Source organism: Phyllobates terribilis, unplaced genomic scaffold (genome assembly GCF_046119375.1).
Source record: "Phyllobates terribilis strain yellow unplaced genomic scaffold, ASM4611937v1 Scaffold_11__3_contigs__length_659146591, whole genome shotgun sequence".
NCBI classification, from domain to species: Eukaryota; Metazoa; Chordata; class Amphibia; order Anura; family Dendrobatidae; genus Phyllobates; species Phyllobates terribilis.
In genome coordinates this window covers 566649562-566721650 of record NW_027362771.1, presented here as the reverse complement: position 1 = coordinate 566721650, position 72089 = coordinate 566649562, and the positions used below count along the sequence as shown (strand labels likewise).

Genomic DNA, 72089 nt, shown 5'->3' with positions numbered 1-72089 from the left:
AGTTGTTTTTCTAAACTAAAACCTCAGTATTCAGGTTAATTTGCCGTGTTGGCACGTGGCGATAAATAAGTGGGCTTTGGATTGCAGTTTGGGCACTCGGTCTCTAAAAGATTCGCCATCAATGCACTAGGGTATCTGCTAAATGCTGGGCACCTTAATTGAAACCAAACGACCCCCATTTTAGTTAAGCTATATTATTTTCCTTGACTATCTTTAAGTCTGACATTTAAAATATGGGACGTCAGGTATGAATATCGTTATTTGACATGGGAACAGCATGGGGAAGACCCCTGGAAGCATTTCTGACTCACAGGTCACTTCTGTCAACAATGTTGTCAGAGGTATTACGCCACTTTTACAGACTCACAATAAAACATATAAAAATGAAACCAAAATGGATTTTCCTGGGAAATATGTTAAGGAACATTCTTTCCAGGGTAATGACTTGTATATAAAGCAAAATAAATAACCAAAAACAAAAATACTCCTCCACACCTTGGGCTATGTTCACTCTTAGCGTTTTGATGCGTTTTTTGCACTCTTGCATTGCTTTCAACCGTGAAAAATGCATTCACCAGGAAATGTCATTTTAACATTTTACAACCTTATCTGGCCATGTGGTGTGACACATCATCAGACACATCGTGTTTCATTTATGAAGGAGGGACTCTGAAAGTCGCAAAGCTTATTTCTATAGGGCCATCAGGCGGCCTATACTATTCTTAAAGGGCCAGCAATCGGCCCTCACTATTCTTAGAGAGCCATCAGCCAGCTATGTTTTATTGTTCCCAGGGTCTCCTATACGGTTATTGCATATGCAGTGAGTGGCAGGGCTGCCCAAAATTTGGACGCACCCCAATACCCCTTTCAAGAGACTTAGAGGAGGGCCTCCTGAAAACAATGTTCCCATTATTAGGAAATAGGTCTCCCATTGTGTTTGCCTATACAGTGAATGCAACGGTTGCCAAAAATTTGGAGGCACTCCAATGCCCCTTGGAAGAGACGTAGAGGAGGGCATCCTGAAAAAAAAATTCCCATTATTAGGAAGTGGGTCTCCCATTGTGTTTGCCTATGCAGTGAATGCAAGGGCTGCCAAAAATTGGTAGGCACTCCAATGCCCCCTGGAAGAGACGTGGAGGGGGGCCTCATAAAAATGTTCCCATTACAAAGGAGCGGGTCTCCTATACTTGTAATACCCACGCACTAAGTGTATGTGTTATCACATATTGCAAATATAAAAATGATAATATAAAAAGGGGGGGGGGGAAATAGCGGATAAAATCAATCTGAAAGGAGAAAGACAAAATCACTAAGAACTGATCACATTTTCAAGGGCCAAATTCAGACCTTCAGGGGCTAATGTGCCCAGTTTGAAAATCCAAAAACTCTCCTTATTAATTAGACTAGCCCTAAAATTGGGTCACCCTTCAAAATAAACCAAAATTTGTTCAGGATATTATGAACGGTGACTCTAGATTGACTAAACGTAGTAACCATCTAGCCAACTCTGAGGCTGACTCGGACTTGAAGGGTGATCCAATTTTAGGGCCTTTTATACCCAACAAACCAAGTGTCATCTATAGGAAGAATAAGAATCTATGAAGTTTAATCGCACCAAGTAATACATCTTTGAAGTCCAAAACACAGTCACCACAGGATGGCTTCCGTTCAGGTTACCATCCGTGCAATACGCCAAAATGTTTATGTATGCCATTCAAAATGGCGCTCAAAATATGTTTTCATCATACACTACAGGAAAGAAATTCTCTATTAAACATGACGTGAATTGTCAATTTTATATTAATAATGTATTTTCTAATATTTTTTATCAATATGTATTGCTACATTCCACGTCTTATCTAATGTGTTCTTGTTCTTTGAATTCATGTGAAGGTTGTCCATGCGCGACTGGTAGAAGCACATGCACACTGACACATGAAGGGTTCCTTGTGAACGCAGGTTTAACTAATCAGCTTGTGAACCAATCATTGTAAAACCAATCAGAATGTTAACCAATCATTGTGAAGCTTTGTCTATATATGTATATTCCTGAGTCCATACCCTTGTACCACCTGATGAAGATAGTTTGACTATCAAAACGCGTTGTGGAGAGGGCTCATTAAATGTTTTTAGCCCCAATTTTGATTTCCAGTGATCACTCCAGCACTCCACTGACCGCTTTTGTTATTTCCTACATACAGTTTATTCTATTCCCTCTTAGAGGGTTAGTGGCAGGAGCCGCTCTGTGATCAATTGCCAACCATCCCTGCAATTTCTTCCCCACTTCGTCAATCGAGGACCTGCGGCAAAGGAGTCGCCTTTCCTAAACCCATAGGACCTGCGGTGACGCGCACCCAGTCCAGAGTCACGTGGTCTGAGGCCGGTCACAAGGTCCGCGACCAGGAATCTGGAAGCAGCAGTCACTAGTGGCGGTCCACAGCACGCAGCACGTGATGAGCCCACCGGCCTGCACCACGCGGCGTGAATCACCATCTTCCTACCCTTTGGCAGTTACCGGGGTTGTGCAGGGGTGCACAACTCCAGTAGGTGAGTGACCTCTTGGTCGTCTTTAATCTAATATTGGTCCACCCGGTTCTTCACACAGCGTGCTTCTCTTTCTTATAATTCCACCAGCGGCACTAAAAACCCACTCTGATAAAACGCTGGCGGCAGGGCAGGCCAGGACCTCCAAGGCGTAGAGAGCCAGATCATTCCACGTATCCAGCTTGGATACCCAATAATTATAAGGTACAGAGGAATCACGGAGGACGTTGGTACGGTCGGCAAGGTACTCCCTCAACATCCTCCCAAACTTTCCACTCCTTGTGAGAGTACACCGCGCCTCAGGGCCTATGCATTCGAAGGGGCTGAGAAAACTCTCCCAGAACTTTGACAGTATTCTCCTGCTGGATTGAAGTTGTGTCTCTCTCGCTTGTACTCCTTGGTTGTCTAATGAAGTGTGCCCTCTGCCGCCAGCGTTTTCAGATGGGAATTTTTTTAATAGTTCTGCAACAAGGGCCTTCTGGTACTGCCCCATTTTTTGTAGACCTGTCTGCCTCAGGAATAAGAGATATTAAGTTCTCCTTGTAGCGTGGGTCTAGAAGTGTCTTCAACCAGTAATGACTGTCACCCAAAATTTTGAGAACGCAAGGGTCATGGGAAAGGCAGCGTAACATAAACTCAGCCATGCATGCCAGACTACTAACAGGCAAGACTTCCGTGTCCTCACCAAGAGGATGACTGACCATGCTTTCCTCCTCCCTCTCCTCCTCCTCTCTGTCCTCTGGCCATCCACGCTGAACAGACGCTATGACAGTTATGCAGGTAGTACCGTCTATAACGCATGAAACTAGCTCCTGCTCTTCCTCCTCCTCCTCCTCTTCCATATTGTCACCCAATCCACGTTGGGATGAGATGAGGCTTGGCAGTGTGTAATCACCCTGTATGGTTCCTTGCTCCATCTCATCGTGCTTCCCCTGTAATGCATCCTCTTTGATTGTGAGCAGACAGCATTTCAGAAGACAGAGAAGCGGGATGGTGATGCTATATTATGGCATCATCGCCGCTCACCATCTTGGTGGAGTCCATGTCCACTCCTGAGGTCTTATGTGTGGAGTCTGAGCTGAATACCGACGGCCTTGTTGATGCTGGTACTCAACAACTGCCCTCTTCTGCTCACAAATCCTTCCCAACATCTGCAGTGTAGAGTTCCAACGCGTGGAGACATCACGCACCAGTCTGTGAGCCGGAAGCTGCAAACGCTGCTGAAACACGGCAAGGGCGGCGGAAGCTGTAGCTGACTTTCTAAAATGGGAACACAGGCGGCGTACTTTAACAAGCAGATCCGGCAGCTCTGGGTAGGATTTGAGAAACCGCTGAAACATGATGTTAAGCACATGGGCCAGACATGGTATGTGTGTGAGCTCGCCTCAGAGCCGCCACCAGGTTCCAGCCATAGTCACCTAAGCATATTAGCTTCAGCACAGCTTGTTGCCGCTTGGCTGAGGCAGTGCTGCAGTGCTTCCAGATTGTGACTGATGTGGTCATTTCGGAGATGGAGGCTGAAGAGGAGGAGGAGGATGAGGTGCAGGAGCTTTAGTCTGTGGGGGCTACCCTTATTGACCTAGGGCTACAATCCTTGGCGTCGGGAGGACGTGTTCCGTCCTAAGGTCCAACTGGGTCCCGGCTTCCACTATGTTAACCCTAATGTGCTGTCAGCGATATGTACCATCCCTGCGCACAAGCACTTGTCCACGTGGCAGTGGTTAGGTGGAGTTTCCCGGTAACTGCGTTGTTGAGGGCACGGCTAATGTTTTGGGACACGTGCTTGTGTAATGCGGGGATGGCACCTCGGGAGAAATAGTGGCGACTGGGGACCGAGTACTGAGGGACGGCAGCCACTATCAGGCTGTGGAATGCTTCCGTCTCCATGAGCCTAAAAGGCAACATTTCGAGCGCAAGCAGTCGTGAAATGTGGGAATTTAGTAGTGTGGCCTGTAGGACGTTGGCTGCATATTTGCGCTTGTGTTCCAAGGACTGGGATATGGACAATTGAATGCTGCGCTGGGACAAGGACGTGGACGTGCTTCCTGATGCTGCTAGTTGAGAGTGTGCAATGACAGGTGCAGGGCAGGAGGCATCTTCGCATGCACCATGGACAGGGGATTGGCTTGCATGCACAACAGCGGAAGAAGCAGTGGTGCCACAAGGCAGACACTGTTCCTGGACCGTGGGGTTCGGCCCACAAAGTCAGGTGCTTTGCTGCCATGTGCCTGATGATGCTGATGGTGGTCAGGCTGCTAGTTTTGCCACCCCTGCTGATGCTGGCCTGGCAGGTGGTGCAAATGGCCTTTTTGGGGTTATCGGCAGAGTTTTTAAAAAACAACCAGACTCAGGAATACCTAACAGTTGTACTGTCAACTTCCTTCGTATTGGTGTTACGGGGAACAGTTGCATGCCTTCTGTCTGCGGCCACCACACTGCTTCTTCCTGCCTGTTGGGGTGCTCTGCTTCCCTCCCCCTGTGTGCTGATGTCCTCGCTCTGCATGTCCTCCTGCCAGGTTGGGTCAGTGACTATATCATCCACCACCTTGTCTTCCACTTCCGCACCCTGGTCCTCCTCCTGACTTTATGGCAATTGTGTCTCATCATCGTCCACCTCTTGTGACACTTTCCCACTGTCGCCTTCGTGTGACCGTGGCTGCTCAAATATTTGGGCATCGCTACATGCGATCGCCTCTTTCCCCGCTTCAAGTGGACCGGGCGAGAGGCCCAAATCTATAAATGGAAAAGTGAACAGCTCTTCGGAGTGTCCAAGTGTGGGATCAATTGTCTCTGGGCACTCGGTATGGTGGGAGGAAGGAGGTTCAGGGCGAGGAATATGCAGTCCAGACTCACAGATACTGAGACTTGACCGTGTGGAAGACAAGGTGGTGGCAAAGTGACTGGAAGCATTATCCGCTATCCAACCAACAACCTTTTGACACTGCTCTGGGTTCAATAGTGGTGTGATGCGGTCTCCTAGGAATTGGGACAGGAAGGTCGGGCGAGAAGATGTGGGTGTTTGTTGTGGCACAATTTCAGCTTGCCCACGGCCTCAGCCTCTGCATGCACCATCACCATCACGTCCAGTTCCTCGTCCCTAGCCACGCGCCTTGCCCATTTTAAATGGAGGAAAATATCTTCCACGCTCACTATAAATGGCTGAATTTGGAGCGAAGTTATATGTAATCCATGTGACAGAGAAACCACGGTTTTAAATAGCTGACCTGTAGTTAACTATTTTGAACAGCAAACTGGTGTCAATTGATTCACTGACACACTGAAAAAAAAATTTAATGGAGGCCAGAAATAGCAGTATTTTCAGCGCAATTATATGTGATCCGTGTGACGGACAAACCACACTTTTAAACAGCTGGATTTTTAGCGCTGTAATATGGAAAGGACCTGGCTGTATTCTGCAGTGCCAACAAGCAAATGGCGCAGAAAAACGGTGTTCTCTGGATTGCTTTTTAAGCAAATAATGAGGATTAAGATCCAAAAAATAATTATTCCTGGCCCCTGAGAGATGGGGCTATTTCTAGAAATATCTAACATCAGCAGACAAAACTGGAATGGAGTCTTGTGCTATATACCCTGCCTGCCTATATACACTGCCTGCCTGATATCTCTGCAGATGGATTAGACCTCAGAAGGACTGTTTGTTGAGATGGATATGTGTCTCTAATATAGTTTGGTACACCTACACTAACTAGAAACAAGCAAATCTCTCCCTAGCTCAGCAGCACCTCTCCCTACACTGTCTGATTGCGGAGTGACTGTGACGAGCATGGCGGCGCCAGGTCTGATATAGATCTGATGACGCTGTGCGGCCAGCCAATCACTGTAATGCCGCAACCAACATGGCTACGGCATTACAGTGTGTGGCAGGCAATCCCTGCATGTTCATTGGCTCTGTAAAGAGCGCCAAACATGCAGGGAGGAGACTCGAGCTCCCGCCGAGCAACCCCGGAAATACTCGGCGAGCGCCGAGCATCTCGAGCAGTGAGATGCTCGAGCGAGCTCCGAGCAGTAGCGAGTATGCTCGCTCATCACTATTAATTAACTCATCTCTATTTGATGGCGGGAGTTGCTTCTCTTTGGTGAGAAGTGTAATGTTGGGTGGTATTGATGATAATGTTGCTACTCACAACTGCTTTTCCAAGTTTATGTTGGTGTGAAGAGCAGTTGACTCTTTGTGATAACAAGTTTTGTAAAGTTGTTCCAAACACATATGTATATTTCACTGCATGTCTCCTCACTGTGGGAAATTCATCACTGCTCATGTTAAATTTTTAGAACTCAAGCATTGGGAGGTCTGAAGTAGACATCACATACCAGACACCGAGACTGTTGTATACATCATTTCAGAAACACAGACTGCTGTATATATAACACCTAGGATACACTGATACTGCTGTGGATACATCACATCAGAGACACAGACTGGTGTATACATCACATAGGAGACACTGATGTTGCTATATATTCATCAAATAGGAGACACAGTTGTATACATCCCATAGACAACAGCAAGACTGCTGTATATATAAGATAGTAAACACTGGGACTGATGCATATACATTACATAGGAGACGATGGGACTGATGCATATACATCACATAGGAGATGCTGGGGCTGATGCATATACATCACATAGGAGACAATGGGACAGATGTATATACATCACATAGGAGACACTGGGGCTTGTGTATATACATCACATAGGAAACACTGCGAATGCTGCCTTTAACAAAGGGATGGGAGTGCACATTGTGCTAACTCCGCCCACTAAGCATGTCCTGATGCTGCCAGTGTCAGGAAGTAATACTTCATTGCATATGCCACAAATGCTGCGTGCGCATGCTCACTCTGTAAGGAGGAATTAAAGGGCCTGCAGCCGGCAAAACAGGCCCGCCGACCCAAGCACTGTGGTTCCTAGGAAGCCCCACCCCTGGAGAATCCCACTCCTGATATAGAGTAATCATCATCCCTCCCCACAGTAAAATGGCGTCACTGTTCCCTCCTTTGGATGTGTAATTAATCAAAAGGAAGTGAGAGCTGTGGCTGGCTGCTCACTTCCTCTTGACCACTTAAACGTCCAAAGGCGGGGACAGTGACCCCAGTGCTAATTGGGCGCAGGGCTACATGACATAACAACCTTATGTGAGTCACCGGGAACATAATTTATGACACTGCTGGAATGACGCTGGCACAGGAGGTGATTATAGGTGTTTTTATTTTAACGGGGGCAAACATTCAGAGTAAGAAGGGGTTGTCCCAGTAGTGGACAACCTCTTTAAGAATTTTGGGCTGAAATTTCTATTGAGTTTGTTGTAGATCTTCCTGAGGCACCAGGATTTACTACTGCCTGGGTTGTTTTAGAGCAATTCTCCATGATGTCTCATTTTGTTCCTTTACCAGGACTTCCATGTGATCAATGTGTCTGGCTATATCTTCTTCAGCAGGCAGATGGTAGCGACAAGTGCACAACACATCCTAACAGGAGACAGGACGTGTTTTGAGCAGATGCGCAGTGTGCAACATGCGCCTGTGAGGCCCGTGAACTATCAGACTGTGATGCCGCCATCACCAGGTGGAGCCAACTAAATGGTTGTTTTACTGGTGCCAGTGCATCTCGGTCAGAGTCAGGATCAGTAGCATTTTGCCGGCCCCTAAGAGACACCTAAGACCACTGGCAGAGGCAAGATTTTCAACTCAACCCATGGTAGATGCAGCCCAGATGTTATGTTATCACCTTATACAACCTCTTAAACCCCCTAAACCAAGGATTTCAAACTCAAACACACAGAGGGCCAAAATGAAAAATTTGGAAAAAATCACGGGCCAACCAGTATACAGAATAATGGGCCCCACATAGTCCTCCATACAGAATAATGGGCCCCACATAGTCCTACATACAGAATAATGGGCCCCACATAGTCCTCCATACAGAATAATGGGCCCCACATAGTCCTCCATACAGAATAATGGGCCCCACATAGTCCTCCATACAGAATAATGGGCCCCACATAGTCCTCCATACAGAATAATGGGCCCCACATAGTCCTCCACACTGAATAATGGGCCCCACATAGTCCTCCATACAGAATAATGACCCCACATAGTCCTCCATACAGAATAATGGGCTCCACATAGTCCCCAATACAGAATAATGGGCCCCACATAGTCTTCCATACAGAATAATGGGCCCCACATCGTCCTCCACACAGAATAATGGGCCCCACATAGTCCTCCATACAGAATAATGGGCCCCACATAGTCCTCCATACAGAATAATGGGCCCCACATAGTCCTCCATACAGAATAATGGGCCCCACATAATCCTCCATACAGAATAATGGCCCCACGTAGTCCTCCATACAGAATAATGGCCCTACACAGGGGTGGTGGTTCTGGTGTCGCTGGCCAAATAAAACCACCCTGCGGGACAGAATTTGACATGTAAACCCTAAACCCAGCTGTATAGGGTACAGCAGAACTGCCCATTCATAGAATAAGCCTCTCCAGCAATACCATGTGCTAAACATCAACTCTGTCAGAAAAATCAGGTAAGGGAAAGCAGTACTAAACCAGACTTTTGCCCTTTTTTCATCAGCATTAGAACTACAATGCTATCACCTTATCAGCTAGGAATCTAGGAATAACCCTTTAATTGCCATATTAATCCAAGGGTAAGGATTTGCTTGCTTTTCTCTGATTGGACCTATTGTAAGTTTTGCAATGACTGTACATGACGCGCCCCCTGGGCCGTGGGATACTCGGCAGCCGGGCCTCTGGTTGCCGGAGGATATCACGGTAACTGGCCCGGTTCGTGACCCAGGGCGGTCAGTAAAAGGGGAATCATTTATAGGGGGGATTTGGATAGTGTTCGTGACGCCACCTGTGGAATGCGGCTATGGGGGTGCCGCCGCTGCAGAGCAGTCCTCTGGAGCTGGTGTTACGGCAGCAGGGATGGTGTGGCTCTCCACAGGTAGAGCTAGCTCCAGAGCAGCGTGAGGGTGTAATGGATGGTGGTGCAGGGGAGAGAGACGGCAGGATGGTCCCGGAGGAAAGACGGACACTCACACGGGGATAAGCTTCAGTACCTTTACTGGTTATGGTGCAGACACGGTCCAGGGTACTCCGGATGAAGGGCGCACTTTTGGACTCTCCCCAGTGAGCGGGTATAGGGCCTCCTGATCCGTGACTTTACGCGCTAAGCTTCTGACCTGCCTGGAGCTAGGCCTAGCTTGGTTACCGTCTCTCTTTGCACCTGTTGACCTGGTGGTAGAGCCTCCTCTTGGAGATCACTCTCCCGGGACACTGGGGCCTCTGTGACTCCTAGCCCTGGTACTGTAATCAGCGTTTGGTGAACCTGGGACCTGTAGTCCTCCAGGGGTTCCGGTGGTCCCTACTGGGTATAAAGGGTCCCTGTAGGCGCGGACCCGGTGTCCGGTATATATATCTCGGGGTGAGCCTGGTATGTTCCTCTGCCCCCTCGCTACTTCTTCCTTCTCCTCTCGCCTTCGACCACTCAGGGCCCTTCACACGTGCTGTAGGCCTCGGCTCGCCCAAGCACAGCAGCCAGCTTGCTGCCTCTTCGCTGCTCTCTGAGCGTCAGCACGCTCTCTCTCTCTCACTGCACAACTCACTTCTGACTAGAACTCACTGAACTAACTTCTTGACTGAACTCCCAGACAGAACTGAAAATCCAACTGAGCTGCCTGGCTCCACCCTCCCTTTATATATCCCTAATGGGCTCCCTCTGCTGGTCTGAGGTGGTAGGGTGGAGGTGTGTGAATGTAGTGAGGGCCTCTTGTGGAGAAGTCCATCCATGCACCCTTCTGGGTTCTGTGGCACCAATGCGCAGCAGGGCGCCACATACAGTTCTCATATTGTATTTTAATATGGACTCATGGATGCAACTTGTGTAGACAATGGACTGGAGAGTCTCCTACCTGTGAAAAACAATAAAAAGCAACACATATTGTGATAAAGTTTGCTTATTGTAAACCATGCTCTTAACTTAGGCCTTTTTGAGCACCCACATAGAAAAAGTTCCCCTTAGGCCACGGCCCCACTATCAGTATTTGGTCAGTATTCGGTCAGTATTTTTTCTCAGGAGTGGGTGCCAAAACCAGGAGTGGGTGATAAATGCAGAATTGGTGACTTGTTTCTGTTATATCTTTTCTCTGATTGTTCCTCACCTGGTTTTGGCTCCCACTCCTGAGAAAAAAAAATGACTGAATACTGACCAAATACTGATAGTGGGGCGTGGCTTTAGTGTTTCCACATAGTACGACACCACCATGATGCCCCTCCATACTGTGTGATATCTGCAAACATCCAGTAACAAGCCAGTGTACTTCTGCACACACACAATATGATCCCAACAAAGCCCCTCAAACACACATTATTGTTACGCTCGCACTTGGACTGACTGGCGTGAGCGTGATTAGTGATCCCACTGTACCATGAACCGAGGAGTGCCTGGAGGGGCGTAACTAAGTATCAACCCGATCCAACCAAGGTCACACAGCGGCTCAGTCGACTCCGTGAACCAGGGAGGAACCGAGCAGAGGGACCAGGTGCTACTCCAGGTCAGACCCCGATCACAGATGTTGACCCACACTGAGGAATGCAGGAACAGGCAGGTTAGCTGGTATGCAGACAGGTGGGCACTGGCAGGCATGGCTGGTATGAAGGCAGGTGGGTACTAGCAGGCACGGCTGGTATGTAGACAGGCGGGTGCTGACAGGCACGGCTGGAATGCAGACAGCCAGATACTGGCAGGTATGAACGCAGGCTGGATAGGGACCAGTACAGACTGGGATACAGGAACGGAGCCGCAGGTGCGGTGGACTAGCAGATCAAAACCGCAGGTGCGGTGAACAAGCAGAGCGGAGCAAAACCGCAGGTGAGGTGAACAAGCAGAGCGGAGCGGAACCGCAGATGTGGTGAACAAGCAGAGCGGAACTGCAGGTGCGGTGAACAAGCAGAGCGGAACCGCAGGTGCGGTGAACAACCAGAGCAGAGCGGAACCGCAGGTGCGGTGAACAAGCAGAGCAGAGCGGAACCACAGGTGCGGTGAACAAGCAGAGGAGAGCGAAACCACAGGTGCGGTAAACAAGCAGAGCAGAGCGGAACCACAGGTGCGGTAAACAAGCAGAGCAGAGCGAAACCGCCGGAGCGGTGAACAAGCAGAGCAGAGCGGAACCGCCGGAGCGGTGAGCAAGCAGAGCAGAGTGGAACCGCCAGAGCGGTGAGCAAGCAGAGCAGAACAGAGCAGAACAGAGCAGAAGGTGAAGGCAGATAGGACAGGGCTCTGTTCACATGGAACAGACTAGAAGATACAGGAAGATAGCTAGAACACAGGAGGTAAATACGGAGGCAGGGAAACAGAACGAGAAGAACCAGATACACACAAGGTATTTGCAATGAAGTAGCGAGTGGACACAAAACTCACAAACAGAAGTACAGAGACAACGAGTTGGAGTTAGGTGCGGGTTCAGACACTGCAGGAAATGGGAAGGTGCAAGCAAGAAAAGGGCTAAGACGCTGTTCAGACAGGAACTGAAACAAGATACAGAAACGAGCCTGGGAACTAAGCCCCCAGGGTGGCGGAAACAGACAGGTAACAAGCCTGGATATACAGTCCCCAGGGTGGCAGAACAGACAGGTAACAGGCCTGGATATACAGCCCCCAGGGTAGCGGAACAGGCTAGATACAGGACAGGACCTGGCAATTCAGTTGCAAAAGACAAACTGAGAGAAAGTAACAGGCCTTGGTATACAGCCCCCAGGGTGGCGGAACAGACTAGATACAGGACAGGACAAACTGAGAGAAAGTGTTGCTCAGGCACCTCCTACTGGGTGGAGGGGGTTTAAGTATCCAGTGACTCACAGCAATAGGCTGGGGACGCATTAGGACTGTGCACACAGTAGCTATAAAAAACAAGCAGAAAGCCACGCCGACGCCCTAAGCAATCAGACAAGAAACATGGACAGAGCAGGTACTGGAGCAAAGAGTGCAGCATGGACTGACAGGTAAGACTGCGGTCTTGCATGGTGGGAGGTGGTGCACCATGCAAGCACGCCGCCAGGGATGTTACAATTATGATGCCCCCATAGTATATGATGCTCCGCACAATTTGTGAACCCCCACATATTATGACGCCCCCGTAGTTCTCTCCCACCAATCTGATATTGGTGACCTATAGGATAAATCATCTATATCAATTGCCCCGGGTAACCAGGACATAATAGTACATCCCAGGGAGGGAGCGGGGGTATTTTTATTAGTTGTGTTTTTGTGACTTTTGGAGTTTTTACCTTTTTTACACATTTATCGGGTTCTTGAACCTTCTCTGTTTGTTTGTTCCATTTTTGTCAGTTTGGATTTGAAAAACAAAAACTTAATGCTGTCGTTTTATATTCGAGAAGTAAAAATTTGCTTGTGCCGACACACAAAAAAGATTAACATCATTTAACAAAATATCTAGTCAAAGAACAAACGCAAAAAAATAAATAAATCTTACACAAAAATGTAACAAATTTAACAAATCTCAACCTCATTGCAGAAAATAAATATACAGCGCAGATTTTAAATCAGAAACATGTCGACTGTCAGTTTATCTTGTGGGTTAGCGCAACAGATTTTTCCATGAATTTGCAGACTAGACTTGAGCGTGTCACATGTTCTTTGCTCAGTTTCCCTGGTGGTCTAGTGGTTAGGATTTGGCGCTCTCACCGCCGCGGCCCGGGTTCGATTCCCGGTCAGGGAATGGTTGTTTTTTTTCTTACATATATTATTTTAGCTCAGTTTATTAAATATATATGATACAATATGTATAAATCACGTGAAAATTTAGCACATTACTATTTTAAGATTATTATTATTATTCTAGTAAAATGATTGACAAGGAAACGGAATAAAACTATAACAGATTTCCTAACGCAAAATTTCTCGTCTTATTTGTTATTTTATACGTACGTGTGTGCACGAGCGCGTGCGTGTCTCTAGATTCTGATGCTGAAATATATTTATGTTTTCCAGCTATTTACAGGATTGTTATCACATCCTTAGGCTATGTGCCCACGATGCAGAAATGCTGCATATTTTTTACACTTCTCCCTGGCAGGAAAAACGCATGTGGATTGTACATGCGGATATTACATGCGTTTTTCCCGCCAGGTAGAAGCGTTTGTCAAGTGTTTTTGCAGCATTTCTGCATGTGGGTTATCAAGCGCTTTCCAAGCGATTTTAGCATCACTTGGAAAAGTGCTTGACAACTTATTCACACTATATAAATCCATGTAACCGGCATGGATTTATAGTAGTGTGACCAAGTTAATTAAAAAAAAAGAATAAGAATCGTAAAAAATAAAAAAATAAAGATTATACTCACCTTCCATTGTCCTCCCGGTGTTTTCTCTGCTGCGTCCGGTGTGTTGGGCGGCTCGCGCTGTTGTGAAGGACCTGCGGTGACGTCATTGAGTCATGTGATGGGTCACATGACTCAGTGACGTCATGGCAGGTCCTTCACAACTACGCGAGCATTGCAATAGACCGGACGGAGCGGACACAACACCGGGAAGACATCGGTAGGTGAGTATAATCTTTATTTTTTATTTTAAATTTTTTTTTTTTCAGTTTCTATGGTACCCAGGTCTGGATGAGAGTCTCCTCTCCTCCAGACTTGGGTACCATCCGCACATTGAACCGTATGATATCCGTGTGTACAAATGTACTGACACGGATATTATGCGTTTCAATGCAAGTCAATGGCGGCGATTATGCTGCGTGTCCACAAAATTAATGGACATGCTGCGGATTTTTGAGCGCAGCATAAACGCTGCGGAAAAATCTGCAGCATGGGCATTGACATTGCGGCTTGTCATTGGGGACCATGGGGGGCGGATTACCAAGCGTTTCCCAAGCGTTTATGCTGCGGAAATTCTGCAGCATAAACGCTTGGAAAACGCATAGTGGGCACACAGCCTTACAACAACAATCCATAATGTGCTCTTACCGCATTGAAAACCACTGGAGATCAGAGATATCATCACAACCATTTAGAAGGACTAATTGTAATATCATACTGCAGGTTGTAAACAAGTATGCGATTTGGAATATGACATTGATGTCTCCGAATTGTACAGGCTAACTGTTCACTATCAGTTAGGTTTCTGTAGTGTAGTGGTTATCACGTTCGCGTAACACGCGAAAGGTCCCCGGTTCGAAACCGGGCAGAAACAATTTTTATAATATACAATTTTGCAAGATCTCAAATTGCATAAAATGTAGCCTTCAACTCCTTTTCAATAGCACAAATTATCTGATATCTGCTTATTATATGGGTAAAACAAATCTTCATAGAACACAGAGACTGTTGACCCAAGCCAAATGAGCAATCAGAGAAAGACATTAAAGCAGCACTCCTCCTCCTCCTCCTCCTCCCATCAAAGTTTTTATCCTCTTAATATATTGCCGTCATCATGTTATATAGCACTGTGTACTTACAATTGCTCATTTTGCCTTTCTACCCAGTTCATTTTTCTGTTTTCCATTAGCTCTATGACATCACGTGACTAAAAACTAACTATGTGAATCAGAGGTGTATCTAGGTTTTCCAGCACCTGGGGCAAGAATTCAGTTTGGCGCCCCCCACCTCCAAGCTCACATGCGATTTGAACACTTACAGTCACATGCCGACTAGCTGCTCTTCCTAGTTCTCTCAATATTCAGTGAAATACTGAGAGACCCAGGAACAAAAGCTCGTTGTCACGTGACCGTAAGTGTGAAAATCGCATATGTGTGAAGTGGCTGGAATTAGCAAGCAGAGCTGAACCAGACTTTTCCCCTTTTTTCAATCAGCATTGGAACTAACGTGCTATCACCTTATCAGCTAGGAATAACCCTCTAATTGCCATATTAATCCAAGGGTAAGGATTTGTTTGCTTTTCTCTGATTGGACCTATTGTAAGTTTTGCAATGACTGTACAGTTCTCATATTGTATTTTAATACGGACAGCTACTAGTCCCTCGTTGCTGGCATCAGTGTACAGCAGGAACGGTTGGCTGTAGTCAGGGTAGACCAGGATTTCTTCGCCAGTCAGGATCTCTTTCATCACTGCAAAGGACTCAGCCTGCTCTTTACCCCACTGGAAGGGGGAGGGGTTGCCTCTGTTGGACTGTCCTACCAGGAGGTCTTGTAGAGGTGCTACCTTTTTGGTATAGTCCTTTATGAACCTCCTGTAGTACCCAGGAACTGACGTACCTCCTTGAGATTCTTCGGTTCCGGCCATTTCTGGATGGCAGTGACCTTCTCCGGGTCTGGTGCTACTCCCTCCGAGCTGACTACCTGCCCCAGGTACTGAACCTTCTGCTTGAGCAAGTGGCGTTGAGAAGGCTTTAGTTTCATCCCACACAGGGACAATGCTTCAAATACCTCCACCAGGTGCTTCAGATGGTCCTCATATGTCCTCAAGTACACGGATAACGTCATCCAGGTACAGTAGAACTGTATCGAAGTTCCGGTGACCCAAGCAGCACTCCATCAATCTCTGGAATATTCCAGGGGCGTTGCAGAGTCCGAACGGCATACTGTTGAACTCGCAGAGTCCCATCGGGGTAGTGAAGGCCGTCTTCTCCCGGTCCTCCTCAGCAACTGCTACTTGGGTGGGGGCTGCGGGCACTGGGGTGGCCCCACCCTGGTAACGCTGGATAGCAGTCCCTGATGTTTCCAGGGGCTGTAGACCCTTAATAGCCATGTCCTTGAGGGTGTCAAAGGTGGCGTCTGGATGATCTAAAGCCCACCACCGTACAGTTCTGCTCTGCTCCTGGGACCTCAACACCCGGATGAACTGTTCCGTTAGTATTTTATTCTCATCCTGTATGCTGGCTGGACTAACCTGTTTTAGGGCCCGCAGGGCTTCCTGCAAGCGCCAGGTGTAGTCCCGGATATTGTCCTCAGGTTTCTGGACACAGTGGTAGAACCTCATCCGGAGATCTGTCTCTGTGCGGTTTTCAAAGACAGTTTGCAGTCTCTTAAAGATAATGGATACTGATTCCTGGTCTGCGGCTGGCCAGGTTTCAACTTCCCACTCTGCGGCACCAGTCAATTGTCCCAGCACAACAGTGGCTCTCTGCTTACCAGTCATAGAATACATGTCCAGTACACCGCATATTTTTCTCTTGAACCCAGACAGGGTGTCTGGTTTGCCATCATACTGGGGAAGCCATTTAGCTCCAGTGATATACGGCAGGGCCATGGGTATCAACGGAGTCACGACCCCTGCTGGTGTGGCGGCCGCTCCGGCCTGTGCAGCGCCGGGCGCAAGTTGAGCATCAGGAGCGTTAACTGGTGCTCCGGCGGCTTGCTGGTCGTCGGCCATGGTTGCGCCCCCCTAGTAAACCGAAGCCTACCTCCTTTACTTGGATTGGGTAGGCCGCAGCTCCGCAGGCGAGGGTCTCCTTCCAGGACCTTGCGTCTCCCTCGCGGCTGACGTCAGAGCGTGCGCTTGACATCGGTCTCCTTCTAGGACCTAACGCTTCCTGGTTCGGCGTTAAGGCGCGAGGCGGGGACTGGGCTTCACGTGCTTCCAGCGGTTACGCCTCTCCGATTCCCACGGTTACGCCCCTCTTCTTCCCGCACGGCGACAGGAAAATGGCAGATAATGGCGGGAAACCTCGGCAATGGCGGGAAATCTTCACCACAGTAAGTGTTACAGTCTTTTAAGGCGCACAGTACCCAGTGGCAACGGGCACGGAATCCTGTTCATTGCAACGGGCACGAAATCCTGTTCGTGACGTCAGAAGTTGACGCGTCCGGGGCAATGGGGTACTCGCCAGCCGGGCCTTTGGATGCCGGTGGGGGAGAATATCACGGTGGCTGGCCCGGTCTGTGGCCCAGGGCGGTCAACAAAAAGGGGAATTATTTATATGGGATTTGTAAAGTGTTTGTGACGCCACCTGTGGAATGCGGCTAAAGGGAGCCGCCGCTGCGGAGCAGTCCTCTGAGGCAGATGTTAGGGCAGCTTATGATGGAACAGCTCCCCACAGGTGGAGCGGGCCTCAGGGAAGCATGGGGAAATGGATGGTAGTACAGGTGAGAGACGGCCAGGACGTCAATTGAAAAAAGCCTTGGACAGGCTGAAACGTCTTTTTGTGAGTTGTGGAATAAACCAACTAATCATCAACACGTGAGTGCCGGGATTTTCTTTTCCTATAAACACTGCACTGAGCTGCCTGGCTCCACCCTACATATTTATATCCCTATCAGGGCTCCCTCTGGTGGTCTGAGGTGGTAGGGTGGAGGTGTGTGAATGTGTGAGGGACTCTTGTGGAGAAGTCCATCCATGCACCCTACTGGGTATTGTGGCACCTGTGCGCTGCAGGGCGCCACATATGCATGTTTCACACAGCACATGGCCAGATAAGGTTGTAAAATGTTAAAATTACATTTCCCGGTAAATGCATTTGTCACGGTTGAAAGCAATACAAAAGTGCAAAAGCGCATAAAAAATGCTACTTGTGAACATAGCCCAAGCTGTGGAGGAGTATTTTTGTTTTTGGTTATTTATTTTACCTTATACACAAGTCTTTACCCTGGAAAGGAAGTTCCTTAACATATTTCACAGGAAAACAGTTTCAGTTTAGTTTTTGAACATTTTATTGTGAGCCTGTAAAAGTGGCTTAATACCTCTGACCACGTTGTTGACAGCAGTGACCTGGGGGTCAGAAATGCTTCCTGGGGCGATCGCCATGCTGTCCCCATGTCATTTGAGCACTGTCACTATCGTTTTGGGCACTTTTTAGGCTTTCTACAGACTGCTGGGGGTGCCGCCGCAAAAATGCTCGGGTCTCCCATAGACTAACATTGGGCTCATTGCTCGGGTCGAGCACCCGAGTATCACAGTGACCTCGGCCCGAGCTTCGAGCACCCGAGCATTTTAGTGCTCGCTTAACACTAGACGTCAGGTATGAATATCACTATTTGTCCCTGGTGTTGTTTAAATGGTCCACAAACAATGAATGAATCTATATCTAACTTTGAATAGCACTCCTTGTTGAGCCTCACCCCTAAAGCACACCACTTTTTTACTTTTGCTGGTATTTTTTGGTGACAGAGGTAACAATTCTAGTGGAAGTGGTCATGAGAGCTTATTATCTGACCCATTGGAGGGATAAGGGGGTACGTTAGGGGCCCTGTTACCTTAGTTTCTGACCCAATCCTTTGTTTGGGGGCTGAGGGTTCATAAGTGGGGAGGGGGCACCATTGGGTTCATCTGCCTAGGGCACCATAATACCTTGTCCAGGCACTGTTCACAGGTCATACAAAATTATAACCTTGATAATTATTCTGCTGTATTTGGTCAAACAATTAACTCATCTCTATTTGATGGCGGGAGCTGCTTCTCTTTGCTGAGAAGTGTAATGTTGGGTGGTATTGATGATGATGTTGCTACTCACAACTGCTTTGCAAAGTTTATGTTGGTGTGAAGAGCAGTTGACTCTTTGTGATAACAAGTTTTGTAAAGAACTGATCATAACAGTAAGTTGTTCCAAACACAGATGTATATTTCACTGCATGTCTCCTCACTGTGGGAAATTCATCACTGCTCATGTTACATTTATAGAACTCAAGAATTGGGAGGTCTGAAGTAGACATCACATACCAGACACAGAGACTGTTGTATACATCACTTCAGAAACACAGACTGCTGTCTATATAACACATAGGATACACTGATACTGCTGTATACATCACATAGGAGACACTAATGTTGCTTTATATTCATCAAATAGGAGACACAGAGACTGTTGCATACATCCCATAGACAACAGCAAGACGGCTGTATACATAAGATAGGAAACCCTGGGACTGATGCATATACATCACATAGGAGACGCTGGGACTAATGTATATACATTACATAGGAGACACTGGGACTGATGCAATATATCACATAGGAGACGCTGGGGCTGATGCATGTACATTACATAAGAGGCACTGGGACTGATGCATATACATCACATAGGAGACGCTGGGGCTGATGCATATACATTACATAGGAGACACTGGAACTGATGAATATACAGTACAGACCAAAAGTTTGGACACACCTTCTCATTTAAAGATTTTTCTGTATTTTCATGACTAGGAAAATTGTACATTCACACTGAAGGCATCAAAACTATGAATTAACACATGTGGAATTATATACTTAACAAAAAAGTGTGAAGCAACTGAAAATATGTCTTATATTCTAGGTTCTTCAAAGTAGCCACCTTTTGCTTTGATGACTGCTTTGCACACTCTTGGCATTCCCTTGATGAGCTTCAAGAGGTAGTCACCGGAAATGGTTTTCACTTCACAGGTGTGCCCTGTCAGGTTTAATAAGTGGGATTTCTTGCCTTATAAATGGGGTTGGGACAATCAGTTGTGTTGTGCAGAAGTCTGGTGGATACACAGCTGATAGTCCTACTGAATAGACTGTTAGAATTTGTATTATGGCAAGAAAAAAGCAGCTAAGTAAAGAAAAACGAGTGGCCATCATTACCTTAAGAAATAAAGGTCAGTCAGTGCAAAAAATTGGGCAAACTTTGAAAGTGTCCCCAAGTGCAGTTGCAAAAAACATCAAGCGCTACAAAGAAACTGGCTCACATGAGGACCGCCCCAGGAAAGGAAGACCAAGAGTCACCTCTGCTTCTGAGGATAAGTTTATCCGAGTCACCAGCCTCAGAAATTGCAGGTTAACAGCAGCTCAGATTAGAGACCAGGTTAATGCCGCACAGAGTTCTGGCAGCAGACACATCTCTTCAACAACTGTTAAGAGGAGACTTTGTGCAGAAGGCCTTCATGGTAAAATAGCTGCTAGGAAACCACTGCTAAGGACAGGCAACAAGCAGAAGAGACTTGTTTGGGCTAAAGAACACAAGGAGTGGACATTAGACCAGTGGAAATCTGTGCTTTGGTCTGATGAGTCCAAATTTGAGATCTTTGGTTCCAACCACCATGTCTTTGTGCGCAGAAAAGGTGAATGGATGGAATCTACATGCCTAGTTCCCACCGTGAAGCATGGAGGAGGAGGAGTGATGGTGTGGGGGTGCTTTGCTGGTGACACTGTTGGGGATTTATTTAAAATTGAAGGCATACTGTACCAGCATGGCTACCACAGCATCTTGCAGCGGCATGCTATTCCATCCGGTTTGCATTTATTTGGACCATCATTTATTTTTCAACAGGAGAATGACCCCAAACACACCTCCAGGCTATGTAAGGGCTATTTGACCAAGAAGGAGAGTGATGGGGTGCTACGCCAGATGACCTGGCCTCCACAGTCACCAGACCTGAACCCAATCGAGATGGTTTGGGGTGAGCTGGACCGCAGAGTGAAGGCAAAAGGGCCAACAAGTGCTAAGCATCTCTGGGAACTCCTTCAAGATTGTTGGAAGACCATTTCCAGTGACTACCTCTTGAAGCTCATCAAGAGAATGCCAAGAGTGTGCAAAGCAGTCATCAAAGCAAAAGGTGGCTACTTTGAAGAACCTAGAATATAAGACATATTTTCAGTTGTTTCACACTTTTTTGTTAAGTATATAATTCCACATGTGTTAATTCATAGTTTTGATTCCTTCAGTGTGAATATACAATTTTCATAGTCATGAAAATGTAGAAAATCTTTAAATGAGAAGGTGTGTCCAAACTTTTGGTCTGTACTGTACATCACATAGGAGACGCTGGGGCTGATGCATATACATCATATAGGAGACACTGGGACTGATGCATATGTGGTGCACCTGAGGGTTCGACCGCCACAGGGATGCTGCACTTCTCTAATGGAGTGTAGTGTTCCTCCTCTGAGGTAAGGACAGTGTGATAGTCGTGACCCAACATTTGCATCCAACACCACATTTCTCCACCAGAGGGAGCTAGTATGCACTAGGTGCTGCTCCCCTGGTTACAGGGAGACTGGGGAACCAAGAGTTTGGTGAACCAGTTAGTGGGTGAGGGTGGAGGACCTACAACTTAGTTACACTTTAGATTTCATATTTAATACAGAGCCATCTTGGCTCTTGGATTGTGATCTCCCACCCTGAGCGTGGATCCTGTGTGGACCTTGCAGGGGAAGGAGACGCGGCCCTCGTACCTTGGCCTTGGGACGAGGGGCAGGTTGCAGACCAGGAATGTCTCAACCCGGCCAATGACCAGGACCAAGAAGGCCCGGAGCTCAAGAGTGTGGCTCCACAGCAAATGGATCCCAGGCAGGATGCAGACGGAGCGGTGTACGCCACCTGTCCTCGCCATGCTGATATATTCAGAGGGACTCTGGCTGCAAGAGGGGTACTGGCCCCCGACACCCGACCTTGCTACTCTATGTCCTGGTCGGGAAAGCCCGGTAGGCCCAGAGGATCCCACCGGGCATCGGACGGAGCGGAGCTGCCACCCGTGCCCTTGTTCTGAGAGGAGTTCAGAGGGAGACCCGGCCTATTTGCACACACACGGACAGGAAAGGATTCGGTCTGTAGTTCAGGAGCACTCTGCTGTAGGGTCCCGACTGAATGCTGGACTTACTCGGAGGTTGTCGGACCCCCATCTCTGGTGAGCGCAGGACTCCGCGGGGAGCAGGGAGTCGCCTTCCTTTGCCAGCTATGTGAGTAAAGCCTTGGAAGTTCACCCCTATGGCCACCGGACTGTTATTTCTGTGCCACACCGCGGGACGTGGCATCCTTTCCCCTCTACTACTACCCCTATCCTCCTGTCCCTCTGCCCTGAGGCCTTGCTCCCTGTGGGGAGTAGTAAGAACTCTGGCCGCCATAACACCGTGCCTCAGCGGACTGCAGCGGCGCTGGTGACCCTTCACCAGGCACCACAGGTGGCGTAGTCGTTAATAAAGCCACTCAACCCGGGTAGGCCCACACCATCTCCTTTTTAATGTGACGGCCCTGAGCACGGGTCGGGTCCGGGCCACGGCTGCATCCCATCTCTCCATCACAGGGCCCGACACCGAGTCCTCCAACACCCAGGGTGAATAAACTAAAAGGGATTACACCGGACGGACGAGCGTCACAACCTGGCGTAGTCGGCAGGATCTCGTGCCCGCAGCAACGGAGAAGAGTGCCCATTGCTACATGGTACTGCGCGCCTTTCTAAACAGACTGTCGCCTTTTCACCTAAAATGGCGCCCGCCCAAGAAGAACGGACGCCATAATGTGAGGAAAGGACAACGTCTCAGCACCTCCCATCGTGGGCCTGGCTCCCCAATGGCACCAAAAGAGCAGACCGCCCCCTCCATTAGAGATTGTCCGCGGGGTAGCGTCCATCACCCCGGAGGGGACGTCTGAGGGAGTGCCAGTCGGCCGGCAGCCTTAGAGCCGCCCCCAAAAAGAAGGTGGAGACAAAGAGGTGCAGCCATCTTTGAGAGTTCCAGCATCGTCACCACTAGCAGCGACGATGGATGCCGGTGGAGACAGAGCCAGATCCCTTCCCCACCTGGAAGCCCCTGCGGTCCCCAGCTACGGACTGGGCAACCTGGCCCGGGAGTTCATGGAGGCGGCTGCGAGGCAGCGGGAAGAGCAGCGGCGGAGGAGTGAGGCCCTTACACAAGGAGCGGCGGCCCAGGAAGAAGAGTCCCTGGAGGGCGCCTGCGGCCTAGCACCGGGTGAGTCTAAAGCCCTTCCCCCGGCCGCGGAGCAGGCCAAGCCCCTCCTGGACCTGTCGTCCGAGTGCCAGTTCCCAGGTGCGGTATCCTGGGAGGAAGTCTTCTCCGAAGAGCTCCAAACCGCCGCCATCTCCGGAGACCTCCGTGGTCTCTCACCTCCCATTCCAGAGGAAGCCGGATCTGTATGGGGGTCCACGAGCCCCAACCCGGAATGGTCCGCGTACTCGGGCCTGCTACAGCAACCCCTAACCCCGCTTCCGGCCCCCACAGCTACCTGCCCGGCGGCAGAAGAGTGGGCCTGGGATAACCAAGGGGGCAACCTAATGGGCTTCCCCAGGGAGACCCGAGCTGAAGCTCAGAGGAGGGGCGAGTACTGCCTCCAACAAATTCAGCAGCTGAGTCGGGAGCAGCAGGAACGGGAGCTTCGCTGTAAGCAGCTTCAGGAATGGGCCAAAGCTGCCAAGTCCAGGGCCCGCCAGAGGGAGGCATCCAACCCAAGCCCCCGTGAAGAAGGGCAGGTGGTCCGCTTCCACCGTGAGGCAGGATGGGGCTTCATAAGGAGTCCAGAGCTGGAGCGGGACGTCTTCTTTAATCGACGTGATGCCGAGCTCCAGCTCAAAAAGGGACACCCTGGCCGGAGGCCCGGCGTGGGCGACATGGTGACTTACACTCGCCACAATGGGGTGCGAGGTTGGTACGCCCTGGATATCCATAAAGTGTCCAGGAGCGAGGCCCCCGCGCACTCATCTGTGGAGGATCAGCTAGCCTCTATCGGGAGGAATGAGCCCTTTCCCCGGTGGGAACACATGGACTAAGCAGCCCCCGGCTGTTGTTACAGTTGAGTTGAGTTGATTGCTTTACTATATTATGTTTATTTTGATTTTCTAGAGACATGTGTCCCTGCGGACTGGCAGCAGACAGACTCCTTCCATTTTAAATAATTTGCATCTTTTTAGGTGCTCCATATTGGTTTTATGTAAGACCGTGCCTTTCCTTCTACCTCAAGACCTCAGAAGAAAAACCTGTCAGGGTGGCTCTCTGGGAGGTCCAATTCGGGATCTTCATGCCCAGCAGCCACCCCATGGCCCACGTGGAGGGTTTGGGACAAGTTCCTTGCACTTCTGAACTGACTCTGCGTCTTTGCACTTTTACCTGTCTGTTTGCACAAATGTCTCTGGAAAAATGCTAGCACTTTTATAATTTTATACCTTTGTATTTTTATACTGTATACCCTGTTATACAACGTTTAAGAAATGTGCCTCCCATAAAGGAATGATAGTTTTTCTTGTTATTATAAAAAAAAAAATTCCTCGGTGCTACTTCTTTTGCAGCCCGTGGACGTGCTGTGTTTTACCAGGGGGGAATGTGGCGCCCCTGAGGGTTCGACCGCCACAGGGATGCTGCACTTCTCTAATGGAGTGTAGTGTTCCTCCTCTGAGGTAAGGCCAGTGTGATAGTCGTGACCCAACATTTGCATCCAACACCACATTTCTCCACCAGAGGGAGCTAGTATGCACTAGGTGCTGCTCCCCTGGTTACAGGGAGACTGGGGAACCAAGAGTTAGTGGAACCAGTTAGTGGGTGAGGGTGGAGGACCTACAACTTAGTTACACTTTAGATTTCATATTTAATACAGAGCCATCTTGGCTCTTGGTTCTTGGATTGTGATCTCCCACCCTGAGCGTGGATCCTGTGTGGACCTTGCAGGGGAAGGAGACGTGGCCCTCGTACCTTGGCCTTGGGACGAGGGGCAGGTTGCAGACCAGGAATGTCTCAACCCGGCCAATGACCAGGACCAAGAAGGCCCGGAGCTCAAGAGTGTGGCTCCACAGCAAATGGATCCCAGGCAGGATGCAGACAGAGCGGTGTACGCCACCTGTCCTCGCCATGCTGATATATTCAGAGGGACTCCGGCTGCAAGAGGGGTACCGGTCCCCGACACCCGACCTTGCTACTCTATGTCCTGGTCGGGAAAGCCCGGTAGGCCCAGAGGATCCCACCGGGCATCGGACGGAGCGGAGCTGCCACCCGTGCCCTTGTTCTGAGAGGAGTTCAGAGGGAGACCCGGCCTATTTGCACACACATGGACAGGAAAGGATTCGGTCTGTAGTTCAGGGACACTCTGCTGTAGGGTCCCGACTGAATGCTGGACTTACTCGGAGGTTGTCGGACCCCCATCTCTGGTGAGCGCAGGACTCCGCGGGGAGCAGGGAATCGCCTTCCTTTGCCAGCTATGTGAGTAAAGCCTTGGAAGTTCACCCCTGTGGCCTCCGGACTGTTATTTCTGCGCCACACCACGGGACGCGGCATCCTTTCCCCTTTACTACTACCCCTATCCTCCTGTCCCTCTGCCCTGAGGTCTTGCTCCGCCTGTGGGGAGTAGTAAGAACACTGGCCGCCATAACACCGTACCTCAGCGGACTGCAGCGGCGCTGGTGACCCTTCACCAGGCACGACGGGTGGTGTAGTCGTCAATAAAGCCACTCAACCCGGGTAGGCCCACACCATCTCCTTTTTAATGTGACGGCCTTTAGCACGGGTCGGGTCCGGGCCACGGCTGCATCCCATCTCTCCATCACAGAGCCCGACACCGAGTCCCCCAACACCCAGGGTGAATAAACTAAAAGGGCTTACACCGGACGGACGAGCGTCACACATATACATCACATAGGAGACACTGGGGCTGGTGTATATACATAACATAGGAGACACTGGGACTAGTGCATATACATCACATAGGAGACACTGAAAATGCTGTCTTTAACAAAGAGATGGGAGTGCAGATTGCGCTAACTCCGCCCACTAAGCATCACCTGATGCTGCCAGTGGCCAGTGTCAGGACGTAATACTTCATTGCATATGCCACAGCATTCAGTAGTGAATGCTGCGTGCGCATTCTCGTTCTGTAAGGAGGAATTAAAGGGCCGGCAGCCGGCCCAAGCACTGTGGTCCCTAGGAATCCCCACCCCTGGAGAATCCCACTCCTGATGTAGAGTAATCATCATCCCTCCCCACAGCAAATATGGCTTCACTGTTCCCTCCTTTGGATGTGTAATTAATCAAAAGGGAGTGAGAGCTGTGGCTCGCCGCTCACTTCCTCTTGATCATTTATACGTCCAAAGGTGGGGACAGTGACACCAGTGCTAATTGGGCGCAGGGCTACATGAAATAACAACCTCATGTGAGTCACCAGGAAGAAAATTTCTGACACTGCTGGATCTACGCTGGCACAGTAGGTGATTATAGGTGTTTTTATTTTAACGGGCAAGCTAAGAAGGGGTTGTCCCAATAGTGGACAACCTCTTTAAGAATTTTGGGCTGAAATTTCTATGGAGTTTGTTGTAGATCTTTCTGGGGCACCAGGATTTACTACTGCCTTGACTGTTTTAGAGCAATTCTCCATGCTGTCTCCTTTTGCTCCTTTACCGGGACTTCCATGTGCTCAATGTGTCTGGCTATATCTTCTTCAGCAGGCAGATGGTAGCGGCAAGTGCACAACACATCCTAACAGGAGACAGGACGTGTTTTGAGCAGATGCGCAGTGTGCTACATGCGCCTGTGAAGCCCGTGAACTATCAGACTGTGATGCCGCCAGCACCTGGTGGAGCCAACTAAATGGTTGTTTTACTGGTGCCAGTGCATCTCGGTCAGAGTCAGAATCAGTAGCATTTTGCCGGTCCCTAAGAGACACCTAAGACCACTGGCTGAGGCAAGATTTTCAACTCGCCTCATGGCAGATGCAGCCCAGATGTTATGTTGTCACCTTATACAACCTCTTAAACCCCCTAAACATGGGATGTCAAACTCAAACACACAGAGGGCCAAAATGAAAAACTTGGACAAAGTCATGGGCCAACCAGAATACAGTATAATGGGCCCCACAAAGTCCTCCATACAGCATAATGGGCCCCGCATAGTCCTCCACACAGAATAATGGGCCCCACATTGTCCTCCATAGAGAATAATGGGCCCCACATACTCCTCCATACAGAATAATGGCCCCACATAATTCTCCATACAGAATAATGGGCCCCACACAGTCCTCCATACAGAATAATGGGCTACACACAGTCCTCCATACAGAATAATGGGCCCCACATAGTCCTCCATACAGTATAATGGGCCTCACATATACTGTATGGAGGACTAATGGCCCCACATAGTTCTCCATACAGAATAATGGGCCCCACATAGTCCTCCATACAGAATAATGGGCCCTCCATAGTCCTCCATACAGAATAATGGGCCCCACATAGTCCTCCGTACAGAATAATGGGCCCCACATAGTCCTCCATACAGAATAATGGGCCCCACATAGTCCTCCATACAGAATAATGGGCCCCACATAGTCCTCCATACAGAATAATGGGCCCTCCATAGTCCTCCATACAGAATAATGGGCCCCACATAGTCCTCCATACAGAATAATGGGCCCCACATAATCCTCCATACAGAATAATGGGCCCCACATAGTCCTCCATACAGTATAATGGGCCTCACATATACTGTATGGAGGACTAATGGCCCCACATAGTTCTCCATACAGAATAATGGGCCCCACATAGTCCTCCATACAGAATAATGGGCCCTCCATAGTCCTCCATACAGAATAATGGGCCCCACATAGTCCTCCATACAGAATAATGGTCCCACATAGTCCCCCATACAGAATAATGGTCCCACATAGTCCTCCATACAGAATAATGGCCCCACATAGTCCTCCATGCAAAGTAATAGCCCCACACAGGGGTGGTGGTTCTGGTGTCGCTGGTCAAATAAAACCACCCTGCGGGCCAGAATTTGACATGTATACCCTAAACCCAGCTGTATAGGGTACAGCAGAACTGCCCATTCCTAGAATAAGCCTCTCCAGCAATACCATGTGCTAAAGAGCAACTCTGTCAGAAAAATCAGGTAAGGGAAAGCAGTACTAAACCAGACTTTTGCCCTTTTTTGAATCAGCATTGGAACTAACGTGCTATCACCTTATCAGCAAGGAATAACCCTTTAATTGCCATATTAATCCAAGGGTAAGGATTTGTTTGCTTTTCTCTGATTGGACCTATAGTAAAGGCCCCGTCACACTAAGCGATGCAGCAGCGATCCCGACAACGATACGACCTGTCAGGGATCGTTGCTGCATCGCTAATACATCGCTGGTGAGCTGTCAAACAGGCAGGCTCACCAGCGATCAGGGGAGCAGCGATATCGTGGAAAGAATCGTTCCACGATGTCCTGCTCCTGTTACCAGCCTGCTGCTTAAGCAGGAGCAGGCTGGTAACTATGGTAAACATCGGGTTACTAAGTGCGCGTGTGCCCCTAGTAACCTGCTGTTTACCATGGATACCACTCTGCTACGGTGCGCGGGAGGTTACCGTTCACCTTAGCAGAGCCGTATCCATGGTAAACATCGGGTTACTAGGGGCACGCGCGCACTTAGTAACCCGATGTTTATCATGGATACGACTCTGCTACCGTGAGCGGTAACCTCCTGTGCACCGTAGCAGAGTGGTATCCATGGTAAACAGCGGGTTACTAAGTGCGCGCGTGCCCCTAGTAACCCGATGTTTACCATGGATACCAGTCTGATCGTTGGTCCCGCTGGTCACACACAGCGATGTGTGCTGGCCAGCGGGAGGCCAACAACCAAAAAATGGTCCAGGACACTTTGCAGCGATCAGCGACCTCACAGCAGGGGCCTGATCGCTGCAAAGTGTCACACATAGCGACATCGCTGGTGAGGTCGCTGTTGCGTCACCAAAACCGTGACACAGCAGCGATCTCGCTAGCGATATCGCTATGTGAGACGGGGCCTTAAGTTTTGCAATGACTGTACAGGTCTCATATTGTATTTTAATAAGGACTCATGGATGCAACTTGTGTAGACAATGGACTGGAGAGCGGATCCTACCTGTGAAAAACAGTAAAAAGCAACACATATTGTGATAAAGTTTGCTTATTGTAAACCATGCTCTTAACTTAGGCCTTTTTGAGCACCCACATAGAAAAAGTTCCCCTTAGGCCATGGCCCCACTATCAGTATTTAGTCAGTATTCGGTCAGTATTTTTTCTCAGGAGTGGGAGCCAAAACCAGGAGTGGGTGATAAATGCAGAATTGGTGACTTGTTTCTATTATACCTTTTCTCTGATTGTTCCTCACCTGGTTTTGGCCCCCACTCCTGAGAAAAAATACTGACTGAATACTGACCAAATACTGATAGTGGGGCCGTGACCTTAGTGTTTCCACATAGTATGACGCCACCATGATGCCCCTCCATACTGTGTGATATCTGCAAACATCCAGTAACATGCCAGTGTACTTCTGCACACACACAATATGATCCCAACAAAGCCCCTCAAACACACATTATGATGCCCCCATAGTATATGATGCTCCACACAATTTGTGAACCCCCACATATTATGACGCCCCCGTAGTTCTCTCCCACCAATCTGATATTGGTGACCTATAGGATAAATCATCTATATCAATTGCCCCGGGTAACCAGGACATAATAGTACATCCCAGGGAGGGAGCGGGGGTATTTTTATTAGTTGTGTTTTTGTGACTTTTGGAGTTTTTACCTTTTTTACACATTTATCGAGTTCTTGAACCTTCTCTATTTGTTTGTTCCATTTTTGTCAGTTTGGATTTGAAAAACAAAAACTTAATGCTGTCGTTTTATATTCGAGAAGTAAAAATTTGCTTGTGCCGACACACAAAAAAGATTAACATCATTTAACAAAATATCTAGTCAAAGAACAAACAAAAAAAAATAAATAAATCTCACAAAAAAAATGTAACAAATTTAACAAATCTCAACCTCATTGCAGATAATCAATATACAGTGCAGATTTTACATCAGAAACATGTCGACTGTCAGTTTATCTTGTGGGTTAGCGCAAGAGATGTTTCCATGAATTTGCAGACTAGACTTGAGCGTGTCACAGGCTCTTTGCTCAGTTTCCCTGGTGGTCTAGTGGTTAGGATTCGGCGCTCTCACCGCCGTGGCCCGGGTTCGATTCCCGGTCAGGGAATGGTTGTTTTTTTCTTACATATATTATTTTAGCTCAGTTTATTAAATATATATGATACAATATGTATAAATGACTGAGGCTAGGCTCACGTGAAAATTTAGCACATTACTATTTTAAGATTACTATTATTATTCTAGTAAAATGATTGACAAGGAAACGGAATAAAACTATAACAGATTTCCTAATGCAAAATTTCTCGTCTTATTTGTTATTTTATACGTACGTGTGTGCACGAGCGTGTGCGTGTCTCTAGATTCTGATGCTGAAATATATTTATGTTTTCCAGCTATTTACAGGATTGTTATCACATCCTTAGGCTATGTGCCCACGATGCAGAAATGCTGCATATTTTTTACACTTCTCCCTGGCAGGAAAAACGCATGTGGATTGTACATGCGGATATTATATGCGTTTTTCCCGCCAGGTAGAAGCGTTTGTCAAGCGTTTTTGCAGCATTTCTGCATGCGGGTTATCAAGTGCTTTCCAAGCGATTTTAGCATCACTTGGAAAAGTGCTTGACAACTTATTCACACTATATAAATCCATGTAACCGGCATGGATTTATAGTAGTGTGACCAAGTTAGTTAAAAAAAAAAGAATAAGAATCGTAAAAAATAAAAAAATAAAGTTTATACTCACCTTCCATTGTCCTCCCGGTGTTTTCTCTGCTGCGCCGGTGTGTTGTGCGGCTTGCACTGTTGTGAAGGACCTGCGGTGACGTCATTGAGTCATGTGATGGGTCACATGACTCAGTGACGTCATGGCAGGTCCTTCACAACAGCGCGAGCATTGCAATAGACCGGACGGAGCGGACAAAACACCGGGAGGACATCGGAAGGTGAGTATAAACTTTATTTTTTTATTTTAAATTCTTTTTTTTACAGTTTCTATGGTACCCAGGTCTGGATGAGAGTCTCCTCTCCTCCAGACTTGGGCACCATCCGCACATTGAACCGTGTGATATCCGTGTGTACAAATGTACTGACATGGATATTATGCGTTTCAATGCAAGTTAATGGCGGCGATTACGCTGCGTGTCCACAAAATTAATGAACATGCTGCGGATTTTTGAGCATAAACGCTGCGGAAAAATACGCAGCATGGGCATTGACATTGCGGCTTTTCATTGGGGACCATGGGGGGCGGATTACCAAGCGTTTCCCAAGCGTTTATGCTGCGGAAATTCCACAGCATAAACGCTTGGAAAACGCATAGTGGGCACACAGCCTTACAACAACAATCCATAATGTGCTCTTACCGCATTGAAAACCACTGGAGATCAGAGATATCATCACAACCATTTAGAAGGACTAATTGTAATATCATACTGCAGGTTGTAAACCACAATTATACGATTTGGAATATAACATTGATGTCTCCGAATTGTACAGGCTAAGTGTCAGATATTAGTTAGGTTTCTGTAGTGTAGTGGTTATCACGTTTGCCTCACATGCGAAAGGTCCCCGGTTTGAAACCGGGCAGAAACAATTTTTAGAATATACAATTTTGCAAGATCTCAAATTGCATAAAATGTAGCCTTCAACTCCTTTTCAATAGCACAAATTATCTAATATCTGCTTATTATATGGGTAAAACAAATCTTCATAAAACACAGAGATCGTTGACCCAAGCCAAATGAGCAATCAGAGAAAGACATTAAAGCAGCACTCCTCCTCCTCCTCCTCCTCCCATCAAAGTTTTTATCCTCTTAATATATTGCCGTCATCATGTTATATAGCACTGTGTACTTACAATTGCTCATTTTGCCTTTCTACCCAGTTCATTTTTCTGTTTTCCATTAGCTCTATGACATCACGTGACTAAAAACTAACTATGTGAATCAGAGGTGTATCTAGGTTTTCCAGCACCTGGGGCAAGAATTCAGTTTGGCGCCCCCCACCTCCAAGCTCACATGCGATTTGAACACTTACAGTCACATGCCGACTAGCTGCTCTTCCTAGTTCTCTCAATATTCAGTGAAATACTGAGAGACCCAGGAACAAAAGCTCGTTGTCACGTGACCGTAAGTGTGAAAATCGCATATGTGTGAAGTGGCTGGAATTAGCAAGCAGAGCTAAATCAGACTTTTCCCCTTTTTTCAATCTGCATTGGAACTAAGGTGCTATCACCTTATCAGCTAGGAATAACCCTTTAATTGCCATATTAATCCAAGGGTAAGGATTTGTTTGCTTTTCTCTGATTGGACCTATTGTAAGTTTTGCAATGACTGTACAGTTCTCATATTGTAATTTAACCCCTTTGCACTTTAATGACCGGGCCAATTTTTACAATTCTGACCACTGTCACTTTATGAGGTAATTACTCTGGAACGCTTCAACGGATCCCCCTGATTTTGAGATTGTTTTTTTCGTGACATATTGTACTTCATGATTTCTTCGATATCACTTGTGTTTATTTGTGAAAAAAATGGAAATTTGAAAATTTTGAAAATTTTGCAATTTTCAAAATTTGAATTTTTATGCCCTTAAATCAGAGAGATATGTCACACAAAAGAGTTAATAAATAACATTTCCCACATGTCTACTTTACATCAGCACAATTTTGGAACCAAATTTTTTTTTGTTAGGGAGCTATAAGGGTTAAAAGTTGACCAGCGATTTCTCATTTTTCCAAAAAAATTTACAAAACCATTTTTTTAGGGACCACATCACATTTGAAGTTACTTTGCGAGGTTTTTATGACAGAAAATACCCAAAAGTGACACCATTCTAAAAACTGCACCCCTCAAGGTGCTCAAAACCCCATTCAAGAACTTTATTAATCCTTCAGGTGCTTCACAGTAATTTTTGGAATGTGGAAGAAAAAAATGAACATTTAACTTTTTTCACAAAAATGTTACTTTAGACCCAATTTTTTTTATTTTCTCAGGGGTAACAAGAAAAAATGGACCCCAAAATTTCTTGTGCAATTTCCTCTGGGCACGCAGATACCCCATATGTGGGAAAAAACACTGTTTGGATGCACGGCAGGGCTCGGAAGGGAAGGAGCACCATTTGACTTTTTGATTGTAAAATTTGCTTGAATAATTAGTGGACGCCATGTTGCGTTTGGAAAGCCCCTGATGTGCCTAAACAGTGGAAACCCCCCCACAAGTGACACCATTTTGGAAACTAGACCCCCAAGGCACCTATCTAGATGCATAGTGAGAACTTGGAACCCCTAGGTGCTTCATAAATTGATACGTAAAAATGAAAAAGTATTTTTTTTCCACTTTTTCATTTTTACGAATCAATTTGTGAAGCACCTGAGGGTTCCAAGTGCTCACTATGCATCTAGATTGGTGCCTTGGGGGGTCTAGTTTCCAAAATGGGGTCACTTGTGGGGGAGATCCACTGTTTAGGCACATCAGGGACTCTCCAAACGCGACATGGTGTCCGCTAACAAATTGAATGGAAAATCGACTCAAATTGTTAGCGGACACCATGTTGCGTTTGGAGAGCCCCTGTGTGCCTAAACATTGGAGCTCCCCCACAAGTGACCCCATTTTGGAAATTAGACCCCCCAAGGCGCCAATCTAGATGCATAGTGAGCACTTGGATCCCCCAGGTGCTTCACAAATTGATTCGTAAAAATGAAAAAGTGGAAAAAAAAACACTTTTTCATTTTTATGAATCAATTTGTGAAGCACCTGGGGGTTCCAAGTGCTCACTATGCATCTAGATAGGTTCCTTGGGTGGTCTAGTTTCCAAAATGGGGTCACTTGTGGGGAAGCTCCAATGTTTAGGCACACAGGGGCTCTCCAAATGCAACATGGTGTCCGCTAACAATTTGAGCCGATTTTCCATTCAATTTGTTAGCGGACACCATGTCGCGTTTGGAGAGCCCCTGATGTGCCTAAACAGTGGAGCTCCCCCACAAGTGACCCCATTTTGGAAACTATACCCCTCAAGTATTTTATTAAGGGGTATAGTGAACATTTTGAACCCAGAGGTACGACACAGAATTTGATAACATTAGGTCATCATATTGAATAAGTTGTCATTACTCTTGAGCGCAAGTGCTCGCTACTTGAGTTTGCATCGGGTACTCAGGTATGCACCATGTATCACGGGTGTTCAAGTGAAATGCTCGAGTCCCCGCCCGCATGTTTCACGGTTATTAGACACCCCCAAAAAAACATGCAGGGATCGCTCGTGCATAGCAGGCAATCCCCGCGAGGTTTTTTTGGCCACGAAGCATATGGGGCGGAGACTTGAGTACCCGTGATACTCAGTGCATACCCGAGCACCCGATGCAAACTCAAGTAGCGAGCACTTGCGCTCAACACTAGTCGCCATATCGTCATCTTTTTTTTTTTTTTTTTTTTTTACTTTTGAAAAAAAAAAAACACCACAACCCTAACATTAGCACAACCCCAACCCCAGCCCTAGCGTTTATTTGTTACGCCGTTCCTCATGCGGTATAAGTGATGAGATTACTTTATTCTTCGGGTCGGTGCGATTACAGCGATACCAGAATCATATCGGGTTTTTATGATTGACAGCTGTCACACACTAAAAGACACATATTTTGTAAAATCTAGTTTTTGCATCGCCATATTTTGGCCGACAGTCATGTGACGGCTTGTTTTTTGCGGGATGAGTTGACGTTTTTATTGGTGCCATTTTCAGGCATGTGACATTTTTTAATTGCTTTCTATTCCTATTTTTGAGAGGCAGAATAAACAAAAACCAACAATTCAGGAGTTGTGTTTTTTACACTTTTTTATTCTGCTCCAGATGTGGTAAAATTGATAAGGCAGCTTTATTCTTCGGATCAGTACGTTTACAGCGGTACCACATTTATATTGTTTTTTATGTTTTGGCGCTTTTACATAGTAAAAGCTATTTTATAGAAAAAATTATTCTTTTGCATCGCTTTATTCTGAGAGCTGTAACTTTTTGATTTTTCGGATGATGGAGCTGTATGGCAGCTTGTTTTTTGCGGGACAAGATGACGTTTTCAGCGGTACCATTTTTATTTATATTCGTCTTTTTGATCGCGTGTTATTCCATTTTTTGTTTGGCGGTATGATGATAAAGAATTGTTTTTTGCTTTGTTTTTTATTTATTTTTTTACCGTGTTCACTGAAGGGGTTAACTAGTGGAACAGTTTTATAGGCCAGGTCGTTACGGACGCGGCGATACCAAATATGTGTACTTTTATTGTTTGTTTGTTTTTTTTCATAATAATATTTATTGATGGGTACATTATATTTTTAGTTTTAGTGGATTATTTTTTTTATTTTTTTTTTATATTTTTACAATTTTTTTTTTTTTTTTCACTTTTTGGAAGTTTTTTTACTTTTTTACTTTGTCCCACTATGGGACTTTCACTTTTTTTATTCTGATCGCCTGCACAGCATAGGGATGGAGCACCATCCCTGTGCCATGCAGGCAGTCAGCGCTGGACAGGGAGAAGATAGTTTGGAGATGCACTGCGCATGACCAAACAATCTTCCTGCTGTTTGGTGATCCGGATGTTGTCATGACGACATCGGGTCGTCATGGCAACACCTGGGAAGCCGCGGCAGACAGCGCTGGAGGCCGGAAGAGGAGGTGAGTATTGCGATCACCTCCCCTTGCCACCGCAATGCTGCGATCGACTTCGATCGCAGCATTGCGGGGGTTAATGTGCTGCGAGCGGTGCAGGACTGCTCCCTGCACATAGTACCAGGTGTCAGCTGTAACAATCAGCTGTCACCCGGCGGCGACCGCACCCGCACAGCCTGTGTGCGCGCGCGATCGCCATGACATACTAATACGGGTCAGGCTCTTAAAGCCCAGGGCACAGACGCGTATTAGTACGTCATGGGCTTTAAAGGGCTTAATACGGACAGCTCCTAGTCCCTCGTTGCTGGCATCAGTGTACAGCAGGAAAGGTTGGCTGTAGTCAGGGTAGACCAGGATTTCTTTGCCAGTCAGGATCTCTTTCATCACTGCAAAGGACTCAGCTTGCTCTTTACCCCACAGGAAGGGATTTTTTTTGCCTCTGTTGGACTGTTCTACCAGGAGGTCTTGTAGAGGTGCTACCTTTTTGGTATAGTCCTTTATGAACCTCCTGTAGTACCCGACCAGTCCCAGGAACTGACGAACCTCCTTGAGATTCTTCGGTTCCAGCCATTTCTGGATGGCAGTGACCTTCTCCGGGTCTGGTGCTACTCCCTCCGAGCTGACTACGTGCCCCAGGTACTGAACCTTCTGCTTGAGCAAGTGGCATTTAGAAGGCTTTAGTTTCATCCCATACCGGGACAATGCTTCAAATACCTCCGCCAGGTGCTTCAGATGGTCCTCATATGTCCTCGAGTACACGATAACGTCATCCAGGTACAGTAGCACTGTCTCGAAGTTCTGGTGTCCCAAGCAGCACTCCATCAATCTCTGGAACGTTCCAGGGGCGTTGCAGAGTCCGAACGGCATACTGTTGAACTCGCAGAGTCCCATCGGGGAAGTGAAGGCTCCTCCTCAGCAACTGCTACTTGCCAGTACCCACTAGTGAGGTCAAGGGTAGAAAAGTAATTTGTAGACTTTAGTGCAGCCAGGGATTCCTCTATACGGGGCAAAGGGTATGCATCTTTATTTGTTATGCGGTTTACCTGTCTGTAATCTACACACATTCTCATGCTTCCATCCTTTTTCCTGACCAGGACCAGGGGAGCTGCCCAGGGGCTACAGCTATCTCTTATTACCCCTGCTTTCTTCATGTCATGCAACATTTCCTTTGCTTTCTGGTAGTATGCTGGTGGTATGGGCCTGTAACGTTCTTTGATGTCTGGATGGTCACCTGTGGGTATATGGTGTTGTACCCCTTTAATCCTCCCAAAATCAAGTGGGTGTTTGCTGAATACCTGTTCGTATTCCTGGACCACCCTGTGTACACCTTGTTTTTGATGGACAGGAGTGGTGTCAGTCCCAACATGGAGCTGTTGACACCAATCCCCAACCTGGGTTTCTGAGTCATTACCCTCCACTGTGTCTGATGAGGTTAAAGACTCTACTGTGTGTATGGCGTCATCATTCACAGTATACAATCTGGCAACAGTGGCGTATCTTGGTAATTTAACTTCCTCCTCCCCACAATTTAAGAGACATATGGGTACCCTCCTATTGCGTACATCAACTACCCGTCTAGCAGTTAAGAGTGTAGGTCTGTGCTCTGAGCTAATGGGCTTCACTACCGCCTGGTAGTTCTGTCCCTTGAGACTTATTGCTGCCCTACACCAAATCAGCATCTCACTCATTGGGGGAATCACAATGGGTATCGGGTCTGTCACCCGTACCTTACCAATCTTACCACCTGTTAGCTTTACCTGTTGCTGGTACAGGAGGGCTCGAATCTCTCTCTGGAGCACCTTCCTCTGCCCTGGTTTGGCAGTGTCAGCAATCTGTTGGAGCAAGAACAACACTTCTCCCAAACAGTTACCAACAATATTCGTACCAACTATCATATACAAGTCTGTATCACCAGGGTTAAATTCTACTACAATCAGTCCTTGGTCCTTTAGTTCTACTCTCCCCACCTTCACTGTCACGTCCTTAACCCCGACTAGGTTAAGAGGAAGGCCGTTAGAGGCATACATAGAGAGGTTCGGGGCTGGCGGAGTTCATGTATGGACCATTACCTTTTGTAGAGGACATCAGGTATGATGGTTACCTGTGAGTCGGTGTCCAGTAACGCACGTGTAGCAATGCCGTTCAGCACGATGGACAGGAAAGGCCTCCCTCCTACGAACCGATGGTACCAGCTTGATGGGCCTGGTTCATTTACTCCTGGGTGTCGGCCCTCGGCACCAGGGTTTGCTCGTTTAAAAGACAGTTCCACGCTGTGTGGCCTGCTTTGTGGCAACGGTAACAGATGAAGTCTCCTGGAGGGCGGCGTTAGTCGTTGGTCCTCCCACGGGGTGGCATTGTCCTCCTCCGGGGTGGCGTTGTTCTCCTTCTTCTCCTCATCCAGGGAACATCCTCAGGGCTATCGGCGAGTAGGATCCTTCCTTCCGGCTCCGTCTGTAGCTGCAGGGTGCTCAGGACAGTGGCCAAGGTTTTACTTAGCTGGTGCACTTTAGAGAGCAGGCTATCCAGCTCGCTAGGGGGCACTGTTTGCATTTTTGTTTCAGCCGTCAATGAAGGAGCAGTGGGTGCTGCGGGCACTGGGGTGGTCCCACCCTGGTAATGCTGGATAGCAGTCCCTGATGTTTCCAGGGGCTGTAGACCCTTAATAGCCATGTCTTTGAGGGTCAAAGGTGGCGTCTGGATGATCTAAAGCCCACCACCGTACAGTTCTGCTCTCCTCCTGGGACCTCAACCCCCGGATGAACTGTTCCGTCAGCATTTTATTCTCATCCTGTACGCTGGCTGGACTAACCTGTTTTAGGGCCCACAGGGCTTCCTGCAAGCGCCAGGCGTAGTCCCGGATACTGTACTCAGGTTTCTGGACGCAGTGGTAGAACCTCATCCGGAGATCTGTCTTTGTGCGGTTTTCAAAGACAGTTTGCAGTCTCTTAAAGATAATGGATACTGATTCCTGGCCTGCGGCTGGCCAGATTTCAATTTCCCGCTCTGCGGCACCAGTCAATTGTCCCAGCACAACAGCGGCTCTCTGCTTACCAGTCATAGAATACATGTCCAGTACACCGCATATTTTTCTCTTGAACCCAGACAGGGTGTCTGGTTTGCCATCATACTGGGGAAGCCATTTCGCTCCAGGGATATACGGCAGGGCCATGGGTATCAACGGAGTCACGACCCCTGCTGGTGGGGCGGCCGCTCCGGCCTGTGCAGCGCCGGGAGCAAGTTGAGCATCAGGAGCATTAACTGGTGCTCCGGCGACTTGCTGGTTGTCGGCCATGGTTGCGCCCCCCTAGTTAATCGTAGCCTACCTCCTTTACTTGGATCGGGTAGGCCGCAGCTCCGCAGGCGACGGTCTCCTTCCAGGACCTTGCGTCTCCCTCGCGGCTGACGTTAGAGTGTGCGCTTGACATCGGTCTCCTTCTAGGACCTGACGCTTCCTGGTTCAGCATCAAGGCGCGAGGCGGGGCCTGGGCTTCGCGCGCTTCCAGCGGTTACGCCTCTCCAGTTCCCGCGGTTACACCCCTCTTCTTCCCGCGCAGCGACAGGAAAATGGCGGATAATGGCGGGAAACCTCGGCAATGGCGGGAAATCTTCACCACAGTAAGTGTTACAGTCTTTTAAGGCGCACAGTACCCGGTGGCAACAGGCACGGAATCCTGTTCGTTGCAACGGGCACGAAATCCTGTTCGTGAAGCCAGAAGTTGACGCGCCCCCGGGGCAATGGGGTACTCGGCAGCCGGGCCTTTGGATGCTGGTGGGGGAGAATATCACGGTGGCTGGCCCGGTCCATGGCCCAGGGCGGTCAACAAAAAGGGGAATTATTTATAGGGAATTTGTAAAGTGTTTGTGACGCCACCTGTGGAATGCGGCTAAAGGGAGCCGCCGCTGCGGAGCAGTCCTCTGAGGCAGATGTTAGGGCAGCTTATGATGGAACGGCTCCCCACAGGTGGAGCGGGCCTCAGGGCAGCATGGGGAAATGGATGGTAGTACAGGTGAGAGACAGCCAGGACGGGTCAGGGAGAAATGACAGACACTCACACGGGGGTTCGCTTCGGTACCTTTACTGGTGGAGATGCAAGTATAGTCCAGGTTGTAAAATGTTAAAATGACATTTCCCGGTGAATGCATTTGTCATGGTTGAAAGCAATACAAAAGTGCAAAAATGCATTAAAAAAATGGTACTTGTGAACATAGCCCAAGGTGTGGAGGAGTATTTTTGGTTATTTATTTTACCTTATACACAAGTCTTTACCCTGGAAAGGAAGTTCCTTAACATATTTCACAGGAAAACCGTTTCAGTTTTGTTTTTGAACATTTTATTGAGCCCGTAAAAGTGGCTTAATACCTCTGACCACGTTGTTGACAGCAGTGACCTGGGGGTCAGAAATGCTTCCTGGGGCGATCTCCATGCTGTCCCCATGTCATTTGAGCACTGTCACTATCGTTTTGGGCACTTTTTAGGCTTTCTACAGACTGCCGGGGGTGACGCCGCAAAAATGCGCGGGTCTCCCATAGACTAACATTGGGCTCGTTGCTCGGGTCGAGCACCCGAGTATCACAGTGACCTCGGCCCGAGCTTCGAGCACCCGAGCATTTTAGTGCTCTCTTAACACTAGACGTCAGGTATGAATATCACTATTTGTCCCTGGTGTTGTGTAAATGATCCACAAACAATGAATGAATCTATATCTAACTTTGAATTGCACTCCTTGTTGAGCCTCACCCCTAAAGTACACCACTTTTTTACTTTTGCTGGTATTTTTTGGTGACAGAGGTAACAATTCTAGTGGAAGTGGTCATCAGAGCTTATTATCTGACCCATTGGAGGGATAAGGGGGTACGTTAGGGGCCCTGTTACCTTAGTTTCTGACCCAATCCTTTGTTTGGGGGCTGAGGGTTCATTAGTAGGGAGGGGGGCACCATTGGGTTCATCTGCCTAGGGCACCAAAATACCTTGTCCAGGCACTGTTCACAGGTCATACAAAATTATAACTTTGATAATTATTCTGCTGTATTTGGTCAAACAATTAACTCATCTCTATTTGATGGAGGGAGCTGCTTCTCTTTGCTGAGAAGTGTAATGTTGGGTGGTATTGATGATGATGTTGCTACTCACAACTGCTTTGAAGTAGACATCACATACCAGACACAGAGACTGTTGTATACATCACTTCAGAAACACAGACTGCTGTCTATATAACACATAGGATACACTGATACTGCTGTATACATCACATAGGAGACACTAATGTTGCTTTATATTCATCAAATAGGAGACACAGAGACTGTTGTTTACATCCCATAGGCAACAGCAAGACTGCTGTATAGATAAGATAGGAAACCCTGGGACTGAAGCATATACATCACATAGGAGACGTTGGGACTAATGCATATACATTACATAGGAGACACTGGGACTGATGCAATACATCACATAGGAGACGCTGGGGCTGATGCATGTACATTACATAAGAGACACTGGGACTGATTTATATACACCACATAGGAGACGCAGGGGCTGATGCATATACATTACATAGGAGACACTGGGACTGATGAATATATATCACATAGGAGACGCTGGGGCTGATGCATATACATCATATAGGAGACACTGATACTGATGCATATACATCACAAAGGAGACACTGGGGCTGGTGTATATACATAACATAGGAGACACTGGGACTAGTGCATATACATCACATAGGAGACACTGAAAACACTGTCTTTAACAAAGGGATGGGAGTGCAGATTGCGCTAACTCTGCCCACTAAGCATCACCTGATGCTGCCTGTGGCCAGTGTCAGGACGTAATACTTCATTGCATATGCCACAGCATTCAGTAGTGAATGCTGCGTGCCCATGCTCGTTCTGTAAGGAGGAATTAAAGGGCCCGCAGCCGGCCCAAGCACTGTAGTCCCTAGGAATCCCCACCCCTGGAGAATCCCACTCCTGATGTAGAGTAATCATCATCCCTCCCCACAGTAAACATGGCGTCACTGTTCCCTCCTTTGGACGTGTAATTAATCAAAAGGGAGTGAGAGCTGTGGCTGGCCGCTCACTTCCTCTTGATCACTTATACATCCAAAGGTGGGGACAGTGACCCCAGTGCTAATTGGACGCAGGGCTACATGAAATAACAACCTCATGTGAGTCACCAGGAAGATAATTTCTGACACTGCTGGATCTACGCTGGCACAGGAGGTGATTATAGGTGTTTTTATTTTAACGGGGGCAAGCATTCAGAGTACGAAGGGGTTGTCCCAATAGTGGACAACCTCTTTAAGAATTTTGGGCTGAAATTTCTATGGAGTTTGTTGTAGATCTTCCTGGGGCACCAGGATTTACTACTGCCTTGGCTGTTTTAGAGCAATTCTCTATGATGTCTCATTTTGCTCCTTTACCGGGACTTCCATGTGCTCAATGTGTCTGGCTATATCTTCTTCAGCAGGCAGATGGTAGCAACAAGTGCACAACACATCCTAACAGGAGACAGGACGTGTTTTGAGCAGATGCGCAGTGTGCAACATGCGCCTGTGAGGCCCGTGAACTATCAGACTGTGATGCCGCCAGCACCTGGTGGAGCCAACTAAATGGTTGTTTTACTGGTGCCAGTGCATCTAGGTCAGAGTCAGGATCAGTAGCATTTTGCCGGTCCCTAAGAGACACCTAAGACCACTGGCTGAGGCAAGATTTTCAACTCAACTCATGGCAGATGCAGCCCAGATGTTATGTTATCACCTTATACAACCTCTTAAACTCCCTAAACATGGGATGTCAAACTCAAACACACAGAGGGCCAAAATGAAAAACTTCGACAAAGTCATGGGCCAACCAGTATACAGTATAATGGGCACCACAAAGTCCTCCATACAGAATAATGGGCCCCACATAGTCCTCCATACAGAATAATGGGCCCCACACAGAATAATGGGCCCCACATATTCCTCCATACAGAATAATGGGCCCCACAGAGTCCTCCATACAGAATAATGGCCCCACATAATTCTCCATACAGAATAATGGGCCCCACACAGTCCTCCATACAGAATAATGGGCCCCACACAGTCCTCCATACAGAATAATGGCCCCACATAGTCCTCCATACAGAATAATGGCCCCATATAGTCCTCCACACAGAATAATGGCCCCACATAGTCCTCCATACAGAATAATGACCCCACATAATCCTCCATACAAATAATGGCCCCACATAGTCCTCCACACAGAATAATGGCCCCACATAGTCCTCCACACAGAATAATGGCCCCACATAGTCCTCCATACAATATAATGGGCCCCACATAGTCCTTCATGCAAAGTAATAGCCCCACATAGGGGTGGTGGTTCTGGTGTCGCTGGTCAAATAAAACCACCCTGCGGGCCAGAATTTGACATGTAAACCCTAAACCCAGCTGTATAGGGTACAGCAGAACTGCCCATTCCTAGAATAAGCCTCTCCAGCAATACCATGTGCTAAAGAGCAACTCTGTCAGAAAAATCAGGTAAGGGAAAGCAGTACTAAACCAGACTTTTGCCCTTTTTCCAATCAGCATTGGAACTAACATGCTATCACCTTATCAGCAAGGAATAACCCTTTAATTGCCATATTAATCCAAGGGTAAGGATTTGTTTGCTTTTCTCTGATTGGACCTATTGTAAGTTTTGCAATGACTGTACAGTTCTCATATTGTATTTTAATAAGGACTCATGGATGCAACTTGTGTAGACAATGGACTGGAGAGCGGATCCTACCTGTGAAAAACAGTAAAAAGCAACACATATTGTGATAAAGTTTGCTTATTGTAAACCATGCTCTTAACTTAGGCCTTTTTGAGCACCCACATAGAAAAAGTTCCCCTTAGGCCATGGCCCCACTATCAGTATTTAGTCAGTATTCTGTCAGTATTTTTTCTCAGGAGTGGGAGCCAAAACCAGGAGTGGGTGATAAATGCAGAATTGGTGACTTGTTTCTATTATACCTTTTCTCTGATTGTTCCTCACCTGGTTTTGGCCCCCACTCCTGAGAAAAAATACTGACTGAATACTGACCAAATACTGATAGTGGGGCCGTGACCTTAGTGTTTCCACATAGTATGACGCCACCATGATGCCCCTCCATACTGTGTGATATCTGCAAACATCCAGTAACATGCCCGTGTACTTCTGCACACACAATATGATCCCACCAAAGCCCCTCAAACACACATTATGATGCCCCCATAGTATATGATGCTCCACACAATTTGTGAACCCCCACATATTATGATGCCCCCGTAGTTCTCTCCCACCAATCTGATATTGGTGACCTATAGGATAAATCATCTATATCAATTGCCCCGGGTAACCAGGACATAATAGTACATCCCAGGGAGGGAGCGGGGGTATTTTTATTAGTCGTGTTTTTGTGACTTTTGGAGTTTTTACCTTTTTTACACATTTATCGAGTTCTTGAACCTTCTCTATTTGTTTGTTCCATTTTTGTCAGTTTGGATTTGAAAAACAAAAACTTAATGCTGTCGTTTTATATTCGAGAAGTAAAAATTTGCTTGTGCCGACACACAAAAAAGATTAACATCATTTAACAAAATATCTAGTCAAAGAACAAACGCAAAAAAAGAAATAAATCTCACACAAAAAATGTAACAAATTTCAACCTCATTGCAGAAAATCAATATACAGCGCAGATTTTACATCAGAAACATGTCGACTGTCAGTTTATCTTGTGGGTTAGCGCAACAGATTTTTCCATGAATTTGCAGACTAGACTTGAGCGTGTCACAGGCTCTTTGCTCAGTTTCCCTGGTGGTCTAGTGGTTAGGATTCGGCGCTCTCACCGCCGTGGCCCGGGTTCGATTCCCGGTCAGGGAATGGTTGTTTTTTTCTTACATATATTATTTTAGCTCAGTTTATTAAATATATATGATACAATATGTATAAATGACTGAGGCTAGGCTCACGTGAAAATATAGCACATTACTATTTTAAGATTATTATTATTATTCTAGTAAAATGATTGACAAGGAAACGGAATAAAACTATAACAGATTTTCTAACGCAAAATTTCTCGGCATATTTGTTATTTTATACGTACGTGTGTGCACGAGCGCGTGCGTGTCTCTAGAATCTGATGCTGAAATATATTTATGTTTTCCAGCCATTTACAGGATTTTTATCACATCCTTACAACAACAATCCATAATGTGCTCTTACCGCACTGTAAACCACTGGAGATCAGAGATATCATCACAACCATTTAGAAGGACTAATTGTAATATCATACTGGATGCTGTAAACAACAATTATACGATTTGGAATATAACATTGATGTCTCCGAATTGTACAGGCTAAGTGTCAGCTATCAGTTAGGTTTCTGTAGTGTAGTGGTTATCACGTTCGCCTAACACGCGAAAGGTCCCCGGTTTGAAACCGGGCAGAAATATACAATTTTGCAAGATCTCAAATTGCATAAAATGTAGCCTTCAACTCCTTTTCAATAGCACAAATTATCTGATATCTGCTTATTATATGGGTAAAACAAATCTTCATAAAACACAGAGACCGTTGACCCAAGCAAAATGAGCAATCAGGGAAAGACATTAAAGCAGAAGAGGGCAGTTGTTGACTACCAGCATCAAGAAGGCCGTTGGTATTCAGTTCAGACTCCATAAATAAGACCTCAGGAGTGGACATGGATGTCAGACATATGTACCATCCTCCAAAACTTTGAGGACTCCACCAAGATGGTGAGCGGCAATGACGCCATATTTAGTGTCACCATCCTGCTTCTCTGTCCTCTGAAACGCTCTCTGCTCACAATCAAAGAGGATGCATTGCAGGCGGAGCATGATGAGATGGAGCAAGGAACCATACAGGGTGATTGCACACAGCCAAGCCTCATCTCATCCCAATGTGGATTGGGTGACAATGAGTAAGAGGAGGAGGAGGAAGGACAGGAGCTAGTTTCATGCACCATAGATGGTACTACCTGCACAGCTGTCATACTGTCTGTTCAGCGTGGATGGCCAGAGGACAGAGAGGAGGAGGCGGAGGAGAGCATGGTCAGTCATCCTCTTGGTGAGGACACGGAAGTCTTGCCTGTTAGTAGTCTGGCACGCATGGCTGAGTTTATGTCACCCTGCCTTTCCCATGACCCTCACGTTCTCTAAATTTTGGGTGACAGTCATTACTGGTTGGTGAGAACTTTATATCTCTTATTCCTGAGGCGGACAGGTCTACAAAAATGGGGCTGTACCAGAAGGCCCTTGTTGCGGAACTATTAAAAAAATTCCCATCTGAAAATGCTGGCGGCAGAGGGCACACTTCGTTGGACAACCAAGGAGTACAGGCGAGAGAGACAACTTCAATCCAGCAGAGGCAGGGGAACACTGTCAAAGTTCTGGGAGAGTTTTCTCAGACCCTCCCATCGCACAGGCCCTGAGGCACGGGGTACTCTCACAAGGAGTGCAAAGTTTTGGAAGATGCTGAGGGAGTACCTTGCCGACCGCACCAACGTCCTCCGTGATTCCTCTGTGCCTTATAATTATTGGGTACCAAGCTGGATACGTGGAATGAACTGGCTCTCTATGCCTTAGAGGTCCTGGCCTGCCCTGCCGCCAGCGTTTTATCAGATCGGGTTTTTAGTGCCGCTGGTGGAATTACAACTAAGCGCATCTGCCTGTCAACTGAAAATGCTGACAGGCTGACTCTTATAAAAATGAACAAGGGCTGGATTGGGCCAGACTTCTCAACACCACCGAATGATAGCAGCGTAACATAAACTCAAATCCAGTGTCTTTTCTTGGGAGGTGTATTCCCATGCACCTTTTCACACCCACACATGGGTATACGCTTCCTGATTTTGGCTATTTGCTCTTGTCCTCCTCCATCTCCTCATCCTCCACCACCATATCACCAAGGTGACCGTGGTCCGTGATGCAACACCCACATCATTTTTTTAAAGGGTGTTTATGATGCCTGTAAAAAAAAATAATTATACAGTATGTTCATGTATACCCCCCAGGGGTAAATGTTTGTCAGCCCATACACTTGTGCATGGGCATTACAAGTATAGGAGGCCCGCTCCTTTCTAATGGGAACATTTTTTTATGAGGCCCTCCTACACTTCTCTTCCAAGGGGCATTGAAGTGCCTCTAAATTTTTGGCAGCCCTTGCATTCACTGCATAGGCCAACACTATGGGAGACTCTCTCCTTTTTAATGGAAATTTGTTGTTACTGTGGCCCTGCTCTATGTCTCTTTAAATTGCTAATGGGGTTTTTCCTAAATTTGGTCAGCAATTGGACTCACTGCATACCCTATAACTGTATAGCAGACCCTCTCCTTTCTAATGGGAACATGTCGTACCTTGTTACTGTGGCCCTGCTCTATGTGTCTTTAAATTCTTAGTGGGGTTTTTCCTAAAATTGGTCAGCCATTGGACTCACTGCATACCCTATAACTGTATAGCAGACACTCTCCTTTCTAATGGGAACATGTCGTACCTTGTTACTGTGGCCCTGCTCTACATGTCTTTAAATTCTTAGTGGGTTTTTTCCTAAAATTGGTCAGCCGTTGGACTCACTGCATACCCTATAACTGTATAGCAGACTCTCTCCTTTCTTATGGGAATTTGTCTTTACTGTGGCCCGCCCCCATGTGTCTTTAAATTCTTAGTGGGGTTTTTCTCAAATTTTGGCAGCCCTTGCAGTCACAGCATGGGCATTACCACCATAGGAGACTCGCTCCTTTATAATGGGAACATTTTTTTTACTGAGACCCTCCTCTATGTCTCTTCAAAGGGGTATTGGGTTGCGATCAAATTTTTGGCAGCCCTTGCAGTCACTGGATACGCAATAACAGTATAGGAGTCCCACTTGTTAATAATGAGCACAACAAAGCATAACCGGCTGATGGCTCTCTAACAATAGCGAGGGCTGACTGCTGGCCTTTTAAGAATAGTAAGGGCCATCTGATGGCCTTATAAAAATAGGCTTTATGACTTTCAGAGTCCCTCCATCATAAATAAAACAGGATGTGTCTGATGATGTGTCACACACCACATTGCCAGATAAGGTTGTAAAATGTTAAAATTACATTTCCCGGTGAATGCATTTGTCTTAAAAAATAACGTAAAAAAACCAAAACAATAGGATCTTTCTTTAGTATAAAAAACAGCGTCACCAATTTAACCTCAATGTAATCAAATTGTTCAGCTCCGGCACCTCCTTCTCCATCTCTGAAATGACCACATCAGTCACAAACTGACAGCACTGTAGCACTGCCTTGGCCAAGGGGCAACAGGCTGTGCTGAAGATAACATGCTTAATGCTTAATTGACAAACCGCCCAGCCCTGCAAAGTTGTTGAAAGCTGTAACACAGCAGCCTGATCTGTGGCTCTCACCGCTGAACATACAGCCAGGCATGGTCGTGTGTGACAATGGGCGGAACCTGGTGACGGAGAAATGACACCCAGAGTAGATACGGTTTCCCTCTATGCCAGTCCTTTCACCGAGCTAAATACAACTCTCAGCAAAAAAAGTTGTGGACTGGCTCCGTACCGTCCCTGGCCACATTCACCTGTCCACGTGTTTGTGGGTAGGCGGTCCTTCCCAGTAAGTGCACTGGGAAGGGCACGGGTAATGTTGTGGGACCCGTGCTTGTGGAAGGCAGAGACGATACCGGGAAAAATAATGGCACTTGCCCAGAAATCTGGCAGTTTAGTGTTGCGGCCTGTGGGTGGGTGGCTGGCTGGCTGCATACTTGGCATTGCATTCCAAGGAATGGGGTAGGGACAACTGAACGCTGCACTGGGACAAGGACGTGGACGGTGATTGTTGCAAGTCTGCAACGACAGGTGCATGGCGGGAGGCATCTTTGCATGCACCAAGGATCACTTATGATTTGCACACTTTTAGGCAGTGACCTGGGAGTCAGAAATGCTTCCAGGGGTCTTCCCCATGCTGTTCCCATGTCATTTGAGCACTGTTCCCATCGATTTGGGCAATTTTTAGGCCCTCTGCAGACCGCCAGGGGGAGCCGCCTGAAAAATGCTCGAGTTTCCCATAGACTTACATTGGGCTCGTTGGTCAGGTCGAGCACCTGAGTATTCCAATGTGCTCGACCCGAGCAACGAGTACAGTACCCGAGCAATTTAGTGCTCGCTCATCACTAGTGGCTATAAGTCTTCATCAGACTGCAGAACATACAGGAACCACAGTGCTCGTGAGAATTAGTCAGTACACAGTGCTATATAATATGATGATTGCAAGACATTAAGAGGATAAAAACTTTGATGGAAGTGCTTCTTTAAGTAATTTTTTGTTAGTCTTCGGTGCTCTTACCGCCACGGTCTAGGTTCTATTCCCGGTCAGGGAATTACTCTTTTTTTAAACATTATTTATAGTTTAGTGCAAATATATATTATACAAAAAGTGTAAAAGACTACGCCTAGGTTCAATCCTGTACTATTTTTAAATTAGTATTTGTATTGTAGTAAAGTGATGGAAATGGAATTAAGCTATTACAGAATTCCTAAAGCAAAAAGTCCTAGCCTGATTTTGTAATGCATTTTCTCATTTTTGCCAGTCATTTGCGGGCTTTTTTGTCATATCCTTATAATTTGCTCTTACTGAAATGAAAAACACTTTACACACCACCATACTGAAGTTAGTTTCTAATTCAGAAGTTATTTTAATTGCAAAATTTTCTTTTTTGTTTTTTACAGGTTTAATAATAACCAGAAATGATCACAATAATAAAATTACAATGCGGTGCCCTGATGTGAATATACCTAAAAGCAGCAGTAAAAAATATAAAAGTAGCACAAAAATGGGTAAATAGCCAATTTTCACAGATTTGAATGGGTAACTGGTGTTTTTAAAGGGTTAACTGACTTTGGACCACTGATCTCACACCACCGATAGACAGCTAGGGATGTCCCGCATCAAAGGCAGGTCATTGCTGCCTGGTCAGAAAAGGTTCTGGGCAACAGAGCTGGTATCAAATTAGGTTATTAGATAATCTTCACAGATTCAGTACCTGTTGATTTTAAAGGGTTTGGGCCACTGATCTCACATCACCGTGATGGTGTTTCAGATTTGGCATCTCAGACTGTGTCCTAGGTGTGAGTCGGAAGTCGCTATTATAAAATAAGCACGAGGTTCCATAGACTTACATTGTTAGTGTCGTGCACATGGCCGTATTTTTCCATCAGAATGAGATCTGGCAAAACATCGGATCGCAATCGGACCAATGTTATTCTATAGGGCCGACCACATGTCCAAAAAAATATCAACATGCTCGATTTGCATCTGATATTCGGATTGCACCCGGCTATGCAAGTCAATGAGTTTGTGGAAACCATCAGACTGCACTCCGATGACATCTTAGTGCAGAACGTTTTCCGCGGACTGACACAATGGAGAAGATGGAGAAATTTTGTTCTCCATCTTCACCTCATCCAAGAGAATCAGATCACACTCTGAATAATATCTAATTAGAGCATGATAAGAGTGTCATTTCTATAATCGTCCCGATTCTCTCAGATGAGTGAATATATGGTTGTGTGAGTCCTGTGTTAGCTGGCAAGTCTGAATCACCATCACTTGACTCAGACCAGAACGGTGCTGGATACTGGAGAAGATGGCGATTGGTGAGTGTATGAATTTACCTACATTATATACACTTTTTTAGACAGGTTTACCCATTGAAAAATGCAATGGGTGTGCTTCTTTAAATGGAACCTCTGCTGTCAAAAAATGCTACTAACCTGCAGTCATGGGGTAAATCTGCAGGTTAATAGCGTTCTTAAGCGGCCCGGCACTCGCACTGTGAGCTCCACTGCTGGGAGGAAATGAACATTACTCCTCCTGGCAGTCTTGGGCTTTTTATCATAGAGGTACGGCCGGCATGTCTTCAGTCACAGCTCAGTGCATAGTGATCAGTGGCTGTAACTGCGTCCCGACACTGACTGACAGCTAGCACAGAAATGCATTAGTACAGAGTCAGCTGTCAGTCAGTGCTGGAGGCACAGTTACAGCCACCACTCACTGTGTACTGAGCGGTGACTGAAGCCGCGCCGGCTGCACCTCATTGACTGAAAGCCCAAGGCTGCCAGGAGGAATAAAGTTAATTTGTTACCGGCAGCAAATTCTCAGTCAGAACGCTATTGATCTGCAGATTAGCTATGTTAACAAGGCCTTATGGAGCTTATAAACAATATTATTATGGTATTTATAGTGAAAGGCACAACCTTGCAGTTTCACCGACAACACAGGAGATCATGTTGTGAGTTTCCACTGTGTGAATGATAATCATGAGTGGAACATTTATGACTGACGAGCTAAACACATCAGCCCAGGTGACATGCAAAACCTTACTCTGACTCCATAACTAGGATGAAAGCGTGGGGCTCCATAGACAGCATTTCTATGGATGTCTGTAGGTACCAGTACTCACACCAAGAACTTTGTCAGACTGTGACAACTCAACTGCAGAGGCACGACTTATGAAGATTCCAGAAGAGGTTTATTCTCAGGCTGAATTCTTGTATTATGAACAACAGAAACAACAGCAGCAGCAACAACATGTGCAAAGACCATTCTGAGCCAGGGATGTACAGAGATGCACCTGGAATGATGACTGACAAACACTAACTGAGGAAGAAGGGAGGGGTTACATACATCAGGGCTGGACTACAGAGAGAGAGATGGGACAAAGTTCTAAGGCTATGTGTGCACTTTCAGTATTTGATTGCAGAAATTTCTGCAAGGTTTCTGCATCTCTTGGCAGCAAAAAAGTGCGTTTACCCTGATTTTGGTGCGTTTTTTGATGCGTTTTTGTACAGCAATGAATGCTTTTCGGAGCTAAATAAAGATATTTGAAAACAGAAATGTGGGACATTGCTTTAACCCTTGATTACCATCGGACCTGGGATGAGTATATTGGCTAATTTAAATGATTAAAGAATGTGTCTGTTTTATTTCAAATGAAGTGTTTTATTCTCATTGTGTGTGTTTATTTATCTCTTTACTTAGTAATGAGGGTGTCTGGCTGACACCTCTTCATTACTAAAGCTACAGTTAGGTGTCAGCGACACCTAATCCCATTAAGCCTGATCCCATTGCTCCTAATTCCACACTTGTGTTGTCAATACATGCGAATCCATCACATGTAATGATATTTCATTCCATCAAAATCTGCAGTGGAGACTAGCGTTTCCACTACAGAAATTGACATGCTGTGGGTGAGTTTGGGTACGTGCCCATGATCAGGAAATGCTGCGGGTTTGAAGCTGCGTATTTATGCAGCGGCCAGATGTTACAGCATAGTGGATGGTATTTCTATAGATCCCATGTCCACTATGCATGCATTTGAGGCTGCAGATCACCCACGGACACTGACATGCGCAGCGTCTTTCAGCATGTCAATTTCTCTTGTGGATTCGCTAGTCTTTGCAACAAAAATTTGACCACTAGAATGTATTGAATGCGGTAAATCCGAATGGTTCAGTGAACACATGCGGATTTACCTGCATTCAATAGAACGCAGCATTTTGGACACAACACAAATATTCTGTGTCCAAAGCGCTGCTAAGTCTGGATCATGGACACATACCCTTAAATTAAAAAAATGGTGTGGGCTCCCATGTCATTTTCATAGCCAGCAGAGGGAAAGCCAACCACTGTGGGCTGATATTACTAGCCGGGGAAGGGGCCATTAGCCAAAAATGTTTCCTGGTTATTAATAACAGCCCACAGCTGTTTGCTTAGCATTTACTAGCTTACTAGATTACATGGGGGATCTCAGAAAAAAAATGACGTAGGGTCCCCCTATAAAATCTAACTAGCAAAGGCTAGGCAGAAAGCTTCGGGCTAATATTAATAGCCATGTATCCTGGCCCCCTACGAGGCTAATAATATCAGCTCTCAGCCGCCCCAGAAATTGCGCATCCATTAAATGCACCAAATCTGGTGCTTAGCCTCCGGTCTTCCCACTTTCCCTGATGCGGTGGCAAGTGGGGTAGTAGGGTTGGGGTTCATGTCAATCTTGTATTGGCAGCTGACATGAAGCCCAGGTTAGTAATGGAGGGAGTCTATAAGATGCCCCCATTACTAACCATGTAGTAAAGTATTTGAAATAAAGACACCGCAAGAATAAAGTCTTTCATTTTAAATAAAATTCCACACAGTTTTAATCATTTATTTAAAAATAAAAATACTGTATACTTACCTAACCCCATTATGCTGAAGCCATTGTCAGCTGTAAAAAAACAAAAATAAAAAACAACCATATCCCTCACCTATCCGACGTGATGACATAATCCAGAGTGTCCCACGACGATCTGAATCACTTCTAGTGCAGTCACACCATCAATCATTGGTGTGACTGTTCTAGAGGACAGCACTCTATACACTGACAGGAGTATAAGCATAAGTATAAGCGAGCCTTTAGCTTGCTACTCTGCAATTGTCTGTAAATGATGTACAGTGTATAGCACTGAGCTGCCGGGACCGAGGTCACTGGAGCTCATCAGCTGATGATCAGCTGAGATCTCCGGTGACCTCACTTTACTGGACCAGTGTTGTGTGAGAAAATTCTTACACAGCACCGGTGCCGTAAGTGAGGTCACTGGAGCTCTCAGCTGATCATCAGCTGATTGAACTCCAGTGACCTCCGTCCCGGAAGCTCAGCGCTATACACTGCCGGGAGCGATCGCGCTCCTGTCAGTGTGAATGCTGACGGATGATCGGATCGCTGTGGGACACTCGTGATGATGAAAGTGAGTATGAAGTGTTTTTATTTTAATTGCAATTCATTTTAACTTTTTTTTTTTTTTTAACACAGAGCAGAGACTACTTCTCCCCTCAGCGGTGCCTGCTCCCGCCATAGGTTGATGGGAGGAGTAGTCTCTCGCGGACAATTCTTTGTACATTTTTGCCACGTTTTTGACTCATTGACTTGAATTGAGTCAGTCAAATACACAGCAAAAATCCACAGCAAATCCGCAAATATTTTTAGACCTGTGTTTTTGCTGCGGATTTGACTGACTCAATTGAAGTCAATTGGTGAAAAACGCTGCAAAAACGCACAAAGAATTGACATGCTGCAGATTAAAACGCAATGACTATCCTGACAGGAAAATTCCTGATCATGTGCACAGCACGTCAGGATTGTCATTGCATTAGCTGGCACCAGAATTCACTAGCGTTTTTGAAGGAAAAAGCACTGCGAAAACACACCAAAAGTGTGCACGTAGCCTAAAGGAAATTGTAGAGAATATTTTGTTCAAATTTATTTTGATGGATGTTTCCCACTTTTAATCTACCTTTTTTCATTTTGTATGGGTATATATATATATATATATATATATATATATATATATTGTTTTCTTTTTTCATGTGTGCAGTTGTACTGACGAAGGTCGATGTGACTGAAACGTTTGTTTTCTTTGGATTGTCGTGTTTATTTTCGAGTGCCAAGTTTTCTACAATTCAATTCACGGAATAGGATCCAACTTAGGCACCAACAGCAGCAGCAGTGCTGTGACTGTTACTCTAGACTTCTAAAAGCAAAGCTAATAACATAGCAGGACAACAACAACAATACAATACTGTAGGATTTCCAAGTCGTGGGACTCTGTGTGACTGCAGAGTTATGAATCCCCCCCGCTGCAGGGATTCGCCGGTACATGAGGGTACGTATGCGTTATACATACTCCTGGGCAGAACCCGACTAGTGGACTCGGCCTCACTCCATACATTTGTATTAAGCGAAGCCGCGCCCTGTCTAGTGATGCAGCCGCCTAGTGGGCGTGGCCATCCAGTGGGCGTGGCCGCGCACAATACAAGTGTATGGAGCGAGGCCACGCCCATTAGCTGGGTTCTGACCAGGAGTATGTATAACACATACATACCCTCCGGTCCCGGCTTAGAAACCGGAGAATCCCCGCAGCGCACAGTACGTGTGCTGGGGGGATTCATAAGTCTGCAGTCATACAGCATGACTGCAGACTTAGCATTTTGGACCAGACAGCGCCTTTAATATACGCAGGATCACAAACACTTCAATCTTGGGATCATAGTGGGACCCCTAGCGATAATAACGTTGGCCCCTCTTCGATAAATAGGGGAAACCTTAATATTTTGGGAATAACCTTTATAACCCCTATAAAAACACAAGATATCCATATCAATAACCAATAGTCGCTTGCCCACTTTGATGCCAGGTTAATGCCAGGAGCTGATATTGATATGGGGCCAGGGTCAGATCAGTGGCTCAAAGTCATTTAACCCTTTTGATAACACTCTTCGGTGCCCACTTTGATGATCATTTTTATGCCACTTTTATATTTTTTGCAGCTGCTTTTTAGGTGTATTTACATCACGGCACCGCACCGTATTTTACTCTTGTGATTATTTCTAATTGTTATTAAACCTGTAAAAAAAAATTGACAAATACGAAATAAACTTCAGCATCATTTGGAGATCAAAGATATTATCACAACCATCTATAAGAGCTAATTGTAATTTCATAAACTGCATAGTGTGAATTACAATGTAGAATGTGACATTGATGTTGCTGAGTTGTATTGGTGAAGAGCAAGATTTCAGCTCTGTTTCTGTAGTGTAGTGGTTATCACATTTGCCTCACACGTGAAAGGTCCCCGGTTCAAAACTGGGCAGAAACAATTTATTTATTTTCTTTTTTTCCATACAATGCAGTCCATATGGAGGTCTTGATAAATCGCGCCATCAGTGTATATTTAACAAATTCCCATTGCAGCCAATTTTAGTTTTTGCGCTTTCATTTTTTCCACACTTTTTACCCAAGAGCAATAACTTTTACATATTCTTACCCATGTTCGACCACTGTCTGCTTTGTACACGGGAGATCAAGGTCCCTGACCTGACATAGTTTACAACACTATTTGGGCACAAACGGCTGCTGTCTCCTCTATTTGATTTTATATTCATGCTTTTGAATTTAGTGCCTCCGGCATCCATATTAGTGAGAAGATAGCAGCGAACATTATGGACTACAGCATATCACTCCTCTTAGGCTGTGTGCCCACGATGCAGATTTAATGCGTTTCCGCAACGGTATTTCCGCGGCAGAAAGACATTAAACTCGCTTGTTAAGATGTCTGCCATGTTTCCCAATGATAATCCGCATGTGCTGTGCGCATGCTGCCGAAATTTCCGCTGCGGATTATCATTGCGGAAAAAAATCTGCAGCACAACCATTTATTGTGCGATTTGATTGGGCGAAATCGCCGCCATTGACTTGCATTAAACCACATAACATCCGCATGTATACATGCGGATGTTATGCGGTTCAATGCACGGATGGTACCCGGGTCTGGAGAAGAGAAGACTCTCCTCCAACCCGGGTACTTTGGTACCTGCAAGTTAAAAAAGAATTCTAAAGTAAAAAATTTAAAAAAATATTCATACTCACCTCTCCGGCGGCCTCGGCGGCGTCCTCTCTCCTCGGTATTTTAAGCAGAAATCTCGGTCACACAATATAAATTCATGCCAGTTGCATGGATTTATATTGTGTGACCAACTAGTCAAGCCCTTTTCCAAGCGATGCTCAAAATCGTTTGGAAAAGCGCTTGAAAAAACGCATGCATAAACGCATGTAAAAACGCTGAAAAAAACGCTTCTTCCTGGCAGAAAAAACGCATGTAAAATTTGCGTTTTTTCTGCCAAGGAAAGGAACAAACGCTCAGGAAATATCTGCTTAAAATCTGCATTGTGGGCACATAGCCTAAGTCACAGCAGGATGTTACCTCTGACACTGACACCATCAGGTTGAGTTACTATTCTTAACTCTTCACCACCTCAACAGTTTATCTTTGTGATTGCGGACTTTTAATTCTGTCAATAACATTTCTGTCTTGTCTGACCCCTAGTAATGTTCTCTGTTCCCTAAGCCACAGCACTCCAAGATCTAAGGAATATATGTTATAGCAACTTCTACCAGATGAAGCTTTGAATGAGAACAGTCAAAGTTTGGACTTGGATGAGACAGGGGTAGAGGACATAACTCATATACTGTTTAGTGCTAATATCAGTTGGGGCGCTATAATCAGCAGCATATCAGTTTATGATGTGGGTTTGCGCAACACATTTTTCCATGAATTTGCAGACTAGATCATAGAATCATAGAATGGTAGAGTTGGAAGGGACCTCCTGGGTCATCTGGTCCAACCCCCTGCTCAAAGCAGGATTCACTAGATCATCTCAGACAGATGTCTGTCCAGCCTCTGTTTGAAGACGTCCATTGAAGGGGAACTCACCACCTCTCGTGGCAGCCTGTTCCACTCATTAATCACCCTAACTGTCAAAAAGTTTTTTCTAATATCTAATCTGTGTCTCCTCCCATTTAGTTTCATCCCATTGCTTCTAGTCTTTCCTTGTGCAAATGAGAATAAAGATGATCCTTCTACAATGTGACAGCCCTTGACATATTTGTAGACAGCTATTAAGTCTCCTCTCAGTCTTCTTTTTTGCAAGCTAAACATTCCCAAATCCTGCAACCGTTCCTCATAGGACATGGTTTGCAGACCAGTCACCATTCTGGTCGCTCTTCTCTGAACTTGCTCCAGTTTGTCTATGTCTTTTTTAAAATGTGGTGCCCAAAACTGTACACAGTATTCCAGATGAGGTCTGACCAAAGAGGAGTAAAGACCGATAATGACTTCACGTGATCTAGACTGTATGCTTCTGTTAATACATCCCAGAATTGTATTTGCCTTTTTTGCTGCTGCATCACACTGTTGACTCATGTTCAGTCTATGATCTATTAGTATACCTAAGTCTTTTTCACATGTACTGTTGCTTAGCTCTATTCCTCCCATTCTGTATATGCTTTTTTCATTTTTATTGCCCAGATGTAGTACTTTGCATTTTTCCCTGTTAAAAACCATTCTGTTGGTTGCTGCCCACTGCTCCAGTTTATTTAGGTCTTTTTGAATCCTCTCTCTCTCTTCTCTAGTATTAGCTATCCCTCCTAGCTTTGTGTCATCAGCAAATTTAATCAGCTTACCCTCAATTCCTTCATCTAAATCATTGATAAAGATGTTGAACAATACAGGTCCCAGGACGGAGCCCTGTGGTACCCCACTTGAGACATTCATCCAGCTGGATGTGAAGCCATTTACAACCACCCTTTGAGTCCGATCACTAAGCCAGTTATGAATCCACCTAACAGTTGCCTGGTCCATTGCATACTTGGTCATTTTTTCAATAAGGATGGTGTGAGATACTTTGTCAAATGCTTTGCTGAAGTCAAGATATACTATATCTACAGCATTTCCCTGATCCACCCAGTCAGTGATTCTGTCATAGAAGGAAATTAAGTTAGTCTGACATGACTTGTTAGTTACAAACCCATGCTGACTCTGGTTAATCACTTCATTCTTATCCATGTACTTACATACATGTTGTTTAATAATTTGTTCAAAGATCTTTCCTGGTATAGAAGTCAGACTCACCGGCCTATAGTTCCCTGGGTCCACCTTCTTCCCCTTTTTGAAGATAGGAACAACATTTGCTCTTCTCCAGTCTTCTGGGACTTCTCCTGTTCTCCAAGAATTTTCAAAGATTATGGAGAGTGGTTCTAAAATTTCTTCTACGATCTCCTTCAGTACTCTGGGGTGTAATTCATCTGGACCTGGAGACTTGAACTCATTTATGTTAGCTAAATATTCCCTCACAATCTTTCGGTTTACAGATAACTTGGATTCCTCTATTCCTTTAAAAGGACAGTGAAGATCAGTTGATGTTACATTTTCTTTCTGAGAGAAAACAGATGCAAAATAGGAATTAAAAAGTTCGGCCTTCTCAACATCCTCTCTTACCATTTCTCCATTTTCATCCTGTAAAAATCCTATAGCATCTTTGACTTTTCTTTTACTTTTGACATACCCCCAAAATCCTTTTTTATTGCTTTTGACATCTCTTGCTAGCCTTAATTCATTGTCAGCTTTAGCTAACCTGATACGTGCCCTGCAGGATCTGCAGACTGCATTATAATCTTCTTTAGATATGCCTCCCTCTTTCCATTTAATAAACATTTCTTTCTTTCTTTTTAGCATGTGTTTAAGTTCTGTGTTCATCCATCCTGGTTTCCTTAAATGCTTCCCATTCTTCCTACTTTTCGGGATTGTTAACGATTGTGCTTTGAGAATCTCATTTTTAAAAATTTCCCATCCTTCCTGGACATTTTTGTCCTTAAGGACATCCAGCCATTGGATCCCTCCTATTCTCTTTCTGAGTCTCTTAAAATCTGCCTTTCTAAAATCTAACCTTGACGTTTGAGTCTTCACATGTCTTCCTCCTCTAGTTATCCAAAATTCTATAATAGCATGATCGCTGCCTCCTAGGGTCCCAGCCACCTTTACCTCCTCAACCATTTCCTCCCTGTTTATAAGGATTAGATCCAAAGTAGCAGATCCCCTTGTTTTCTCCCCTATCTTTTGGAAGATAAAGTTGTCAGCAAGAGAGGATAAGAATTTGCTTGACCTGTTAGTTTTACTTGAGAGAGATTCCCAACAAATGTCTGGATAGTTGAAATCTCCCATGACCACTACGTCATATTTTTTGGAGAACTTGGTCATTTGATACATAAAGAGTTCATCCATATCTTCAGCTTGCCCAGGTGGCCTGTAGTAAATGCCTACAATGGTGTCCTTTCCGTTGTTCTCTCCTTGTATTCTTACCCAAACAGTTTCCACAGAACTCCCAGTCTCTGAAGCTTCAATCTCTGTGCAGATATACGCTTTTCTAACATACAATGCAACACCTCCTCCTCGTTTATCAAGTCTGTTTCTTGCAAATAAGTTGTATCCTTTTAGCCTTTTATTCCAATCATGTGTATGTCCCACCAAGTTTCAGTGATTCCAATGACATCATATTCCTTTTCCTGCATTAGTAGTTCCAATTCTCCTTGTTTGTTGCCCATGCTTTGTGCATTTGTATAAAAACATTTTAGTTTGTGATTGGTTTCTCTTAGTCCCATATTTTTATTATTTAAATTGTTTTGTCTTTGTTCTTCTTTTCCACTTCCAGTAGCAGAGATCTCAATAGTATTTGTCAGCTGTATGGCTTTTTCTGGCCTTTTGCTTCCCTTCCCACATTGTTCTAGTTTAAAGCTCTTCTGATGAGTGTAGCAAGGCGACTTCCAAATACATGTTTTCCAGTCTTCGTAAGGTGCACCCCATCTCTAGCAAGTAGTCCATCGTATAGGTAATTCATTCCGTGATCCAGAAATCCAAATCCTTGTTGACGGCACCATCGACGTAGCCAGTTGTTCACCTGTAGAATCTTATTCCACCTCATTGTTCCATGGCCATCCACTGGGAGGATGGATGAGAAGACCACCTGCGCTCCCAATTCTTTCACTTTCTTGCCTAAGTCTTCAAAGTCACTGCAGATGGTTTCCAGGTCCTTTCTTGCGGTGTCATTTGTCCCCACATGTATTAGCAGGAATGGGTAGTGATCTGTAGGTCTGAAGAGTCTTGATATCCTGTCAGACACATCTTTAATTTTTGCTCCTGGAAGACAGCACATTTCTCTTGAGGTTATGTCTGGTCTGCAGATAGCGGCCTCTGTTCCTCTTAACAGGGAATCCCCCATAACCACCACTCTCCGTTTTTTCTTCACAACATTCTTCTTTCTCCATCCAGGAGGATTCTGAGGGCTTACAAGGTTATTCATTGCTGGCAAAGTCTTATTTTGCTGTATTTCTTCATGGTTCTCCTGCGTGAGAGCCTGGTACTGGTTCCTGAGCAGTATGGGTGCTGACTGCCTCTCGATCCTCCTGCTTCTGTGGGTCACATGCTTCCATTCCTCGGTTTCGTCAGGTGCAGTTCGAATTTCTTCTCTTTCTGAATCATGAAGAGATAATTCTGCTCTGTCTAAGAACTCTTCACCTTCCTTAATGATTTTCAAGGTAGTTAACCTCTCTGCTAGATTTCGCAACTTTTCCTCCAACAGGGACACAAGCTTGCATTTCTGGCATGTGAAGTTTGGCTTTTCCACTGGCAAGTTTGTGAACATGTAGCAGGATATGCAGCTCACCAAATGGCTCCTGGACTCTTCCATGTTCTTATTGTTAATGTTCTGAAAACAGTGAAAAAAGCTTAAAAAAAAAGCTTCAAAAGGCGCGCGGTTTACCGATGTCCTCTTTTCAGCTCCAACAGCCAAAATCCAGTGTTCTTTGAGCTCACGGAGACTCTTCACTTACCCCAAAATGCAGTGGGAATATGCAAATTATCTCCTCAGGACTCCTCCCCTGGTTTACCGATGTCCTCTTTTCAGCTCCAACAGCCAAAATCCAGTGTTCTTTGAGCTCACGGAGACTCTTCACTTACCCCAAAATGCAGTGGGAATATGCAAATTATCTCCTCAGGACTCCTCCCCTGGTTTACCGATGTCCTCTTTTCAGCTCCAACAGCCAAAATCCAGTGTTCTTTGAGCTCACGGAGACTCTTCACTTACCCCAAAATGCAGTGGGAATATGCAAATTATCTCCTCAGGACTCCTCCCCTGGTTTACCGATGTCCTCTTTTCAGCTCCAACAGCCAAAATCCAGTGTTCTTTGAGCTCACGGAGACTCTTCACTTACCCCAAAATGCAGTGGGAATATGCAAATTATCTCCTCAGGACTCCTCCCCTGGTTTACCGATGTCCTCTTTTCAGCTCCAACAGCCAAAATCCAGTGTTCTTTGAGCTCACGGAGACTCTTCACTTACCCCAAAATGCAGTGGGAATATGCAAATTATCTCCTCAGGACTCCTCCCCTGGTTTACCGATGTCCTCTTTTCAGCTCCAACAGCCAAAATCCAGTGTTCTTTGAGCTCACGGAGACTCTTCACTTACCCCAAAATGCAGTGGGAATATGCAAATTATCTCCTCAGGACTCCTCCCCTGGTTTACCGATGTCCTCTTTTCAGCTCCAACAGCCAAAATCCAGTGTTCTTTGAGCTCACGGAGACTCTTCACTTACCCCAAAATGCAGTGGGAATATGCAAATTATCTCCTCAGGACTCCTCCCCTGGTTTACCGATGTCCTCTTTTCAGCTCCAACAGCCAAAATCCAGTGTTCTTTGAGCTCACGGAGACTCTTCACTTACCCCAAAATGCAGTGGGAATATGCAAATTATCTCCTCAGGACTCCTCCCCTGGTTTACCGATGTCCTCTTTTCAGCTCCAACAGCCAAAATCCAGTGTTCTTTGAGCTCACGGAGACTCTTCACTTACCCCAAAATGCAGTGGGAATATGCAAATTATCTCCTCAGGACTCCTCCCCTGGTTTACCGATGTCCTCTTTTCAGCTCCAACAGCCAAAATCCAGTGTTCTTTGAGCTCGCGGAGACTCTTCACTTACCTCAAAATGCAGTGGGAATATGCAAATTATCTCCTCAGGACTCCTCCCCTGGTTTTGATTAGAGGGTGTATTTTAGTCTTTGCCCAGCTTCCCTGGTGGTCTAGTGGTTAGGATTCGGCGCTCTCACCGCTGCGGCCCGGGTTTGATTCACGGTTAGGGAATTAATGCTTTTATTATTTTATTTTGGTTTTGTTAAATATAAATGATTAATAAAGCTTGATGAAAGTCTGCAGCGCAGCCAATCAACTTGCTTTTAGACTGTGGGCACTTCTAGAGCCATCACAGCCATGACAAATATTGGCAACGTTGTGATTGGCCGGCACACCATGCTCCATTCTGCTCTTATTAGTGTAGGGATAGGATGCAGCTGGAGTGAGGGACAGATTATGACTTCGCACTCTGCAAAAAAATGCTGTGTGTACTTTGCAACCCATGTTTGTGGTAGTACTGAACTATTACTGTGCTAAAAGCCGCTGTGTGTACTCTGCAACCTCGTCTATGAGAGTACTGTGCCTTTAAGCTGCAGTGTGTACTCTGCAACACCGCCTGTGGGAGTGCTGTTCCTTTAAGCCACTGAGTGTACTCTACATCCCCTCCATCCACCCGCCTCTGGGAGTACTGTTCCTTTAAGCGGCAGTATGTACTCTGCACACCCCACACCCCCCCACCTGTGGGAGTACTGTTCCTTTAAGCCGCTGTGTGTTCTCTACATCCCCTCCATCCCCCCGCCTCTGGGAGTACTGTTCCGTTAAGCTGCAGTATGTACTCTGCACACTCCACACCCCCCACCTGTGGGAGTACTGTTCCTTTAAGCTGCTCTCTGTACTCTTGTGGGAGAACTGTTCCTTTAAGCTGTATACTGTACTCTGCACATTCCCCACCCCCGCTTGTGGGAGTACTGTTCCTTTAAGCTGCACTCTGCACTCTGCAGATACACCCACCCACCCCCTGTTTGTGGGAGTACTGTTCCTTTAAGCTGCACTCTGTACTCGGCACAACTCCCCCCCTCCTCGCTTGTGGGAGTACTGTTCCTTTAAGCTGCACTCTGTACTCTGCACATTTCCCCCTCCCCCTTTGCTTGTGGGAGTACTGTTCCTTTAAGCTGCACTCTGTACTCTGCAGATGCACCCCCCCGCTTGTGGGAGTACTGTTCCTTTAAGCTGCACTCTGTACTCTGCACATTTCCCCCTCCCCCTTTGCTTGTGGGAGTACTGTTCCTTTAAGCTGCACTCTGTACATCTCCCCCTTCCCCACCCTCCCGCGCCCCCGCTTGTGGGAGTACTGTTCTTTTAGACCGCTGTGTATTTTCTAGTAGTCTGAGAAATAAATAATTGGCATCAGCCTTCTCATTGCCATTAGTAGGCCAAAGAAATGATTTTTTGGGACCACTGTGTGTTATCTAGTAGTCTGGGAAATAAATAATTGGCATCAGCCATCTCTTTGCCATTAGTAGTCAAAATAAATAATTTTTCTGGGCCACTGTGTGTTTTCTAGGACTGTTGCAAATAAATAAATCTACTCTTCCGCCATCTCTTTGTGACTAGTGTGCAGAAAAAACACTTTAGAAAATGAGGAGCGCATCAAATGGGGGACGTGGAAATGGCCGTGGTGGAGCTGCTGATGGTGGTGCTGGTGTAGCTGCTGATGGTGGTGCTGATGTAGCTGCTGATGGTGGTGCTGGTGCAGCTGCTGCAGGGAGAGGACGTGCTCATTATGTACCTGCTACGTGTCCAAATACAACACCTTCCTCTGGTGCACGCAGGTGACATGACGTTATGTGCCCTTTTGTAGGCCCAGATATTGCTGCACGAATGGTGAAGCCACAAGATGTTGCAAAGGTGTTAGAGTGGATAGCTGAGAGTGGCTCCAGTTCCCTCGCATTATCTTCCACTGCAGAAAGTGCAGAGTTGGCACCTGAGGACCATGGTCATCCATCTCACCCCCTTGCAAATCAGTCAAGCAGTCTGAGCCACAAGTCATGCAGCAGTCTCTTCTGCTTTTTGATGACTCTGCTGGCTGGGGTTCTGTGGCCCATCCACCTGGCTCTGCCCCAGAAGTGGAAGAGACTGAGTGCACTGATGCCCAACCACTTGTTAGGTTGGAGGATGAGTATGTGGGAGGGCTAGTGCACGCGGTCAGTGGACCACCTCAGCACATGGAATATAAAGGCAGATGGTCACGTAACCGCAAACCACAAGATAGAAAAAACAAACAGGAGGGTTCTAACAGTACCCCCTCTTTTATGAGGATCCTCCGGATCCTCCAGGCCCAGGCCTATTCGGAAACCTCCTGTGGAAAGCTTTAACAAGCCTAGGAGCAGAGACATCATCCGTCCTTACCCAGGAGTTGTCTTCGGGACCGAAACCCTTCCAGGAGACAAGATACTGTAATCTCCCTCTATGCCATCTAGAATTCAAGATACGAGAAATTTCATGTTCGCCGTCTTCCACCACAGGAGGAACTGTGACAGTGGCGTCTCTATCAGATACGTCAGCCTTTTTCAACAAGGAAACATGAAACACAGGATTAATCTTCCAGGAAGTAGGGACATCCAACCTAACAGCAGACGGGTTAACAACCTGAAGCACTTTAAATGGACCCACAAACTTAGGACCCAGTTTTTTAGAGGGAATCCTCAACCGCAGGTTCTTCGAGGACAACCAAACCATGTCACCCACAGTAAACAAAACCTCCTTACGTTTCCTGTCAAAATACTTCTTGGACTTCTTGTTAGCCTCTTGAAGGTTGCAATGTACATTAGTCCAAACTCTCTCCAAATCACCGGAAAAATTCGCCTTCTCCGGCACCGCCCCCAGTACAACAAAAAAAAGGAGAACACCCAGCAGAGGAGGATGTATGATTGTTAAGAGCAAATTCTGCCAGAGGCAGAAACTCAGACCACACGTCTTCATTGTCCGCCACAAAACAACGCAAAAACTGTTCAACATCCTGGTTCTTTCTTTCAGTCTGTCCATTCGACTCAGGATGATAACCAGATGAAAATGACAAATGGACTCCCAACCTGTCACAAAAAGCCCGCCAAAAAGCGAGCCACAAACTGAGGTCCTCTATCAGAAACAATATCCGTGGGAAAGCCATGGAGCTTGACAATCTCCTTAACAAACGCCTTAGCGAGTGTCTTGACGCAGGGCAACTTAATGAATGGAACCAAATGACACATCTTACTAAAACGGTCCATGACCACCCAGATGACAGTAAAACCCTCGGACACAGGAAGATCAGTAATAAAATCCATAGTGAGATGCGTCCAAGGCGCACTAGGAACCTCCAGAGGGCAAAGCAACCCCGCAGCAGGAGTATGTGAAGCCTTTGACCTAGCACACACAGTACACTGACGTACCCACTTGATGACTTCCTTCTGCCATCCAGGCAACCAAAAACTGCGACTGATAAGTCTCTTAGTCTCCGAAACTCCTGGATGACCTGCCAACCGAGACTCATGACACTCCACAAACAAATCTCTCCTAAAGGCTCTAGGCACGAACAACCTCCCATGGGGAGTGTTAGATGGAGCATCATCTTGAGCATTCAGAATCCCATTCTCCAAAACAGAGTCCAAAGCCGCCACCACAACTCCTTTCTGTAAAATGCTCTCCTCGTCCTCAGCATCGACCGTAGGAGAGAAGCTGCGAGATAAAGCATCGGCTTTAACATTCTTAGTACCAGGGATATAGGTAACAGAAAAATGAAACCGAGAAAAAAAAAGTGCCCACCTAGCTTGACGGGCATTCAAGCGCTTGGCAGCATCCAGATAGATCAAATTCTTATGATCTATGAAAACCTGAATAGGAAATCTAGCGCCTTCCAAAAAATGACGCCAATGTTCAAACTCGAGTTTAATAGTCAGCAACTCCCGATTTCCAACATCATAATTCAGTTTGGTTTCTGAAAATTTTTTCAAAAAGAAGGCACAAGGATGTACTCCACCCTTGTTCTCCTGAGACAAAACTGCTCCGACCCCCACCGATGACGCATCAACCTCGACCAAAAAAGGCTTGGTCTCATCAGGCTGCATAAGGATAGGGGCAGAACTGAACCTCTCTTTGAGATACTGAAATGCTTCAGTGGCCTCAGTAGTCCACTGGGCCGTATTCGCACCTTTCCTGGTGAGATCGGTTAGAGGTTTAACAATTACAGAAAAATTCTTAATGAATTTCCTGTAATAATTGGCAAAACCCAAAAATCTCTGTATAGATTTCAAACCAATAGGCCTAGGCCATTCCTACACAGACTGAACCTTCACAGGGTCCATTTCACAGCCCTCGCTGGAGACAATGTAGCCCAAAAAACTAATTTTCTGCACAGCGAACTCACATTTCTCCAGCTTAGCAAAGAGTGAATTATCACTCAATAACTGCAAAACTTCACGTACACTCTGCCAATGGGACTCTAGATCTGGTGAATAAATCAAAATGTCATCCAAATACACAACCACATTCTTACCAATCAAAGGTCTCAGGATGTCATTAATAAGGTTCTGAAAAAATGCAGGTGCATTGGTAAGACCAAAAGGCATCACCAGATTCTCAAAATGACCTACCGGAGAGTTAAAAGCAGTTTTCCATTCATCACCCTCCTTCACACGTAACAAATTGTATGCCCCCCAGAGATCAATTTTGGAGAACCACTTGGCTCCCACTAACTGGTTAAACAAGTCAGGAATTAACGGCAATGAGTAGGAATTGCGTACGGTAATCTTATTAATTTCACGAAAATCCAGACATGGACGTAAACCGCCGTCCTTTTTTTTAACAAAGAAGAATCCAATTGCCACAGGCGACTTAGAAGGTCTAATGTGACCAGCAGCCAGGCTAGTCTCTATGTACTCCTCCAAGGCCTTTCTTTCAGGGATAGTCAGATTAAACAAGCGACTTTTGGGAAGAGTAGCACCCGGAACAAACTCAATGGCGCAATCATAATTCCTATGAGGAGGTAAAACTTGCGACTCCTCCTCTGAAAAAACCCTCCAAAAATCTTGAATAGGTACCGGTAATTCCCCTTTTTTCCATAGCCGCAATGCGACCATTACAACATTTATCATAGCACTTCGGATTCCAAGACTTAATCACATTAGTAGACCAGTCCAATAAAGGATTGTGCCGTCTCAACCAAGGCAATCCTAGAACAACTGGAGAGGGCAAATTATCCAAAACAACCAAGTCCAAAATTTCTTGGTGAACTCCATTGATAGTGAGGGGAAATGCCGCAGTCTTGTGAGTAATACATTTCAAAGTAGTGTTATCAATTGCAACCACAGAAATAGGTGATGACAAAGGTTTGGATTTCAATTTAAGGTTTTCCAAAAACCCTTTATCAATCACATTAAGTGTTGAACCACAATCCACAAATACCTGAAATTCAATCAAATCTCCCTGCAGAGTAGTACTCCCAGAAAGAAACACTCCTGCAGAGCGTAAACAAGCTATACGGGCGTAACTGACCTTTTTTTTGTCTTTACTTAAACGACGCTCACAATACTTAATCAAATGGTCAGCTTTACCACAATAAAGACACAATCCCTCAGCGAATCTCCGGTCTCTTTCCTGAGAGCGGAGTGACATCGCCCCCACCTCCATCGGTTCCCCGCCATCAGAGCAGATTTTCTGGGGACTAGGACCTGACATTACAGCAGTCTTTACCTCACTGAGCCTGCACCTCAGTCTCCTGTCTATACGAACAGCTAACTGCATAGCTTCCTGCAGAGTCTCAGGTGCAGGGAATGCAATTAGCAAATCCTTAACCCTTTCACTCAGACCAGCAAGAAATAAACATCTCAGCGCCGGATCATTCCACTTAACTTCTGAAGCCCATCTCCTGAAGTGTGTGCAATAATTTTCAACATCATCTGACCCCTGATTCAAACTTCTAAGTTCTGATTCAGCAGATGAGATTCGATCCGGATCGTCATATAATAGCCCCACAGCAGAAAAAAATTCTTCAACAGACCTTAAACACGGATCATTAGGCTGGAAAGAAAAGGCCCACCCCTGTGGTTCATTGCGCAAAAGTGACATAATAAAACCAATGCGCTTTGATTCATTCCCAGAGGACCTTGGTCTCAAACGAAAATGTAACAAACAAGCATTTTTAAAGGAAAAAAAATCTTGCTGTTTACCATAAAAAACATCAGGCAGTCCTACCTTGGGTTCGACAAAATGCGCTCCAGAACAGCTACTCACGTGTTGCTGAAGCTCGGCCACCTCCAGAGACAATCCCTGCAAGCGTTGAGCCAAATCCTGGACGGAAACCATACTGATCCCCGAATTTCTTTCCTTTTAGTTTTTTGGGCTGGACTTACTGTTATGATCTGCAACATGTACTAAGGAAAGATAGGGGAAAGCTGTCCCTACAGTAAGACTAAGCTGAATCCCTACGATGTAGCAGGCTACCTGTTCCTAGTGAACAGACCCGCCTTAGTCCTCGGCTAGTCTGAACGAAGACCTATAGAATTAAGGGAGGGGTCCCTAAAAGAACTAAGGACTGGAACAAAAATGGGACACCTCCTAAACAGAAGTTGTTGCAGAACACAAAAAGACAAACTGACAAAAAGTACTAGAGGTCCCAGAGGACCAAGCGAACTTGACAGAGAAAGGCACAGAAGCACCAGGCTAGAGAGACAGTAAAACACTGAAGTCCAGCACCGCCAGAAGGGCGGAGCTGGAATATAATTGCAGATGGTCACGTGACCGCAAACCACAAGATAGAAAAAACAAACAGGAAGGTTCTAACAATATCCCTCCTTCAACTACTCACCAATCAGAGGAATGGTGTAACGATCACTCCACCAATAGCATTACAGGTGCCTCATATTAAATGTGCATTTCCGGGGATATGCTATCTTTTCAGGCTCAGTAGGGGCATAACTCACCGGGACACGCCGGAACGCACCCGCTATTTTCCTCTTGCGGGTACCTACCCATAAACCCCCGCACCATGCTCGTCACCGCAAGATCTTCCATCTCCTTACTCATTCCCCTCCGGAGTACTCACGCATGGGCACCGTTACAGCCCGATTGGAATTCATTGCACATGTCAGCCATTCTGTCATTTCAATGCACAATAAAGTAACAATCACCAATATCTCTATGCACTTTATCTAGTGTAATCTATTTGGTCCAGAGTGCTTATTCAGACTATTATATTTGGCAGTCATGAGGGTTATTCTAACCTATAGCAAACCTCCAAAAACATTAAGGAATATAGCTTATAATGACCTCAGCATCAAATATCATCCAATTTATTAACCTTGTATATAGAACCAGCGCATAACCAATCAAATTCCACAGGCCGAAACAGCACAGTGCCCAATCAAAAATGTTCCAAATTATAATTTAAATTATAATATTGGCAGGAATCCCCATTACCATACATTTATTTACCATAAATGTGCAAGTTTATTCATTCTTGCAATATACGGGTCAATAGCTATAGATCAGTATGTCCAACCATCAATCATCAAAATCTATTCCAGCTGCAATATACTAAACTCATAATCCTACAAGAAGGCTGAAAAGGTAAAACCTTTGTGGTGCCCCTGAGGGTTCGGTCGCCACAGAGGTACTGCACCTCACCTAGAGGTGTGGTGTCTCCCTTCTCTCAGGTAAGGAGGGAGTGCTGTACGGAACCCCAACACCTACATCCAACACTACACTACCCCAGGCCAGCAGGAGGGGAAAGACGCAATGTAGTTTTCTGCTGAGCCCTGACCCTGGCTGGGGTGGGGGGAACCCAAAGGTAGGGGGAACCAGTAGTGGGTGTGGGTGGAGGAAGTAGTTCATGGGAGCACTCATACAGTAGATATATAAAAAGGTAGACATCTTAACAGTAAGTGAGTTGGAGTAGGGACAGTTCAGAGGAACAGCCTGGGAGCAGAGTCTCTGTAGGAGCTCTGCTCCACTACAAGGGCCCAGGACTGAGGCCCCGGAGGGCAGCAGGGAGTAGGCTCCGTTCTGTAAAAGGGACGGGGAGTACAGGATCCTAGGGGAGTACAGCGAGTGCAGGCGGCACCCGTACACCCCGAACCTGCCAAATGTCAGGAGGATCTAGGCTGCAAGAAGGGGACCGGCCCCTGGCCCAGTTGTGCAGCTTCAGGCCTCGGCTGGAAAAACCGGAGGCTTCTGACTTCTATAGCCAGGAGCCAAACCCCCACTTCAATCCAAGTAAGGTCAAGCAGGTCTGTGCAACTCCGACGGACAGGGGGGACCTCGCAGCACCCGAACAGGATTCACAGTGGGAAGCGCAGGGCAGGAGGGAGTAAAGACCCAGCGTGAAGTCGGTCTAGAGAGGTACATAAGAAAATGGGGTTCTGCCGGGTACACCCGAACTGCCTGAGGAAGGACTGAACCCCTGCCCGGTGAACGCAGCGCGACGCGGGAAGCTTGCACCAGTACAGTGCACCTGTGGACTGTCTGAGAACTGTGAGTAAATCTTGGATGACTGCACTGAGTTGCCTCCGCTCCTTTATTTCGCAAGTGCCATTTCCCTCCCTGCACTACAACGCCCAGCACACCCCTCCATTCATCTTCACTGCCCTGAGGCCTGCTCCACCTGTGGGGAGCCGTTCCATCTCAAGCTGCCCTATCATCTGCCTCAGAGGACTGTCGCAGTGCTGGTGATCCTCACCAGACACCACAGGTGGCGTCACGAATAATTCCAAAAACCCCATATAATAGAAGTCCCCCCCCCTTTTCACTGACCGCCCTGGGTCACGGACCGGGTCAGCCACCGTGATATCCCCCGGCTACCAAAGGCCCGGCTGCCGAGTACCCCACGGCCCTGATGGCGAGTCACCTTCATTTAAACCATTCAGGCTATGGGAGTTCAACCTGCATATTCAACGACATTCCTCTTGAAAGAGTACTTGACCTAACTTTCCCTTTCTAGGTCCTAAGGTCAAATGTCTGATTCTCCATACTCTAAGATTTAGGGGATCCTGTGTATTCCTCATGTGAACCGATAGTGGTGTATCTACCTCAGTATTTATTGAGCTAATGTGTTTAGAAATCCTTCTCCTCAACTCTTGTATCGTTTTACCGATATATAGTTTCGGACTTGAACACATTATAGCATACACCACTCCTCTAGTTCTACAGTTTATATCATCCATGATGAAATACCTCCTTCCATCTACGGGATTGGTAAACTCCTTCGTTTTTGGAAAATACTTACAGAATGAACAAGAGCCACATGCTTGTGATCCATTTCCCCTTGTTTGCCATGAACGTCTGCACATGCTCTGCATTGCCCCCTGATAAACAGGTGCAAAGGGAAAGGTGATGGATGCCTTCTGATAATATAATATAACCGTGTGTTAAAATTATGGTAAAGTAACTTGGGGAGAGAGTAAAGCTTGAGTATAGGAGTAGGAATATAGGAGTTTAGAATAGGGAGGTACTGAAGTGACAGGGGCCTTAGTTTGTGGGAGGAGTAAAACTTATAAATAGGGGGAGTACTTCCTGACCTAGTTCAGATAGGGTGATAGTATTGTGAAGTTTTGCAATGTTTAAGCCTGTGCTGGAGGTACCTTTGAGAAAGAAGGAGAAAGAGTTCAGGGCCCTGGGGGCTGAAAGTCAGTTGAGATGCAGCAGGAAAAAGAGAGGAAAGAGGGCAGCTTGGGAAATGAGAAAGAGGACCACTATGAGGAAACTTCCCGAAACATCTGGGGCCTGTGGCCTAGAGAAGGACTGGAGGAGCCACCCTTCATTACTCTCAAGGAAGGGAAAATGGATGGGGATACACCTGTGGAAAGTAGGACCATGTTTACAGAAGCTGCGGTACCGGGTGAGCTATACCTGGAGGAAGAGGAGGTAGAGAAGGAAGGGACAGAAAGAAGAACTTAGACAGTATCGTTTGTAT

At 46.2% G+C, this 72089-nt stretch overlaps 6 non-coding genes across 6 annotated transcripts; all 6 read left to right on the top strand.

The window, feature by feature from the left end:
- Positions 1–14726: 14726 nt before the first annotated feature.
- TRNAV-AAC (transfer RNA valine (anticodon AAC)) lies at positions 14727–14799 on the top strand. Its single transcript has one exon. It is a non-coding gene; the product is annotated as a tRNA-Val (tRNA).
- A 15375-nt stretch (positions 14800–30174) lies between these two features.
- TRNAE-CUC (transfer RNA glutamic acid (anticodon CUC)) lies at positions 30175–30246 on the top strand. Its single transcript has one exon. It is a non-coding gene; the product is annotated as a tRNA-Glu (tRNA).
- Positions 30247–31660: 1414 nt separating this feature from the next.
- TRNAV-CAC (transfer RNA valine (anticodon CAC)) lies at positions 31661–31733 on the top strand. Its single transcript has one exon. It is a non-coding gene; the product is annotated as a tRNA-Val (tRNA).
- A 12882-nt stretch (positions 31734–44615) lies between these two features.
- Positions 44616–44687, top strand: TRNAE-CUC (transfer RNA glutamic acid (anticodon CUC)). Its single transcript has one exon. It is a non-coding gene; the product is annotated as a tRNA-Glu (tRNA).
- Positions 44688–45185: 498 nt separating this feature from the next.
- On the top strand, positions 45186–45258 carry TRNAV-AAC (transfer RNA valine (anticodon AAC)). The gene has a single exon. It is a non-coding gene; the product is annotated as a tRNA-Val (tRNA).
- Positions 45259–55433: 10175 nt separating this feature from the next.
- TRNAV-CAC (transfer RNA valine (anticodon CAC)) lies at positions 55434–55506 on the top strand. The gene has a single exon. It is a non-coding gene; the product is annotated as a tRNA-Val (tRNA).
- Positions 55507–72089: the final 16583 nt, after the last annotated feature.